We start from the raw sequence: 72,089 nt of genomic DNA, 5'->3' as shown, positions 1-72,089 counted from the left end.
TAAAAATTCAAAAAATAGTAGATTTTTGCTGTTTTTTGGACGAAAAAGTGACTTAACTCTTTTTTTATTAAAAAAAAACTTTCTTTTAGAACATATAACAATTTTTTTATTTTTCTGTACGATATCTTTACGGAGAATATTTTGGTATAAAAAGAATATGTCGGCCTTACGCTCTTCGGAGCCACAAGTGGTGAATGAGGGTATATATAAGTTTGTCATTCCGTATATAACATTGAGAAATATTCATCTGAGACCCAACAAAGTATATATTTTATTGATCCTTATGAAATTGTAAGCCGATTGAGCCATGTCCGTCTTTCTGTCCGTCTGTGTAAAACACGCTCACGTCCAATACGCAAACAAACTTAGTAAAGTTGCAAGGAAAATGTTTATTATTGTCCTAAGCAGTTTGGTATTGAAAATCAGCGCAATCGGTACAGTAGAACCAAAGTTATGAATTAAAATGTGGGACAACCTCAAAAAAAAATTGATCATTTTCACATATTTTTGGTAATTTTTGTAAATATATTGCAGCTAATATCATAAAATTTTGCACTCGTTACTTTTATAATAAAAGGAGTAACTCTGGTGAAAATTATAAGAATCGGTCCATGATTTCTCCTAGCCCCCATACAAATTTCTTCCCGAAATATGGTTCTATGGTCTATAAATGCCTACGTAATAGGATTATCCATAGAAAATTCAGCAAAAATAAGTTTCGTGGTAAAAAAAATTATATTGCAAAATCTTTTGTGAATCGGCCCATATTTAACCATAGCCCCCATATAATGTACACTTCCGAAAATCTCTTAAATAAGCATAAATGTCTTATATATGTCGCTATCAAGTTGAAATTCAACATAAATAATCCCCATATATACCAAAATCGCTATAACTAATTCTATGAAGATCGGCCGATAATTGGTTATAGCTCCTATATAAGGATCACTTCCGAAAAACACAGTAACCTACATAAATATCTAAAAAATATCAATATCAAAACAAAATTTCACACACATCCATAGTTTATATTTAGAAATCATACTACTGGATTTTGTGAATATCGGTCCATATTTGACCATAGCTCCCATATAAGGTCCACTTCCAAAAATCAGTTAAGTACTCATAAATCTCTTATAAATTCATTTATCATACAAAAATAATACTCATAACATATATGTCACTGTACCAAATTTTATGCAGATTGGCCGATAATTGGTCATAGCTCCCCTATAAGGCCCATTTCCAAATAAGATATTCACCTTAAAAAATTTTTAAAACATATCGATATCAAAATGAAATTATGCACAGATCAGTAATTTGTATCCAGTAATCATACTTCTGGATTTTGTGAATATCGGTTCATATTTAACCATTTCCACCTTTGCAGATGACACTGCAATTCTTAGTTCTCATGTGGACTTAAATGTAGCATCTAGAAACCTTGATAATTATCTCAGGCACGTGGAGACGTGGTTAAAAAATTGGAGAATACAAGTGAACGAAATTAAAAGCAAGCACATAACGTTTTCACTTAGGAGAGGAAATTGTCTACCAGTGACACTAAACAGTGTGAACATCCCACAGTCTGACCACGTTACATACCTTGGCATTCATTTATAGGGGGGTCAGACGGCATGTATTGCTTGTGTATTGGGACATGTATTCGATACATATGGAATTCCATGTGTATGTCAAAATTCACGTTATACATGTGATTCATAATTTCCACGTTCAAACGTACATATGTAATTGCATGTGACATAACCTCTATTAGTTTATATGTTTGTTGTTTTTAACAATATATTTATTTAAAACATTTTTAAATCACAATATATATATTTAATGCAATGAAATTTATTTTGTTATGATTTTTCTTTACTCTTTTTATACCCTCCACCACCATAAGTGGTGAATGAGGGTATATATAAGTTTGTCATTCCGTGTGTAACATTGAGAAATATTCATCTGCGACCCAACAAAGTATATATATTATTGATCCTTATGAAATTTTAAGTCGATTGAGCCATGTCCGTCTGTCTGTCCGTCTGTCTGTCTGTCTGTCTGTGTAAAACACGCTCACGTCCAAAATAGACAAACAAAATGGTTAAACTTGCAAGAAAAATGTTTATTGTTCTCCTAAGCAGTTTGGTATTGAAAATCAGCGAAATCGGTACAGTGGAACCAAAGTTATGAATGAAAATGTGGGACAACCTCAAAAAAAAATTGATAATTTTCATATATTTTTGGACATTTTTTGTAAATATATTGCAGCTAGTATCATAAAATTTTGCACTCGTTACTTTTATGATAAAAGGAGTAACTCTGGTTAAAATTATAAGAATCGGTCCAAGATTTCTCCTAGCCCCCATACAAATTTCTTCCCGAAATATGGTTATATGGTCTATAAATGCCTACAGAATATGAATATCCATATGAAATTCAGCGAAAATAAGTTTCGTGGTAAAAGAAATTATATTACAAAATTGTTCGTGGATCGGCCCATATTTGACCATAGCCCCCATATAAAGTACACTTCCGAAAATCTCTTAAATAAGCATAAATGTCTTATAAATATCGCTATCAAGTTGAAATTCGACATGAATAATCCCCATATATACCAAAATTGCTGTACCTAATTCTATGAAAATCGGCCGACAATTGGTTATAGCTCCCATATAAGGACCACTTCCGAAAAACACAATAACCTACATAAATATCTAAAAAATATCAATATCAAAACAAAATTTCACACACATCCATAGTTTATATTTAGAAATCATACTACTGGATTTTGTGAATATTGGTCCATATTTGACCATAGCTCCCATATAAGGTCCACTTCCAAAAATCAGTTAAGTACTCATAAATCTCTTATAAATACATTTATCAAGCTAAAATTCGACAAAAATTATACTCATATATATAGATATCACTGTACCAAATTGTATGCAGATTGGCCGATAATTGGTCATAGCTCCCCTATAAGGCCCATTTCCGAAAAAAGATATTAACCTTAAAAAGTATTAAAAACATATCGATATCAAAATGAAATTACGCACAGATCCAGTAATTTGAATCCAGTAATCATACTTCTGGATTTTGTGAATATCGGTCCATATTTATCCATAGCTCCCATATAAGGTCCACTCCCGAAAATCACTAATATCCTCATAAATTTCTTACAAATATAGTTATCAGGTTGAAATTCAAAACAAATTTATTCAATATATACAAAAATCGATGTACCAAATTTTATGATGATAGGCCCATAATTGGTCATAACCTCCATATAAGAACTACTTCAGGAAAACACATTACCCTGCACAAATATCCATAAAAATCTACACTCAACCAAAATTTTACACCGATGAGTAATTTGTATCCAAGAATCGTACTACAAGATTTTTTAAATATTGGTGCATAATTCGGCATAGCTCCCACATAAGATCCATTCTTGTTAATAGCGTTGTTTATATGAAATTCTACAAAAATAGCCCTCAAATACTTAGGACCATAATAGGTCATAGCATCCATATATTAAATAAAAATAGTATACAGATCAGTAATTTGTATTCAAAAATCATAATACTGAATTTTGTGAATATTGGCCTATAATTGGCACCAGCTCTCATATAAATACATAAAAATCACGTTAAAATATTTTATAACAATCGAACGATAATAGGTCATAGCTAACACATAAGTCCCACAACCAAATATTTTGAAATTTGTCTAAATATATTTGTATACCCTTTTTATACCCTCCACCACCATAAGTGGTGAATGAGGGTATATATAAGTTTGTCATTCCGTGTGTAACATTGAGAAATATTCATCTGCGACCCAACAAAGTATATATATTATTGATCCTTATGAAATTTTAAGTCGATTGAGCCATGTCCGTCTGTCTGTCCGTCTGTCTGTCTGTCTGTCTGTGTAAAACACGCTCACGTCCAAAATAGACAAACAAAATGGTTAAACTTGCAAGAAAAATGTTTATTGTTCTCCTAAGCAGTTTGGTATTGAAAATCAGCGAAATCGGTACAGTGGAACCAAAGTTATGAATGAAAATGTGGGACAACCTCAAAAAAAAATTGATAATTTTCATATATTTTTGGACATTTTTTGTAAATATATTGCAGCTAGTATCATAAAATTTTGCACTCGTTACTTTTATGATAAAAGGAGTAACTCTGGTTAAAATTATAAGAATCGGTCCAAGATTTCTCCTAGCCCCCATACAAATTTCTTCCCGAAATATGGTTATATGGTCTATAAATGCCTACAGAATATGAATATCCATATGAAATTCAGCGAAAATAAGTTTCGTGGTAAAAGAAATTATATTACAAAATTGTTCGTGGATCGGCCCATATTTGACCATAGCCCCCATATAAAGTACACTTCCGAAAATCTCTTAAATAAGCATAAATGTCTTATAAATATCGCTATCAAGTTGAAATTCGACATGAATAATCCCCATATATACCAAAATTGCTGTACCTAATTCTATGAAAATCGGCCGACAATTGGTTATAGCTCCCATATAAGGACCACTTCCGAAAAACACAATAACCTACATAAATATCTAAAAAATATCAATATCAAAACAAAATTTCACACACATCCATAGTTTATATTTAGAAATCATACTACTGGATTTTGTGAATATTGGTCCATATTTGACCATAGCTCCCATATAAGGTCCACTTCCAAAAATCAGTTAAGTACTCATAAATCTCTTATAAATACATTTATCAAGCTAAAATTCGACAAAAATTATACTCATATATATAGATATCACTGTACCAAATTGTATGCAGATTGGCCGATAATTGGTCATAGCTCCCCTATAAGGCCCATTTCCGAAAAAAGATATTAACCTTAAAAAGTATTAAAAACATATCGATATCAAAATGAAATTACGCACAGATCCAGTAATTTGAATCCAGTAATCATACTTCTGGATTTTGTGAATATCGGTCCATATTTATCCATAGCTCCCATATAAGGTCCACTCCCGAAAATCACTAATATCCTCATAAATTTCTTACAAATATAGTTATCAGGTTGAAATTCAAAACAAATTTATTCAATATATACAAAAATCGATGTACCAAATTTTATGATGATAGGCCCATAATTGGTCATAACTTCCATATAAGAACTACTTCAGGAAAACACATTACCCTGCACAAATATCCATAAAAATCTACACTCAACCAAAATTTTACACCGATGAGTAATTTGTATCCAAGAATCGTACTACAAGATTTTTTAAATATTGGTGCATAATTCGGCATAGCTCCCACATAAGATCCATTCTTGTTAATAGCGTTGTTTATATGAAATTCTACAAAAATAGCCCTCAAATACTTAGGACCATAATAGGTCATAGCATCCATATATTAAATAAAAATAGTATACAGATCAGTAATTTGTATTCAAAAATCATAATACTGAATTTTGTGAATATTGGCCTATAATTGGCACCAGCTCTCATATAAATACATAAAAATCACGTTAAAATATTTTATAACAATCGAACGATAATAGGTCATAGCTAACACATAAGTCCCACAACCAAATATTTTGAAATTTGTCTAAATATATTTGTATACCCTTTTTATACCCTCCACCACCATAAGTGGTGAATGAGGGTATATATAAGTTTGTCATTCCGTGTGTAACATTGAGAAATATTCATCTGCGACCCAACAAAGTATATATATTATTGATCCTTATGAAATTTTAAGTCGATTGAGCCATGTCCGTCTGTCTGTCCGTCTGTCTGTCTGTCTGTCTGTCTGTGTAAAACACGCTCACGTCCAAAATAGACAAACAAAATGGTTAAACTTGCAAGAAAAATGTTTATTGTTCTCCTAAGCAGTTTGGTATTGAAAATCAGCGAAATCGGTACAGTGGAACCAAAGTTATGAATGAAAATGTGGGACAACCTCAAAAAAAAATTGATAATTTTCATATATTTTTGGACATTTTTTGTAAATATATTGCAGCTAGTATCATAAAATTTTGCACTCGTTACTTTTATGATAAAAGGAGTAACTCTGGTTAAAATTATAAGAATCGGTCCAAGATTTCTCCTAGCCCCCATACAAATTTCTTCCCGAAATATGGTTATATGGTCTATAAATGCCTACAGAATATGAATATCCATATGAAATTCAGCGAAAATAAGTTTCGTGGTAAAAGAAATTATATTACAAAATTGTTCGTGGATCGGCCCATATTTGACCATAGCCCCCATATAAAGTACACTTCCGAAAATCTCTTAAATAAGCATAAATGTCTTATAAATATCGCTATCAAGTTGAAATTCGACATGAATAATCCCCATATATACCAAAATTGCTGTACCTAATTCTATGAAAATCGGCCGACAATTGGTTATAGCTCCCATATAAGGACCACTTCCGAAAAACACAATAACCTACATAAATATCTAAAAAATATCAATATCAAAACAAAATTTCACACACATCCATAGTTTATATTTAGAAATCATACTACTGGATTTTGTGAATATTGGTCCATATTTGACCATAGCTCCCATATAAGGTCCACTTCCAAAAATCAGTTAAGTACTCATAAATCTCTTATAAATACATTTATCAAGCTAAAATTCGACAAAAATTATACTCATATATATAGATATCACTGTACCAAATTGTATGCAGATTGGCCGATAATTGGTCATAGCTCCCCTATAAGGCCCATTTCCGAAAAAAGATATTAACCTTAAAAAGTATTAAAAACATATCGATATCAAAATGAAATTACGCACAGATCCAGTAATTTGAATCCAGTAATCATACTTCTGGATTTTGTGAATATCGGTCCATATTTATCCATAGCTCCCATATAAGGTCCACTCCCGAAAATCACTAATATCCTCATAAATTTCTTACAAATATAGTTATCAGGTTGAAATTCAAAACAAATTTATTCAATATATACAAAAATCGATGTACCAAATTTTATGATGATAGGCCCATAATTGGTCATAACCTCCATATAAGAACTACTTCAGGAAAACACATTACCCTGCACAAATATCCATAAAAATCTACACTCAACCAAAATTTTACACCGATGAGTAATTTGTATCCAAGAATCGTACTACAAGATTTTTTAAATATTGGTGCATAATTCGGCATAGCTCCCACATAAGATCCATTCTTGTTAATAGCGTTGTTTATATGAAATTCTACAAAAATAGCCCTCAAATACTTAGGACCATAATAGGTCATAGCATCCATATATTAAATAAAAATAGTATACAGATCAGTAATTTGTATTCAAAAATCATAATACTGAATTTTGTGAATATTGGCCTATAATTGGCACCAGCTCTCATATAAATACATAAAAATCACGTTAAAATATTTTATAACAATCGAACGATAATAGGTCATAGCTAACACATAAGTCCCACAACCAAATATTTTGAAATTTGTCTAAATATATTTGTATACCCTTTTTATACCCTCCACCACCATAAGTGGTGAATGAGGGTATATATAAGTTTGTCATTCCGTGTGTAACATTGAGAAATATTCATCTGCGACCCAACAAAGTATATATATTATTGATCCTTATGAAATTTTAAGTCGATTGAGCCATGTCCGTCTGTCTGTCCGTCTGTCTGTCTGTCTGTCTGTGTAAAACACGCTCACGTCCAAAATAGACAAACAAAATGGTTAAACTTGCAAGAAAAATGTTTATTGTTCTCCTAAGCAGTTTGGTATTGAAAATCAGCGAAATCGGTACAGTGGAACCAAAGTTATGAATGAAAATGTGGGACAACCTCAAAAAAAAATTGATAATTTTCATATATTTTTGGACATTTTTTGTAAATATATTGCAGCTAATATCATAAAATTTTGCACTCGTTACTTTTATGATAAAAGGAGTAACTCTGGTTAAAATTATAAGAATCGGTCCAAGATTTCTCCTAGCCCCCATACAAATTTCTTCCCGAAATATGGTTATATGGTCTATAAATGCCTACAGAATATGAATATCCATATGAAATTCAGCGAAAATAAGTTTCGTGGTAAAAGAAATTATATTACAAAATTTTTCGTGGATCGGCCCATATTTGACCATAGCCCCCATATAAAGTACACTTCCGAAAATCTCTTAAATAAGCATAAATGTCTTATAAATATCGCTATCAAGTTGAAATTCGACATGAATAATCCCCATATATACCAAAATTGCTGTACCTAATTCTATGAAAATCGGCCGATAATTGGTTATAGCTCCCATATAAGGACCACTTCCGAAAAACACAATAACCTACATAAATATCTAAAAAATATCAATATCAAAACAAAATTTCACACACATCCATAGTTTATATTTAGAAATCATACTACTGGATTTTGTGAACACTGGTCCATATTTGACCATAGCTCCCATATAAGGTCCACTTCCAAAAATCAGTTAAGTACTCATAAATCTCTTATAAATACATTTATCATGCTAAAATTCGACAAAAATTATACTCATATATATAGATATCACTGTACCAAATTTTATGCAGATTGGCCGATAATTGGTCATAGCTCCCCTATAAGGCCCATTTCCGAAAAAAGATATTAACCTTAAAAAGTATTAAAAACATATCGATATCAAAATGAAATTACTCACAGATCCAGTAATTTGAATCCAGTAATCATACTTCTGGATTTTGTGAATATCGGCCCATATTTAACCATAGCTCCCATATAAGGTCCACTTCCGAAAATCACTAATATCCTCATAAATTTCTTACAAATATAGTTATCAGGTTGAAATTCAAAACAAATTTATTCAATATATACAAAAATCGATGTACCAAATTTTATGATGATAGGCCCATAATTGGTCATAACCTCCATATAAGAACTACTTCAGGAAAACACATTACCCTGCACAAATATCCATAAAAATCTACACTCAACCAAAATTTTACACCGATGAGTAATTTGTATCCAAGAATCGTACTACAAGATTTTTTAAATATTGGTGCATAATTCGGCATAGCTCCCACATAAGATCCATTCTTGTTAATAGCGTTGTTTATATGAAATTCTACAAAAATAGCCCTCAAATACTTAGGACCATAATAGGTCATAGCATCCATATATTAAATAAAAATAGTATACAGATCAGTAATTTGTATTCAAAAATCATAATACTGAATTTTGTGAATATTGGCCCATAATTGGCACCAGCTGTCATATAAATACATAAAAATCACGTTAAAATATTTTATAACAATCGAACGATAATAGGTCATAGCTAACACATAAGTCCCACAACCAAATATTTTGAAATTTGTCTAAATATATTTGTATACCCTTTTTTATACTCTGTTTCTTCACTTGAGGTTAAAAGGGCAAAATGTTGAGGTCCAGACTTAAACTCGACAACACTTCCCCTTTGCGCATGTGAAATTTCATTAAAATCGGACTAAGAGTTTAGAAGTTACAGATTTGTTTCCCTCTTTTTTTTCTCATACCACTGTGCGCCACTTTGACACTGAGATATTGTATATCGTTTAACCCAGTTCCAACAAATTGTTTACGGTTACCCATGTAAGAAAATAATAATTTACACGAAGATTTAGAAAAATTAAATTTAGACGACAATTTCTCAATTAAAAGACAATAATTAACTGTGTCAAACGTTCTAATAGGAATTTCAGTTATAAATTGCTGAATTAGATACAATTTTTTGTACATTTGAAATTAAATATCTTCTGCGTAAACTAGTCTTTCTAACAATTGTTATATTATTTCAGCTTTTATACCATCATATTTAGGTGGAGGGTATTTAAGATTCGCCACCGCCGAATATAGTACTCTTACTTGTTTATACTCTGTTTCTTCACTTGAGGTTAAAAGGGAAAAATGTTGAGGTCCAGACTTAAACTCGACAACACTTCCCCTTTGCGCATGTGAAATTTCATTAAAATCGGACTAAGGGTTTAGAAGTTACAGATTTGTTTCCCTCTTTTTTTTCTCATACCACTGTGCGCCACTTTGACACTGAGATATTGTAGATCGTTTATCCCAGTTCCAACAAAGTGTTTACGGTTACCTATGTAAGAAAATAATAATTTACACGAAGATTTAGAAAAATTAAATTTAGACGACAATTTCTCAATTAAAAGACAATAATTAACTGTGTCAAACGTTCTAACAGGAATTTCAGTTATAAATTGCTGAATTAGATACAATTTTTTATACATTTGAAAAAAAATATCTTCTGCGTAAACTAGTCTTTCTAACAATTGTTATATTATTTCAGTTGTTATACCATCATATTTAGGTGGAGGGTATTTAAGATTCGACACGGCCGAATATAGTACTCTTACTTGTTTATACTCTGTTTCTTCACTTGAGGTTAAAAGGGAAAAATGTTGAGGTCCAGACTTAAACTCGACAACACTTCCCCTTTGCGCATGTGAAATTTCATTAAAATCGGACTAAGGGTTTAGAAGTTACAGATTTGTTTCCCTCTTTTTTTTCTCATACCACTGTGCGCCACTTTGACACTGAGATATTGTAGATCGTTTATCCCAGTTCCAACAAAGTGTTTACGGTTACCTATGTAAGAAAATAATAATTTACACGAAGATTTAGAAAAATTAAATTTAGACGACAATTTCTCAATTAAAAGACAATAATTAACTGTGTCAAACGTTCTAACAGGAATTTCAGTTATAAATTGCTGAATTAGATACAATTTTTTATACATTTGAAAAAAAATATCTTCTGCGTAAACTAGTCTTTCTAACAATTGTTATATTATTTCAGTTGTTATACCATCATATTTAGGTGGAGGGTATTTAAGATTCGACACGGCCGAATATAGTACTCTTACTTGTTTTAACTCTGTTTCTTCACTTGGGGTTAAAAGGGAAAAATGTTGATCCAAACGTATTAACTAATTATTAAGTATATAAATTGTTAAATTTCATACGTTCTAATAGGAATTTCAGTTATAAATTGCTGAATTAGATACAATTTTTTGTACATTTGAAATAAAATATCTTCTGCGCAAACTAGTCTTTCTAACAATTGTTATATTATTTCAGTTTTAATACCGTCATATTTAGGTGGAGGGTATTTAAGATTCGGCACTGCCGAATATAGTACTCTTACTTGGTTTACTATGTATTGAGCGGGATCGGCTTAGTGGGAATGACATTTTTCATTTAAAGAAAATAGTTATTGTATAATTGAATATCTGGAGAATTATAATAGTTAGGTAAACCTTGGAATTAGTTATTTTGCAACCATTGTACATAATGGATTTACAAATGGTTGGAATCAGAACAGTGTAGTGGTATCTCCCATACCAAGTATATAGTTATTTTCAAATACCAGGTGAACTGTAAGTGGAAGTGTCGTTAAACTTTCTGTAAATTACGTCGATGCCAGTGTCCTATTATGCTAGAATTGAAACATTAAGGGGATCGGAGGAATATGTCCCTCCCATACAAAGTAAATATTTATTATCGAATATCTGGGTTACACCGTTTTTGCACTTATGGCATCATATATACCTTGTGATAGTGCCGGTTACTCGTAAAATAAAATACTTTCATTCGTGGTAAATAATGAATCAGTTGATGGACATTTTAAACCACATCTATTGCATATTCTATGTGATTCGACAATAATTCCAAAAAAAAAAAACTGCGACAAAAAAGTCGAATCGCCAAATATTTTTTACAATTTCCAGTCAATAAACTCAAAAACTTAATTAACAGTTTTTAAATGTCAAATTCATTTACCAGACTAGATTTTCCAAAAAAATGTAAAACATTTTAACTAAAAACGAACCGCATGCAGAGTTTCAAGGTCTTTCAAAGACTTTTATCGAAAAGGAAATAACAACTAACATTTCCCAAGTCTCAATGCAACAAAAACCACAAAAAAATACAAATAAAAATTTACGTTCTTTCAACATCAAATTGTTTTTGTAAATAAAATGTTTTAACAATTTTATTCACTTTTTTTGATTATTGAATTGTTGGCTAAAATTAAAACTTGTTTAAAGGCGGTTTTTTGTTGGGCTTTGCTAAACAAAGTAGGTCAGTATGTGAATAAACAAAAAAAAAAAACAAATTTAAAACGTCAATGTCCGGTAAAATTTTTAACTTTTGCTTTTATTTGTATTCGAATGTTGTAACAGGATTAAGTACGGTGGTTACTGAAAATCCAAATATGCATGTGATTTCTTGCAGTACTTCTTGATTCACTCACTCCTCGTGTGGATTTGTGGATTAGTGAGTGTACTATTGTTTCAAGTGGTAGGACTTATTGTTGTTAGTAAATTTGCTTTCATTTTCATTTGAATTGAGTGACTGCAGTAATGTAAAGTGGATTTCTGTTGTGAAACTGGTTTTTTTGAGGAAAACATCAATTCTCAGGCATCTTATCGTCTGGAATAAGGTGACCAACTGGGTGTCGTATAGTATAGTTCTAAAATAAATTCAAATTAACCTAGTAAATATAGTACTAGTAATCATTAAATGTTAACATAAATACATTTATAGAATGTGGTTATACTTCTGAGTATTGTCAAAACAATTTAAAAATTTAAACTTTTGCAAGAATGAAGACTAAAACAAAAATAATATTTAAGAAAACGATTCAAAAAGCATCATGTTTTAACATTATTTCAATATTTGTTTAATTTTGATAATTTATTTTGAACAATGAAAATTTAAATAATAAACGATTTTAATGCTGGATTGAAGCGAAAAACTATATGTGATAATATATATTCAATTACAATAAAAAACAAGTAAGAGAGCTATATTCGGCTGTGCCGAATCTTATATACCCTTCAAAAAATTATACTTTAAAATAAATATTTTTAGGTAAACAAAATTTTTTTTTTCCAAAAATTTTTCTTTTTTCATTTTTATGTAAAAAAATTTTCGAATTGTTTTTTATTTTGGTGAACAAAATTTATTTTTTTATTTGGGTTAAAAAATATTTTTTCTGATTTTGACCCATTGTATGTCCAACTTACTATGGCCTTATATACGTCGTTGCAAAGGTCTTTGAAATATCTATCATTAGATATCCATATTGTCTATAATAATGACATAAGGTAGGGTCACACATGGCAAATATTTGCTCAAAAAACCGTAACCACTTTTTTTACATGTTTACTCTTACAATTGTTTTGTAAGATCAGCATCAAATAAAATAAAACTAAATTTTTTGTTTTGAATCATCCAAAGTAAAATAAGTTTTTGGAATAAATAAAAGAATTCAAATATATTTTATTAAGTGGTTACATCTTTTTCGCCAAATATTTGTCATGTGTGACCCTTTATATATGTAGGTCAAAAATAGGTCAAAGGTTGTCTTGGTTTTTTCCTCATATCTCAGCCATTTGTGGACCGATTTTGCAGATTTTAAATAGGAAACTTCTCGAAAGCATGTTTGACAGAATTATTGAAGATTTGGGTCTTCAGAAAATTGATTTCAACAGAAAAACGGACATGGCTTAAAACTCAGTAACTGAGTACCAAACAGTGTTGCCGCTTTGGTCCAATTGGACCAAAATTGGTAGTTTCAAGTTAACAAATTGACTTTTGGTAGTTTGGAATGGTTCTATCTTAGTGACCGAATTTTACAGTTATGACTACAATATTTTGGAAGGATTAACTAAAGTTTGGTTGCTTCAACTGAAATTCTTCTTTATCAACTGACTTTCTGTTGGTAGAACTGACAAATTCTATGTGTGCAACCGAATCATTCGATTGGCAACAAATTCGGTTTCTATCACGAATCTGTTTTCTCTGTGTACTTATGTTATGCCAAAATAATAAAACTACATATTTGCAAAATATGAAGATAGAATTTTTTTAAATATTTAGTTTAGTCAGGTAAATGTGTATTTATTTAGTAGTGTTGAGTTCAAAAAATGCCAAAGGGCTCTCAAAACTTTTATTTTCTAATAATATGTGTTAAACTCTGCTTCAATATTTCAGTTTCATCTAACACTTTAAATATCCAATTATGGAAATTAGGACGCTTAATTTATTTCTATATGAAACTTATTTGTGTTGAATTTTTTCGGGATACCAACAATTTTAGGATTTTTATGCTCGTTTAAGTAATTTTCGGAAGAGGGCCTTATATGGGAGCTATGGTCAATTATGAATTGAATTTTTAGGTGTAATTTATTTGTAAAAATGTTATTTAATATCTATATAAATCAAGCATTTATGTCTTATTTCTGGAGGACATTTATATGGGGGCTATGTGAAATACATGGACAGCCAGCCAGACAGACGTACGGAAGGACATCGTTAAATCGACTCGAAAATAAAAACTGATCGAATTAACATATTTATGATTGTAGTGTTATTAAATAACTTTCTTCCTCTGAGTAATTTTATAGCAGCAATAATATAATTTTAAGTTAACTACACAGAGAATACAGATTCGTGATAGCAACCGAATTTGTTGCCAATCGAATGATTCGGTTGTACACATAGAATTTTTCGGTTCTATCAACAGAAAGACAGTTGACAAAGAAGAATTTCGATTAAAGCAACCAAACTTTTGTTACCCCTTTTAAAATTCTGTAGCCACAACTGTAAAATTCGGTCACTAAGGTAGAATCATTCGACTGTAAAATTGTAGGGATGTTTTGCAATGGCAATTTAAAACTACATATTATGTATTTTCCAAATATAAAATTAAAAAAACATAAAATTTGTTTAAGTATATCATTAGAAATTCGTAAATCTGGTATAATATGAAGTAAGTAATAATGTGGCATCTTTAATATCATCACCGCTTTCAAACTACATACATATATAGTGATTATCTCAAGGCGTATTAACTCACTCACGCACTCACCTTGTTAATACGCCTTGGATTCTCCTTTTTACGGTATTTAACATTTTCTTAAAGAACTAGCTACAATAAATTTTCTTTTGAAGTAAACACATGTTTGGTTTTGTGCATACCCTACACCACCATAGTGGGGAGGGTATAATGCGTTTGTGCAGATGTTTGTAACGCCCAAAAATATTAGTCTAACACCCACCTTAAAGTATACCGATCGACTTATAATCACTTTCTGAGTCGATTAAACGATGTCCGTCCGTCCGTCTGGTCGGCTGGCTGTCCATGTAAACCTTGTGCGCAGAGTACAGGTCGCAATTTTGAAGATATTTCGATGAAATTTGGTACATATCATATTTTCGGCTCAAGGACCAAGCTTATTGAAACTGGCTGAAATCGGTCCATTATTTCGGGCTTGACCCTTCTTACTTGTTTCACATACATACGTACTCCATCTTCGCAGGTCTCATCGATTTTAATAACTAAGTTTTTAAGAAATAAATGTCATTATAAATTAAAACAACAAATTTTATAAAAAAAATCCGATTCGTCTTCTGATAATGATGGAAACAAAGTAAAGAAATACTGCTCAAGTTGGTTGAGAAACGAGAAGCTAATGGGATGGCTGGAGCCGGTCAAAGATGACGACTTTAAATGCAGATACAAGGCTTGTGTGCTAATACTCAAATGCACCAAAAAATCTTTCACAAACAAAAACCCGAACAATGGATTCTCTTTTTGGCAAGCAAGTCCTGGAAAAACCAATGATGTGGCCAATTTCAAAATCCGATTAAGCCTTTTTTTTTTGATTGAACACAACTTAGCTGTTCAAAAAAGAAAAAAGTAGTGTAGGGAAAAATGTAGGGAAAATCAAAAGTGAGTGTAGGGAAAACAAGGGATTTTTTTTCATAAGCGTAGGGATTTCTGAAAAAATCTCCTGGCATCACTGACTCAGTTACCTATCTAGTTGTTGTCTATGCCAGAGAGTTTCACCAATTCTAAAATAATACTATCCGGGAGATTATCAATAATATGAAATTGGAAATATGTAAGTACTCGAACTGTTAGCCGCAGCGCCATTGAGGCTGGTCTTTGTTGCTATCGCCCCTAGAAAAACCTCTTATTTCTAAGAAAACTAACAGATCTAAACCTAAATTTTATAATATTGGGTGTATTACTTAAAAATGCGGAATTTACAATAGATTAGCTTATCTTTTGAATGCAGTTTTTGTTTTTTAATAACTTATATGTCATTTAAAATAATTTATATACTGCTTCTCAATTTTATTTAGAATTTTCACAATTTCTTTTGGAATTTTCTCAATTTAAAATGGAAATTCTAAATTTCAATTTGAATTTTCTCAATTTAAAATGGAAATTCTAAATTTCATTTGGAATTTTCTCAATATCATGTATAATGTTCTCAATTTCAATGAAAAATGGTGTAGTAAATTGACGAAAATCTTCGTATTCTGGATAATACTAGCGAGGAACACTGGTTTAGATGCCAATGGAAACAATAATATCTTGGGTAGTTGAAATGCTACTCAAAGTAGAGAGTCGCTATTCCAGTTTGCCGTAGGCCCTCCTTTGCAGAGGGGATGTTCTAGATGTTACATTAATTAGCGATAAATATTCGGACTTGGTAAATAATTTTATAATGTCAATTGATTGTTACTTTTTTGATCACATGTGTATTAAAATTTGATCTCATAGTTAGTTTTAATTAAAACTAACTAGTTTTTCCACTTGGAGGATCTGAATAATATTCAATCTCCTTGTCCAAGCTTTGTCCAAGCCAATGTTCAAATGAACTTTTATTTATTTTAAAATATAGTACCCTCTGAATGGAACATAAAGACCAAATTATTTTTCAGATACTCTTATTTTTGCAAAATCTATTCCACTCTATAGTCGTACAAATGTGATATGGAATTGTTCATATGTAATTTATCTCTGAGGCTAAATTGTTATTTAACATTGCCAATAAAAGATGTAAGATAGAACCACTTTCTATTTATCCTACTGTGCAAAAATTTACTACCATATTATCTTAGCATACGATCCAATATATATAATTCCATTCTCTCAACGATTAAATTCAATTTAAGTTGGTGTTATTAAGCATTCTTGATTACAATGAGCAGTTGAAAGGTACATTACTCGAATAGGATGTAAAATACATATGATACGTTACCAGTTTTAGATGCTTCGCAATATGACTTCTTTTATAAATAATAAATCGACAAAAATAAATTTGAAATAAATCAAAAATGTAAAACGGAATGTCTTTGGCAATAATTTTGTCTTTTCTCTACTTTATTCACAATTCCTCTTGCCATCAATTTGTTTTAATCTCAAAGAACATCTTCTTTTTATATCATTTTAGGTTGGGCTTTCAAAAAATAATATTCTCATAGAATTCTTGATCAAATAATGTTTGGTATGCTGCTCACGTGTTCCAACTGTCTCCAACTGCAAAAAATATCGCTCAGCGTCTTTTGTATTTGATAAAGGTAGTAAATGTCAACTGTCATCACAGTTAAATGTAAAATTCTAGTAATTCATTTTAATTCAATTCATCTGTTTTCTTGTTTTTATTCTTGTTCTGCTGGATTCAGAATCATTTACATACACAGAACATGCAGATTGCTGTTATTCGCTATTCGTTTCATACATTTTAATTAGGTTGATTTGTATTTTTTAAATTTTTATTTTTATTTTTCTTGTATCGGATTCCAAATCCCATCAATCGTATGATGCGCATGAATAAATGAATAAAATAAGTTGGCTGGTTGGTTTGTTTCTCTAATAATGTCTAATGCGAATTGTGTTTGTTTAATGATCTTGTTCATATTGTGTTTTATTGACGACATGTTGCGAATAATAAATATTGTGGTTTTTATGATCACAATCTGCATGAATAAATAAAGCTTTGTTGGTGGTATTAACGACAGAACAACAACAACAATAACAGCCAGTGTTTAGTATCTTGTGGTGGTGTAATGTTTAAACCCAACTATTGACTTGTATTACATTACTATAATTGATGCATACTTTTAGGCTGTACGTAAAATTGCAACTTAAAGAAAAACCTGATCAGTACGAAAATATATTTGCATAACTAAAAGTTTAATTTTTGTAGTTGTTTTTGGGGGTTTATTTAACACGCTTAAGTTTAAGATCAGTAATATGTTAGCGAATTTTATCTTACTCAGTATTAAAATACTTCTTTAATAACAATTTACGTGTCATAAGCTTAAAATTTAGTTTTGATTTTCCAATATTTTCATTGGCAACTCAATAAAATATATATTTTATTATATATACAAGTTATTAAAAACGACCCTACAAATGTTCCAGGTGCGTCGCTATGGGAGCCCAAAGTAGGGTACACATCAGGGTTTCCAAAGCTGCTTTCCATTTTCTGTTCCCAGCTTTGGGATTTTAGAACATGTGACTCAAAGTTGAAATTTTTATAAAAAATTTAGTAAAATTTCGAAGGGCGTAGGGGCGACATATTCGAAAAATGGGACATGTTTTTTATACCAAAATATTCTCCGTAAAGATACAGAAAAGCATGAAATTGTTATATGGTCTTAAATAAAGTGTTTTTTTAATAAAAAAGAGTAAGGTCACCTTTTCGCCCAAAAAACAGAATATTGTCTAACTAACAAAAAAATCGAGCCTATTCGGTCCAAAAGTACGAGCTATATTTTTAAAAAAATCGGACAAAGGTATGGCAAAATTTTAAAATTTCAATTTTGAAATGCTTATAACTCGGAAAATATAGGCGATAAATAGCAAACGCAAAACCAAGCCAAGCACTTTCCAAAAATATAAAAATCTTTGAAATCGGATGGGAAACAAAAAATTTCCACGTGTTTAAAAATTTTACAGGTCGAAGGTACCCTACTTTGAGCCCCCATAGCGCCGCACAGTATGGTAGATCGCAAATCTAACTGGACAAAATTAATAAATCACGTTGGGTTCACTTCTCACTTATGAATCATATAAAAAATTAGTTCAAATGTATAAACTATTATAAAAAACCAACTTTTTTTTTCGTTCAATTCTTCAAAAATTTTCTTTCGTGAAAAGTAGAAGTCATACTGGAAAAGTGAAAAAATTTATGGCGGTCGCAAGAATGCGCAAGATGTTTTTGATTTACCTTGAAGTGAACACTTGAAAGATTAACTCAAATATAGTTTTACACCGGAACTATCCGGAATAAACAGCTTTAACTCTACTTGAAAAAAGGAAATATTTTATTTTTTCCAATTTCTGATCTTCTCACAAGAAATAGTTTTTTTTAATAGTTACAATGGAAATAATTAAATGAAAATTGTTGCATATTTCCTTGAAATAGACCTTAATAATAATATAAAAAAATTATGACAATAAAATCACGGTAGCCTTTTTAATCATAAACCAAAGTCACACAAAAAATACACTTCTCATTGAAATCTTAATGTACCTGTTGACAACAACTGACTTTAAAGCTTAGTTTTTCCTAATCGGAGCTAAAAACCAAAAAACAAAATTACAGTTACAACATGAATTACAGTTCCCTATTGTATTGAGAAGCTCATTAAATGATCAGAAGGAATGTAGCTAGACATTTATTTTTTAATTTTGTCCAGCTATATTTGTGATTTACCACAGTGTGCGCCGTCCCGTTTTAATAACTTAAACTCGAGTACTCCTTGGCTATGCCCATGTAAAATTTTATTCCGATCGGATGAGCCGTTTTGAAATTCCAGATTTATTTCCAAAAAATTTTGATTCTGCCCCACTGTGGTACAGTAGGACAAACCCATCTTTAATAATCTCACATCCTTGTCTCGTTTTCATTGTTTCGGTTGTGGCAAGGTATTTAGCATTAGTTTTCTTTATTTCGTCGATGAGCTCATCTTCTTTACCATTAATACTTCTCACGTTCCATGTCCCGTTGTCATTTCGTTTGCAATTTCTACATTTTTCATTTGCGACCCCACAAAGTATATATATTCTGCATCGTTATAGATAGCGAAGTCGATACAGCCATGTCCGTCTGTCAGTCTGTATGTTGAAATGTTGACCTATTTTTGATCTATATCTGGATTACTAAGTCATTAATATAGACAATATGGATATCTAATGATAGATATTTTAAAGTCCATTGCAACGATGTATATAAAGCTATAGTAAGTTGGACCTACAATGTGTCAAAATCGGGAAAAGTATTTTTTAACCCGAATTTTTTTCATCAAAAATTTTTTTTGTCATAAATTATTTTTCAAAAGAAAAATTTTTTAAACATTAAAAAAAATTTAAAAAAAAAATGGAATAAACTTTTTTTAAAAAAAATTAAAAAACAATTTCGAAAAGAAAAAAATTTAAAAAAATTTAAAAAACTTTTATAAAAAAATTTAAATTTTGTTTACCTAAAAATATTTAAAAAAAAAAATATTTCTAAGTATAATTTCTTACTCATCCGGGCTTGGGATCAGCATAGGCGGAGTTTGAACGGAAACAGATTTTATTTAAAATGCAGATTCTCAAGTTCTAAGGTTTACAATAATTTCAAATACTACTATAAAATTAGCTTTCAGATCTGACGAGTTCACGAGTTACTGAATTATTTACAAAAAATAAAGTGTTGCTAAATCATTGTTCTAGAGCTAGTGTTTTTTGAACAACATCTAAGAATACTTAATATATTATTATACATATTTTTAAGAAAAATCTCAAATGGGAAATCTCAAACATGTCCCATTTTGGACAATTGAACATTAGGTTGGCGCTTATATAGGAATTTTTCCATTTTCAACTTGTTTGCAACCAGATATAATAATATCACATTATTTAAGAGCGATAATGAATTCATTTGGCATCATTATCTCATGTTGAACAAAATATGCCAGTTACGATAACACTGATAGAGTAAACACTTGCCATTTCTAGAAATTACAAAACATTTTGCATACTTTCCTTATTTTTATAGGTCAGTTACACGAATGATTTTTTTTTTTATTTTTAAATATCGATTAACAAACTGTGTAATGCAACACAATGTAAGTAATACGAAATGTTAAAATAAACTATTAACAATTACAAGGTATTAATTATCGCAAAACCTAAATTTATGTTAATTGAAGAAAAACCAAAAAAAAAAATAAAAAAAAAATTGAACAAACAACAGACAGAACCAAGTGATGTAAAAATTGACAGAATTGTTAAGACAATTTGAAGACACAACTGATATGGTGGTCTCTTAGTGGTTTAGGTGTCAAAGATTCGACTTAACAATTGTTGCAGACGTGTGTGAAGTTGGGCGGTTGTTTAAAGTCATAACTATTTATATTTTAACACACAAAAATATCAATTACTTGTGTTTACAAAAACTGATGCCACTGTTATGAATATTTATTTATTTCTAGATGAATACTAGGGTGGACTTTATTTTAGATTTAATCTTTAAATCTAAAAACTAATGGCTGACGTCAATTGAAATATTTTGGATCATTTGACACGTATATGCTCTTTGTAGTGCAGATAGAAGTCAATTGGTTACTTTATACATCCCAGGTAATCTAGCGCGAAGTTAATTGTCACTTAAGTGCCTCTAAGTAACCTATAGTGTAGTCACTGTAAACGTTCAATGTTAATTTGAATTTTTCGAAACTTATTTTCTCTCCAATCCTATGTATGTCAGCTGGTACAACAAATTTGAGAAATGATCTTAAAAAAACGAAACTTTAGTTGGGAACATCGACACCTTACACCACCCTAATGTATAATATGTTCACTACATATGTATGCATTGGAAGTGTGTGTGTGTGGGTAAATATGCGTAACGAACCAGTACGTATTTGCATTTCATACGACACCTAAATCAATGACACCCAAAAAAACGCCTATGTTATGTAATGTTTATTTATTTTATATTTTATTTTTGTATTTCTTTCATTCACAGCATTCAGAAAAAATAAAACGAACAACAACACACTCTGAACAAATAAAACAAAACAAACAATACGACGATCACTTGTGCCTTTTAACAATTAAAAACCACAAATGAGCATGCGTGCCACAATGATGAGCTGCTTTTCGTTCATGCAGGCAAAACGGAACAAATGGACCAACCACAATGGGGTCTATCAGTTATTCGATTAAAAGATTACTTAATTGTTACAACTTTTATTTTAAAGTAGATAAATTGCCGGAGTGCTAAACTTAAAAAAATCAGCTATCAGCTTTGATGTTCCAGAGATAGATAGCGATGGACAAAACTGTAGAAGAATTTAAAAATTATAAATATTTAAACAGTTTGATATTCATCTACAAAATAACTGAAGTTTGCAAATTATATTTATAAAGTTACCTTCATAAATTGTTACTATTCACTAGGCGATATATATGCTACTTTACTAATCCATAGATCGAGCATCGATAACGGCCACTGGCTCGGGAATTTTCTCTGATGAACTTAGCCTCTTGGTTTCTCCCAGACATCCGACCATGGACACAGCCTAGGTAAGAAGTCCAGAATTAAATCACGAAACGTCGATCATTAGTATCTATCATTGATCTACAAAAAAATAAACTGAAGTCTGCAAATGCATTTACTAGTTACCATCATAATTTGGTACTATTCACTGGTTGATATAAGATCCCATTGTACTTATCCAAAGTTTGTTTGAGTAAATCTCTCGCATCCAGTGATTTTAATCTACACAGACGGATTGGGAATTTTCTCAGATGAACTTGACCGCCAGGTTTCTCTTCAACCGTGTGATCCGTCTTCCAGGTAGTGATTTAAATCTACACAGACGTCTCAAGACGGAAATGGTCACTGGCTTGGACATTTTCTCAGATTTTTGGTTTCTCTCCCACAGTCCGATTCCTGGACCGATCCGATCTGTGAAACTGTGAAGCGTTTTGCTTGTCTGCAGATATACCCAGAGTATCTGGCGGGAATCGAACCCGCAACACTATCGACTAGTCTATTAGGGCACCACAGAGCCACGAAAAAATGAAATCTCCAAAAGTTGACAATATATAAACAGCCATACATCATTCAATGCTCTCAACTCCAATGGATTGCATTTATTCACTGATCCAACTTAGACGATACCTTGTCGAGTTAATATGAGTTACATGAAATGATACGGGAAAATAGAATCGCTGATAATCCTTAGATATTATTGTGTCACAAATGATTGTATAACAAAGAGACATTCACTTGAAGAGTATCCAGAATGCTCTGGCCTCATTGGCAAATATATGGATCAAGATTATCTAGGCTGTTGGTAGGAACTCGATTGATTAGACAATGTCGGAACGTTTGGGTTAGCCACGTAACAATTTTTGCAAAAGTTTGCTGGATGATGAAGATGAGGAATCGGTACAACCATGTGACTATCCCACTATACAGTATAGTAGACTAGAACATCTTGGTACAGGCCTCCTTCATAGTACGAAATGACTCAGGGATGAGTTACTGACGAAACTGATAAAATTTGTGAGAAGTACCGGATGATTCCCACGGGAACCATACAAATTATAAGGTCATCCGGATTAGGAAGGGTGATCCGAGTGTACTCGAAAATTGTTAGCGACCCATATAAGCTCTGTTCAATAATTAAAAGTTGTTACTAGTTAGTAACAATTGTTAGCGTTCATTAACTCAAAAAACATGCAAGTAGAGAAAAAATCGAGAGCGTATATTACAAGTTATATTTTGAACTCGTAATAGGTAGCAGCTTATATTTCATATGTTTTGTGTTATTGTTTATTTATTTACAAATTTTATTTTTGTGGTGAAAAAATGTAAAAAAAGAATTTTCAATAAAATTGAAGAAAATGTGAGTATTTATACATTTTAAAAAGAATAAAACAATTGTTCATTTACTTTTTACTATTTTTGAGAAATTAAGAGAGTAATTTTGTAAATTTTGATTTTATTCTCTCGTTGCAAGTATTTACTGGGAAAGTAAATGAACAGACCTATAATCTAAACTAAATACCAATGGATAGCAATCTTAATTGGTATCTGAATACACAGAACGAAGCTACTAAAAGTGGGAACTCCATTATTTTGCAGAGAAAAGGTTATTGGTTCTAACTGTGTTATCAATTCGAATAACGTATTTCGGCATTATAAGCAATTCTGTTATATAGAGATCTAGAGACTCTTGGCCTATAGGATTATTTTTGTATAATTAAGACCGAGGTTACAACTATAAGGACATATGCGAAAAATGATATTAAGGCGGCCATTAGAGCCCTATAGAATATTTCCACATTGCAAAATTCTACGAAAGTCGGGTGTCTCTTGTGGATATAGGAAGACATTCCTCAGTCATACTCACCTGGGTCTCTGGAGATAGAGACACTGCAGATAATTGTCTGACTAAAAGCCGTCACCATACCGTATTACATTGTCGCATAGGTTTATCACCGCATGAGGGCAAATTGAAGACTCAATGGTGGTGCAAATATTGTGAAATCAAACGCTCTTGATGTTCTGGGCATGAGATTACAATGTGATGTCCGCTGGTCTATACATATTTTTCAAGTGTCGAAAGAAGAATTTAATTGTCTCGTATTTCTGAAACTGATCTCCTTACTATTTACACCAGCTATATCCGACCGAAAATAGAATACATCTCCCTTGTATAGGCCGGTGCTTCAAAGTCTATTTTGGAGTTTCTCGACAGCATACAGGAGAGGGCGAAGGTAATTATTGGTGGCAGTAGGGATCCAACTCTATTCATTCGCTAGATCACCGTCGCAATGTGGGCTGCGTTTCACTGTTCTATCAGTACCACAATGGAATGTGCTCTGTTGAAATTAGGAAACTTGTTCCTGATTCCCGTAGATTTTTACGTAATACACATTTCTCATCAAGAGCATATCTCTTTATGGTTACAACACACTATAGGGAAAATTCGTTATTTAGCCGTACTGTACGTATGTGGAACAAACTTCATGCTGAAGTCTTTCCTGTCATTTTCAATGTAGAAAAATTCAGATCGAATGTCCACAATCACTACTCCCTATATTCTCCCTCCCATAACCTATTTTCCTAGTTCCAACACAATGCTTTGCATGAGTAGAGGTCCCTGAGTACTGGTCCAAGAAAAAAAAATTGTTAAAGACATTTCAAATAATAAATGAGAGAATTAATTACACGGTGCTACGATGGAAAAAAAACTTGGAAAACGACCTAGCGTGGGTATAGGCTTGCTGAGTACATTACAAATTGTTTCAAAAAATTTCAAAAACACCCTCAAATTCAGAAGTTATTCATAAAAAACCGTTTTCAGTCAGTTTTTGTCCGACTTTAAATAAGTTAACGGCTTTGCAAAGAAAACTGATTACGCTTTAAAACTAAGTGCACTTTTTTATACATTTGTAAGTTATAAGTATTGTTTTTGTTAAGAATATCTAAAAGAAAAACAAAATTTATCAACATTTTTGATTTTAGTCGCTTTTCATTGCTTATTTTGATATGAAAGTTTATAAAACTTTATACCAACATAAAGTTTGGTTTTAATTATTCAAATCGGATGAAAATTGTAAAAGTTATTCAACTTTTAATTAACACCATTTTTAGTATTTTATCCCCCAGCGCATATGAATAAAAAAAAAAACAAAAAACTGTAGAAAAAAAAATATTTGTAAAATTTTGAATTTACAAGGTAAATTTTTTCGAACTTTTTTAAAAAAAGTTTAATAACTTTTGCAAATATAAACCGATTTTAACAAGTAATATCTAATTTTTCCCATATAAAGTTGTCTTTAAAACACTGTGCAAAAAATAATAGGTTTTTATGGAAAAAAATTAAAATAACTATTGTTGAATTTTTATAAAAACTTACGCAATTTTTTCGATATACATTTTATGCATACATTTTATGAAAGCTTAATTCTTTGTCTAACTATAATTTTTTTAAAATTTTGAAATCGGTCTGTGTGAGTTAGAGGTACTAAAGTACTACGACCTACCCTAAAACAGTTTTTTCAAAATATCTCAAAATTTTGAGGGTGTTTCAAAATCTTTGAAAACGGTTTTAGTATGTCCTCACCTAGGCCTACAACCCCCATTAGGTCGCTTTTCAAGTTCTGACAAAAAGTGTAATTTTGTAGCAGAGTGTTATTGAAACCAGAAATATCTGGCCATGTATGAATGCGCAGAGAAAGCGAATTGTTGATAATCTGTTGAAACTTAACTATAACCTCCGTACAATGACTTTTGCTGAAGATGTAAAGGCCCAACTATAATATGCATAAGCTAGCTTAAGGTAATGTCAAAACCGAACGAAAAGTCTGTCAAATGCTTAAGGAAATTCAAAGAAACTTTAGGTGGCTATAGTGTACTTACGTGCATTCAAAACTATTTAGCCCCATTTGAACATTTATGTGCAACTTGCAATTAAAAAAATAAGTATTTCTTATTATTTTATCAAAATATATAAATTTTCTTCATCCTTTTCATTTATTTCTTTATTTTCTTTGTATAAAATAAATACACAGCTGATTCCGTACGGAATGTGCGACCAGCTTCGCACTTTGCTTAAGCAAATAAAATTCGACGAAACTTGACGAAACTCTCTTAAGTACATTAGAGTTTGTCACATACGTTTTATATGTATTCGCACATTTGCTTAACCTTCGCTTTACCAATACCCACCCGGGTGACCACATCGATTTTATTGGTTTAATATTTTTTTTTAATTTTGTTTCGATTTAAATGAAATTTGTACTCACTGAACAAATTCTAGAGTTCTATAAAATTTAATAGAACCATTTTAAACTTTTTATAATGTTTTTTCAATTTTTTAAAATTTCGTTCGTCGCATATATTTATAGAAGTGTAGTGTCACCCGGGTGGGTATTGGTAAACCATGTACATAAAAAACCTTTGGTAAAGCGAAGGTTAAGCTGACTTAAGCTAGTGTATGCATATTATAGTTGGGCCTTAACAACGAGAAAACGGGAAATCTTCTCTTCCAACAATAGAGGAGTAACCGAACTCTCGCTGTTATTGCTTATCCTTCCACTGTTGATTATTGAATGATATACTCCTTTATTAACACCCCTTAATAAAACAATAGTGTATAATTTTTTTGCCATTTCGAAATAATTGAGTTTAAAATTTTTATGTTAGTAGATATCTGAACAAAAGTAATATTTCAATTGATCTTTTTGCCCATTTTGTGGTAGTAGAATTTCACCAAATTTTGAATTTGAATTTAGAATCAGTTATGTAGATTCTTATTATGCGATAAAAAATAATGATGTGTATGCTTATACACTATTGTTTTATTGAGGGGACGAAATAAGGACTGCGAATAAAAAAATGGTGCAATAATGCAAGCTTAGTTTTTCTAAAAATGGAGAATTGGTAAAAAGTAAAAAAAAAAATATTTTGAAAATTTTAAAAGAATTTTATGAAAATTACTTGACAAGCTATGTCACAATATATTGTTTTTTGAGTTGGAAAATGTAAAGGGATTTAGTGAGCATCTGTAGAAATCCTTGGTTATTTAGATAGTTAATTTTGACACCGTAAGAAGGCTGTATAATTGATGATCCTAGATCTCTTTGATCAGGTAATACAACTTCCAGAAACTAACCAAACTCGTTATAGAGAAAATTTTGTGGTATAATTTAAAAAGTCTTAGGTAATGGTTGTTGTCTGGACCAATACCTTTCCATTCGATTAAAATTCAGTGATACTATACAAATAGGGTTGTGATTGTACTCGTATGAAGAGGATTTTTTAAAGTTGCTCCGTACTCTGTCCTACTAAACAGTATTTGGCATTATTTAAAAAAAACATTTGAAATAAACTTAAAAAAATTTAATTGTTTAGCAAAATGCCAATAGATGCCAATAAACTATGTTTTAAAGTTTATAGAAAAGGTGGCTAGTAAAGTGACCACTAAGCCACAAAGAGTTAAATAACCGTATAATTTTAAGCACCTGGAAGCTCATATAATTTCAAAATATGTATCAGTAATTTGTTGGTAATCAACATAAATTCTCTACTCAAAATTTATTATTCGAATACCAAACCACACAATTTCTGCAGCTGACATCATATTACAAAACTACCTTAATTTTTTCTTCATCATTAAAAACAGGGGATTTTTAAAATTTCTTCTTAAAAGTTCTTTATCATTTATTCGTATTGTTTGTTTGTATTTTAATGTTATGTGACTTAAAGAGCATTTTTACAAAATATTATTCATCATATTTACTGATAGATACATTTACACTTAAACTTATATTCTTAAATCTTTAAACTAATTAAGTACAATTATATAGGTTGAGTCGTTTGCGTGTCCTATTGGACGACGGGTTGAGGTAAATGATCGCCTTCGGGTTGGAAACCGTTTTCATCGGCCACATATTTAAGGGTAATAACATTGCCCTCAGGATCCATATAACTGTAAGAGCCGGTTTGTACCAAAATCAATTCTTCGTGTTCTTCAATCACTTGACCGTCTTCGGTTTCGGTGCGGGGCACTACAATCGTTTTCATGTAGCCAACATTTTCGACTCTGATGCCATTAGAGGTTTCGTAGCTGGGGTGAGAGGAGAGAGAAAAGATGGATAAAAATATATTTGAAATGTTTAAATTGTGTATAAATATAAGAAGTTTAGCTTAAGTCCAATAATATTACTTTGAAATTGTTTAAATATAAAGTTAAAATATTTTTTGTTATTAACATGCTAAGTTTTTGATTTAAAAAAAGAAATACAAATGTAGAATTATTCTAGCAAATCCATAGACAATGTCAGTATTAAATATCATTGTCTGGAGGCTGCTATGCTCTAGTAAAGAAATATTTGTCTTGTAAGTATTGCTATAACGAAGTCTGCTTATCTAGAGCTGTAAGGTCTTGAAAAACTAAAAATCAATGAACAGTTTTTATATTCAAAACCTTGTCATGTCTAGCAATTTCAATGTCAAATTCATGTCTTTCAAAACTGTTTTATTTTGTTGGAACTATTTGCAGAGAACTTTAAAATTTAGGTTATCAGGAACTCATAATTTTTCCAAAACAAAGAAGAATAACCTTAAATTCCAAAATTGAGGTTATTCTTCTTTAGTCGGTACAAATTTATTTATAACCGAAAAACTTGGATTTAATTTTAAAGGAATTTGAGAAGGATTTGATAACTGATTTTCAACTCATTTAATTTTGATAAAAATCGGAATTTACGACGATTATAAATTACGATTTATGTCCATGATCTGAATTATTCATATCTAATTCCTTTTTTTATTTGATTGTAACAAATACCACAGATTTTCTTCACTTTTAGCGAAAGCACTTTTTTGAAAAGGAAATTAGGGCTTATTAATAGATCCATCTTTCTTTGGATTTAAAAATTCAAATAGTTGTCCTTGATCTTATTTAGATTTATTCCTCATACTTCCACAATATCTATTAAAACCCACCTGCTGTTGAAACTGCCATCAGGATTATTCACATCGACCTGTTTGATGATGGTGGCTGGTGTGGTGGTGGTTGTGACAGCATCAGCTGCTTGATCTTGAGCAGGACGAGCCAAGGCAACGGCAAATAAAGCAGCGCACAATAAAACCAAACTGAACTTGTACATTTTGTTTAAATTTTTTGTTTGTTTCTTTCTTTTTGAGTTATAAAATTAAATTTTTTTTATTAAATTGTAATTTAATCCTTTGTTTTTAACGATTTTCTTTTCGTTTGTTTTGGTCTGGTAAATTTTTGTAGGTCTAGGTTAAAATAATCCACAAGTGAAGGAAGGAATTTACACTTAAACACAAATACACAAACACAGTAATGATAAGGAAATTGAATTCTTTCAATGCGAGTTGACAAATTGTACTGATGTCGTTACGATGATGGGCTTCTCATTTTATACTAAAAACGCCCTACACTATTTACGAATAATGAGCGTATAAAAGAATCACAACTGTCTGTTAATAACAACAACAGTACACAGTACAGGCGAAAAGTAAAGTAAAAAAAACAATAATAAATTCATAAAAAACTATATGTATGATGAGATCGTTAAATAGAATTACCGGCACTGAGTTACTACACTTAACTCACGCACACTTTTTATTTTTTACTCTTCGTCATTCGAGTAATAAAACACCGAACACAATCTCGATCATCTCCGGCAAACTAAAGGGGGAATAAATAATTGATGGGCGCACTAGATAAAATAAAATAAAAAAAAACAATAACAACAAACTCCAAAAAAAAACTTTGGTAAAGTTTTTTTTATTATTTTAGCAAATAAACAGCAACAACAAATTAACAATAACAAACATATTAACCGAAACATGTGCGAAATTTTAACTTGGCTTTAATATGGCTGGCGATCGATCTGTGTGATATGAAGAGAGCTATATTTGTGCACAGGGTTGAACCAAATTGGTACAGTTGATAACAAATTAAAAATATTAATTGTTTCATTTTCTATAATTAGGCAAATTTATTATAACATTTCACATCTTATCGAAAATATTGTTTTTGAAATATGCTTTGAACTATTTTAAAATATCGTATAACTTAGTATCGGTAATAACTAGGGTTGTTATTCGAATACAAATTATTTGAATAATAGAGGAAACAAATTTATTGTATTCAAATGAATACAATTTTTTAGTTTGGAATAAAAAATTATTCGATCAATAAATGTCGAATAATCGACAAAGGTCAAATTGTTCAATATTTGGAATATCTAATTTAAAGATAGCGAAATGTTATTTATTTTTGGTCCAATTTTGATGAAACTTAATAAAAATATAACATGAAGTCTAGTATTTATAATAGCAGCACAAAAATTTATATTAACTCTTAAATGACACTAAAATTTTATAATTTAATAAACAGAAACATTCAAGTTATTTTTTTAATTTAATAAATCAAAAGTACACTAAAGGTTAGGGTATTCAATCGATTAACCGTTAATCGGTTAACCGATTAATTTTGGTCGGTTAACTGTTCGAATAATTTAAAATTGACGATTTTCAAATAATAAATAAACCGATTAATTTGTGTCGAAATTTCTTTTCTTTTTGCACTTCATATATAAATATAGTTTAAAACACACAAATTTTATTTCTTAACTCGTGAACATTTCCTTCTAGCAATAGTTTTTTGAAGTATTGTACTAAAACTGAAACTAAGGAATTTGGAAACGACCTTTTTTGTAGAATGTTTCTATGTTGAACTTTGTCCTAATGAGTCCGAGGACGACATGGTAATAGACGAAACTGAAGACATTACTGAAACGAGTGTTTTATCAGAACTTGACGAAACTATTAAAAGTATTCAAAATCTAAAAAAATCCAAAAAGAACTCCAATGGTATGATGGAGGATTTTATATGCTTAGAGAAAACTAAAAATAGAACTGAGAAATTGGATATGCTTTATCATACCTTACTTCCGATTTCTACAATCAGTGAGAGAGTTTTGTCAAGTCAGGTTTTATTAAAAAGTAAAAAATCGTTTAAAAGGAAAGCATTTAAATCATATTCTTTTTTTAAAAGATTATTTCAGAAGATTCCCTATTTATTGTTTTATTGAATTGTTATGTTTTGTTTGGTTTTTATGTTTTTGTTTTTTTATACCCTCCACCACCATAAGTGGTGAATGAGGGTATATATAAGTTTGTCATTCCGTGTGTAACATTGAGAAATATTCATCTGAGATCCAACAAAGTATATATAATATTTTTTTAACCTTCGCTTTACCAAAGGTGTTTTATGTACATGGTTTACCAATACCCACCCGGGTGACACTACACTTCTATAAATATATGCGATGAACGAAATTTTAAAAAATTGAAAAAACCTTATAAAAAGTTTAAAATGGTTCTATTAAATTCTGTAGAACTCTAGAATTTGTTCAGTGAGTACAAATTTCATTTAAATCGAAACAAAATTAAAAAAAATATTAAACCAATAAAATCGATATGGTCACCCGGGTGGGTATTGGTAAAGCGAAGGTTAAAGATTATTGCATAAGATTCCCTATTTATTGTTTTATTGAATTGTTATGTTTTGTTTGGTTTTTATGTTTTTGTTTTTTTATTAACTTGCTTATAAAAGTACTCCTTTCAATATTAAATTAAAATACAAATTATTCGGTTAATCGAATAATTTTGAATTAACCGATTAAATCTAAACCCCGATTAATTATTTGCTCCATTAACCGATTAAACCAAGAACCCGATTAATTGAATACCCTACTAAAGGGTTAAAATCAATTTTATTATTCAAAAATGCTCAATAAAATATTAATTAGGTTATTAAGGCCAAAATCCGATATTTTGCAGTTCAAAAAATGTGTGGTCAAAATTATGAACAAATTTTCAAATGGGTTAACTTACTACTTTCTAATACACACTTCAATATTCTTAAGTTTGCTTCCTTTAAAAATCCAATTTTGTTCAGCACTATTGAGGTTTTTTATGATTTTAAAAGTTTGGGGTCATTTTAACCCCAAGTGCCATTATGGGTTAATTTCACTACTAGACTTCATGTTATATTTTTCTTAAGTTTCATCAAAATCGGCCCAAAAATAAATAACATCTTTTAATTAGAAATTCCAAATATTGAAAAATTTGATCTTTAACGTTTTCCAATTTTAAACTTTCAGAGTATATTTAGAATTATCTGGACTATAATATTCTGAATAGGTTTTTCTTAAAATTCATAACAGTAAGGAAATTGAGCTCATTCGCCAAAATATGGCCAAATAATTTGTTTTTCGAAAAAAACTATATGAGATATTTTCATATTTTTATTCTCAATAAATCTTAATAATATGATAAAAAAATTCTGAAATTTGTTTAACAAATTTTTTAAAAGTTAGAAAATGGAGGTAAAATTTTTTTATTTTTTTGGTCATACCTGCGAATAGGTTAATGGTACCCTACGAAGACAAAAACTCATATACAATTTGAATATATTTTAAGTAAAAATGAGCTTTTATTTCAATATTTCTCAAAATATGTTAATTTTGTTTCTACATTTCTTGTTTTATTGGCCTGAGACACGTCAATGGCCTGGGGAATATTTAATATCTTTAACATTTTTTGACCAATTTCTATTTTTTATATCTCATTAGAACGACAATTACGTACACATTTCTATTCTTTTAAATTAAATTGCAAAAGTAATATTTTAATGGGAAAATTTTTACAAAAACTGAAAAAATTTAATTTTTTCTTAACCGCCAATGTTCACCAAACTGGGGAGTGAAAATGGCAAAAAACCAAATTTTGTTTATTAAGGGCCATTTTACTTCTCTCGATTTATAAAGAGCTTTCTCAGAGTTCGCACTATACGAGTTGTTAGAGATGGCATTTGATCAAACGAGTTCAAGATAAATTCAGGGGTACCGCAATGTTCCGTTCTTTCTCCTACTCTATTTCTTATTTTTCTAAACGACCTTCTATGTCAAACTTCTAACCCTATCTATTCTTTTGCAGATGACAGCAACATTCGCCATTCATATTCATTCAATTACAGGCCAAGATTACAGTCGGAGATTCTGGCAATGAGGCGAAACATGAATGATTCTCTTAATCGGGACCTACTGACAATCTCTGAATGGGGTCGTGCGGATAGGGTCGCTTTCAACGCTCGCCAGACTCAGTGTTGCATGTTGACACAAAAACGAACGACAGACCCTGTCGCTTCATTTGTATTTATGGGTGTTGTAAATATTGTGGAATCAGACGCTCTTGATGTTCTGGGCATGAGAATACAATGTGATGTCCGCTGATCTAAACACTTTTTTCAGTAGGAATTACTTCTCTCCATCTGATCTCCTCACTATTTATACCACCTATATCCTAACGAAAATACAAGAGAGTGCGAACTATATTGATTCGCTGGAGCACCGTCGCAATGTGGGCTGCGTTTCACTACGATATCGGTACTACAATAGTATGTGCTCTGATGAAATCTGGGAACTTATTCCTGATACTCACAGATATTTACGTAATACACGTTTTTCATCAAGAACACATCCCTTTCTGGTCGATTGGCCAGTGGACCGCACAACACACTACAGGAAAAAATCGTTCTTTAGCCGTAATGTACGAATCTTGAACAAACTTCCCGCTGAAGTATTTCCTGTCATTTTCAATGTAGAAAAGTTCAAATCGAATGTCCACAAACACTATTTCCTCTTTCTTCCCTCCCATAACCTATTTTCCTAGTTCCAAAACAATGCTTTGCATGAGTAATGGTCATCCCCTGCAACGACTTTTTCACAAAAGTATGGATTAATGATGCCATAAACAATAACTTTTTATGGATACTCGGGTGTGTTGTCGTCTTTCCATATACAGCAATTATCGCCATCAAAAGTTGGAGAGTCGTCTTTGAAGTATCTCCTTAAAAATACACATTATTGGCAATATTTATCCTATCTACACTGGCTGAAATCATTGCACTGTATGATGGCGGTTGAATCATATTGTGCTTCAAGAAAAATGGAATCAAAGTAGTTGCCATTCAACAAACCATACCAAACAGTAAATTACTAATGATTGATTTCCTTTTCTATGATTGAGCATGGAGTTTTTAAAACCCAAAATCGCTTGATCACAAAGTTTGAAATTCGTGTTTGAAATAAAAAAATTTTTAACATACTTGGGTTCTCTTGGACATTATAGGGCGATACCATCAAAATCTGATGCGCTGAATTACAAAATTGCTCGTCAGATTTACAAAATGGCTGTATGACAAGAGTTCGATCAATTAATGGTAGGAACTTATAATAAATTAATGGCATAATTTTTAAAGGTCTTTTAAAGTACCATCTTTCGATATTGTTGGTACAATTTGTAAAGTCCATTTTGCATAACTGATTATTCTCTCTTCTGTAAGTGGAAGAGCACGAGTAAATATGATCATTATTTTGTTGTTGTTATTGTTGTGATAAGGTTTTACTTATTGCACTTGTTGATGACTAAGTTAAAACTGCTCTCATCATCTTTGTCAACATCACGATCAATTTAACTTACACACTCAAACACATTGTAGCCACCAACCATCTCAGATAAATTCCCATAAAATCTTGCAGGTTTATTCGAGTGTGTAGTAACTAAACACAGGTGAATTACTTATGTTTGTATTTAACTTCAAGAGTCATCATTTCATTTTTCGAATTAGGACGTGTCGGTTACAAAAAGGTTGTTTTCTTAGAATTTCTTTTGTTCAAGGATTTTCTTAAAATCTTATAATTCTGGGTTTTTTTTTAGTTTTGCTGTTTTTTTTTTGCATATTAGATAATCGCAAGTGGTTTTTGGTTTATGAGAATGTATAGTACTACATATCAAATTAAATGTGGATATGAACAATTTTTTATTGTCGTTTTATGAAAAGTATTAAATGTTGTTATTTTTAAAAGAAGCTGACAAACGAAGGTCGTCTGTTAAATTGTGCAGAAATGTATACAACAAACTGTTAGTTAGATATATTGTACATGCCGTGGTTGTACAATATATACAATGGAAACATTTCCAAATATTCAAATATATTGTAGGTATTATATCCACTGGTTTCTTTTGGGAACAAAGGGCCACAAGCAATCTATTCCATTCGATTCAGCCTTAGTGATCTCCAGCTTAGATCACTACGGCTGACTTCGATGTTCAGTTGCCGACGGCAGGTATATAACCGTCTGCCTATTCTTCGTGTCCTACCCAGTGGGTTCCAGTCAATGACAATTTTTGCTGTGTTATCTGAAGTCCTGCGCAGCATCTGATCAATCCAGCGACATTTGTGGTTTAAGATATCAATATGGTTGATTTGTTTGTTTCCAGAGTTTCGTATTACAAATGGCTTAACACACCAGAAAACTTTTAATATTCTTCGGAGACATCGATTAACAAATACTTGCCTCGCATGCATAGAGAAACACAGACTTGACACAAGAGTTAAAGATACCGATCTTGGATTTGGCAGAAGATTTCCATACTGACCGAATGGTACCGAATGCTTGGTTGGCTTTTGAGATTAGGTACTCTACATCTTTGCTGGAGCCACCTGTGTTTGTTAAGATGCTGCCTAGGTAGCAAAATGAAGAGACTTCTTTTAGATCAATGTTAAGACCCCAGTTCATACCTCTATTAGCTTTAGTAGCATTACGAACTATAACACCTAGCAGGATGTTAAAATGCAAGGGAGGCAGTACGCAGCCATGGCGGACACCAGCTAGAATATCAAAACTACTGCTTAGAGCGTTATTGTGGACAACTTATGATTTTGGGGCGGGGCCCCTTTGCAATCAAGAGTGCTCCAAATTGAGTTTTTATTCAGCGTATCAAATGTTTTTCCAAAGTCGATAAACAACAGATAAAGCAGAGAGTGAAGTCCTGTAGATTGCTCTATAATTATTCGTGGACTGTTGATGATCTCTACACAGGATTTTTGGGGCCAGAAACCTACTTATTTCGGATATATATGCCTTAGCACAGTGTGATCTTATTAACTATACTAAGGCTGGTAATGCCCCGCTATACAGTGCTGTAGAAAAATTGGGAAATAAATCAATTACATGAGCAGAGAGGAAGTGTTGTCGAGTTTAATTATTAAATTTGGACCTCATGGGTCAACGAGGGGCGCGGCAAGGTGTCCCCAAAGTAGGAAAACTCGGGTATGTTACATCTCCTCGTCGTATCTATCAATTATCTCTTATAGGTTACAGGATATTAAAATTTGAAAACTAAATTTTAATTGTTACCATCCTATTTCAGGTTTTTGATAACAAATATTTCCCGATTTGCTCCATTTTATGTCAAATAAAATAATAATTTTTTAAAAATCATGACTTAATCAAACTTATACGCATTTGAGGTTAAAAAATTTAAAAAGGAAATTTTTTGCTGATTTTTTGGGTTAAAAGTATTTTTATTCTTTTTAAGTTATCTAAAAAATGTTTAAGAATATTTATATGGAATTTATACTTTTTGAAAAGCTAAAAAAATAATTACCCATTGTACATTAGGGTGGCCCTTAATAAACGAAAGTTTATGATTATGATTTTAAAATTTGAGTGTCATTTTAGCCCCAAGTCTCATTAAGGGTTAATATCCATTTTTGTATTGTTATTGTAAATACTAGACTTCATGTTATATAAAGTTTTTTTTAAGTTTCATCAAAATCGGCCCAAAAATAAATAACATTTCGCTATCTTAAAATTAGAAATTCCAAATATTGAAAAATTTGACCTTTGACCTTCACGATTTAAGGTTTAACGTTTTCCAATTTTAGTAAAACTTTCAGAGTATATGTATTTAAAATTATCTGGACTATAATAATCTGAATAGGTTCTACTTAAAATTCATAAGAGTAAGGAAGTATTCGCAAAATATGGCCAAATAATTTGTTTTTCTCGAAAATTTCAAAATTTAAATCGAAGGTACGGAAAAACTATTGGAGATATTTTCATAATTTTTTCATATTTTTATTCCCTATTATGTTCTCAATAATTGCCAAGGGGATGATCAAAACATTCTGAAATTTGTTTAACAAAATTTTAAAAAATTTGAGAATGGAGTTTTGAAACTGCCGTTAAAAAATTTTTATTTTTTGGTCATACCTCCGAATAGGTTAACGGTATCCTTAAAGATAAAGACTCATATACAAGTAAATATGGTTTTAAGTAAAAATAAGCTTTTATTTTTAAAAGCAAAAGTGTAGGTTATCTCTATTAGTTGAAGAGATATTCAGGTTTATTTATTTATTTTTTTAAATTTTGGTCGATCTTTTTATGTTTTTTTACATATGGCGTGCTCAAGGACTATTTATATTCAAAAATTCAGCACATTCGGATCATAAATGGATTTTTGGCGATTTTTTAAAAAAAATTGAGACCCGAGGTGACCAACTTTGACGGGCTACGTCAAAGTTGGTCACCTCGAATATATTGTGCACCCTAAAGTGAAAGCATTACCTTTAAATTTTACAAATATCTTGTATATAAAATCTAAATTATTGCACCTCGATAATGCTATTTTAAGGTCAAATCTCTTTAAAAATCACTTTCAATTTCAAGTTCAGTTTAAATGTTTAGTAATAATTACTTTTGTTATAATAATTTTAATCCAAATTTTAATTTAAAGCTTAGAATTTGTATTCAATATAACTAAATATCAAAAACCTTATTAGCACCTTCTTTGATTTTAATATTTATACAAATTGTTAACACTTCAAAAAGAAAAAAGTGTTATTTATTGAAGAATAAGACGAAGATTATCTTGATGATGCTACAAAGTATTTAAAGACAAGAAATAAGGCAAAAAAAAAAAATACTCACGAATTTATTAAATCCAAGTTAAAATGCATGGCTATTTTAAAATAACTAATTTCTGTCTAAATATTTCATAATAATTGTTGTATGAAAATGCATGTGATATGAGTATAAAAAAAGTGTGAAGCTAAAATCTTAAAATAAATGGAAAAATTCCTTTTAAAACCAGCTTTAACAATTGCCATCATTAAATTCAATTAATGATGAGAATTTTGATTTATTTCTTATTAAACAATTTATGACTTCTATGCCAAATAGCATATGCCCTTATTTTGGCACATTATCAAACAATTTAAATAAAAATCATATTTAAAAAACCATAAAACATGGTTTTCCGTTACACCATCGTTGGAGATCTTGGTATTTTTGTGTGTTAATTTATACATGGTGATCAGTTCTGTCCGTCCTGTATTTTTGCCGTTTCGGCATACCAACTAAACAAGCGTTTTAATGATAATCGAAACACTCCCTTTTTTGAATCTGTCATAATGGCAGAGTTTTGTTGTGGTTTTTTCATTGTGGAACATGTGTCCCACCCCTTTGAGTATGCTACGCACGTTGCACATAATTATAGTGTCTATTAAATTAAATTTTTAACAAACATTCAAATCTATTTTTTCATGAGAATTTTTTCGAGTGTTCGCTACATTGGTGATCGTGTATTGTGAATTTGTAGAGATTTTGACCAAGCATATGTTGTCTTATTGTTGGATGTTTTAGAAACTGGTCGGCCTAAGGCGATGAAGATGCCACCAACTCTATCTCCCCTCTGGTAACCATCAGTATATCAGCGACACCTAAAGCTCCCTGATAGAAATATAAAATCTGTTAGGATGTGAAGCTCGATTTCTATTATATATTTGACGAATTTCAACTTTCTAGTTTTTTGAGGAGTTTCAGAAAGCTCTGGAAAGAAGCAAACATACATAGAAAGCACCGGGTATGGTAGCCTGACACATGATTTAATCAAGATGATTCCACCAACTCTATTCCACCTCTTGTGGCCATCAGTATTTACCATCAAGATGCTTTCAAAGGGGTAGAGTCTGCAAAGCCACTTGTCCCTATTCGGGTAAATGTGGAGAATTACATTGTAAAGAATGGTCCATGTAGTAATCTTCATTACTATGGATATTCCATAGCATTTTAAAAACCTAGTATGTCCAGAGTCTTTAGCAGATAATGTGTCTTCCAAGTTTAGCCTTTCCTTAGAATTGAGAGATTATTGTATTACCACTGGTAACCAGTTAATATGAAAAACAGTGCTACCGATGACGTGGACTTCAGAGTTCCTGTTGTGGATGTTGAGATTTTAGGATATACTCCTATTTTAGATAATGCCAAGATACTTAGAACTTTCTATACTTTTCTGTCTAGTTCGGGGAATTCGGGGAAAAATAGTTATAAAATGTTTGCCTTTTGGAGAAAAGAACTAGCTCCTTCTTCTAGGGTTCGCACTAAGTGCACTAGACAAAATATACTCAATGCAGGTTGGATACAGCGCGATGTCGAATCCAGAACAGTACCTGATAGCGATACATTGTGAGCATATGTCGTCCAACTTAAACAACAGGCTGTTGATAGCCAAATTCCACAATCCACTCCCAATGGATTTTCGACTTTATAAACACTGACCCTACCCAGCGTAGAACATATGGTCAGTAGGCATCCCTAGTCCCTTCAAGATCTGGCGGATATTATTAAAGCTTCTTCTATGACCAAGAAGGCAACGAGAGCAGACTCCGTATGCGCAAGCGACCTTTAAATATAGCCCACCGGCGAATGAAAAGCCGTCTCCACAATATTGGCGTGCTGTGAGATAGACAAGAGCATGGGAAGTAGAGCCATTCTCAAATGAATATCAATGACCATTCACATTGTTTTTAGTAAAAAGTGTGTGATGCTTTATCTAGTTCACCATTCATAAATACCTATATTTTCCAGCAATGGTGTAATGAGATCCTGAAATAATTGAAGATCATTTTGATGGTTAATACCATGAGGAACCTGTGATTTAAACGACTCAAAACCATAGAGTGCCTAGAGTATTCAATTCTCATTAATTGGAAGAAGTTGATACATGAGTCCCCGCTTGCTCCAGTGATAGGGAGACAGCGTGGGAAATGAGTATGAGATTAGGTTTTTAAGGGTCTCTCTACTTCTCAGGGACCAGATAAACATGATTTCTGAATATAGCGTGATACAACCAGAGGGGTTGCTAATATTTTTGGAAGGAATTGTCCACAAGTCGTGTCTCATCTGCTGCGTGGGCCTTATCTCACGGTGGACTAAACACCGGATAGAAACAATGCGTCTATCACCGCCATTGAATGACTTGCAAAGAACACTCAATTGGAAAATTCTTGTACAAAGATTGCACAGATCAATGCACAAACCCCTTGCTCGAGAGCTCGGGCTATCTAATCCCTGCCATTCGTAGCTAGCTAATCAACTAACAAGCCTAGGATAATTACCTGAGCTGCAACATCCGGCCTGGTAAACCAGTCTGATGTATGGTCTCTAACTTCAAAAGTTTCCAGTCGATAAAAGTTAGAGTGTGCGTACTATAACACACATTTCTGACCTCGACCGAGAACCAAGCCCAACTACCAGTACATCACGAATGTTACTACCTCAATACATTTTCTGAGCACAATGATAGTTGTTATCTGTTACTTTCAATGGCGCTGTTGTATTCAGCAACAGCACTTAGAAGATGCATTTGGTGTTCCGAAGTTTGTCACTAGCCCAAACATCAGTACTTTAACCAACGATCTTTTTCCCGCGATTTGGGTTTAAACCATAGCCAGCTCGTCATCACCCGAAGTGACCTCGTCAATGATCCTACAGGACCGGAGTCCTGGGGCCATAGGTTCTCCAAACTACTTGATAAAACTCAAGTCAGCTGCGAATTTAAAAATATTAAATTCTACCGAGGAAAGAGGTCCGTGCACCTCGGAGTCTCGGTTTCACTCCATATTTAACCTTGAAGCATAACATCAAAGTGTGGAGTGTCACTAAGATGTCGAAACATGCCCCAAGGGGGGGGGGGAATTGTCCACAGTTTGAAACAGTCATAAGCCTCAAAAAGGCTTTTAATATAAAAAGCCACTCTGCGTACCCACCTAATTGATAAGTCTTATTAAGGGCCTCCTGCAAAATATTTGAGAAACAAAATTCACTTTGATTATTAACCGGTCAACCTAATAACCTGGGTTTTCCGCATTTTTTTTGGTGAATTTAAAATGTGAATATTCGTTTAACCGGTTCAAAGTCAAGGGATCATATGACCCTTTTAGATTACAATGAGACTGTCCGATATTTGGGCTAAAGTAGTCAACACATTAAATTCACATACCGGTTTTATAGATTCAGTTACCTTAGTAGTTACCTAACTGGTTATTTGATCAACAACATAACTATTTATTTTAACATATACATCATAGACAGTCCAATAACCGATTGCTTGTAAAATAATTTTCCTCCGACAACTCTCTAATAAATTACTTCTGATGGGTAAAATAAATATATTTTAAAGTTCAGTATAAAATAAACATTTAAAGTGACTACACTCTAGGTTATTTAGCGACACTAAAGTGACAATTGACTTCAGGCTAGGTTACATGCGTTGTCAGTATACTTAAACAAAAAGAAAATAAACTGTATGAGAATTATGTCAATACAATTTGTATAAAACCAGTGTGTACGAATTACTCACGCTAGATTTATTAGAGACGCTTAAGTGACAATTAACTTCACGGTAGTTTAACTGGGATGTATAAAGTAATCAATTTTATTCTCGCTGCACTATAAAAATAGATATATATATGTATGTCATATGACCCAATTATGCTTTGTAGCATTGACTATTTGAAGAAAATCTGCTCCCCGGATCACGTTTTTGGGTGGTGGTAAAGCTTAAAGACCACATTAATTCCAATAAATATGTTTACTTCAAATTGCAAAAAAAAAACAAGTAAGAAAGTATGGTCGGTCAAGCCCGACCATATAATACCCTACACTAAGTAAAAGAGTAAAAACATTTTTCTTTTAAAATTTCAATAATTCATATTTTTGAGTGATTTTCGGAAGTGGGCCTTATATGGGGGCTATGACCAATTATGGACCGATCACCATGAAATTAGGTCGTGTGATTTGTGTCTATATGAAAGTTTACTATGTTAAATTTTGTGAGTATACCAACATTTTTAAACGGTTTATGCACGTTAAAGTGATTTTCGGAAGCGGGTCTATATGGGAGCTATGACTAATTATGGACCGATCGTAACAAAATTTGGTGACATGAATTTTGTATATATAAAACTTATTTGGAGCGAAATTTGTGTAGATACCTATATAAATTAAACAATTTCGGGAGGACATTTGTATGGGGGCTAGGCGAAATAATGGACCGATTTCAGCCAGTTTCCATAGATTTAGTCATTGGGCCGAAAAAATAATATGTACCAAATTTGATCGAAATATCTTCAAAATTGCGACCTGTACTCTGCGCACAAGGTTTACATGGACAGCCGGCCAGCCGACCAGACGGACGGACAGACATCGTTTAATCGACTCAGAAAGTGATTCTAAGTCGATCGGTATACTTTAAACCGCGTAAATGGAAGCCTACCTGTATGTGGTATGTAACAAATTTTATCAAAATATCTTTAAAATTGCGACATGTACTTTGCGCACAAGCCAGACGGACGGACGGACATCGTTTAATCAACTCATTCTTAGTCGATCGATATACTTTAAGGTGGATGTTAGACTAATATCTGTGGTCGTTACAAACATCTAATACCTTCACACTATGGTGGTGTAGGGTATAATAACAACTCTGATGAAACTTTTTTGAATACAAAATTATCAACACTGTGTCAAAGTTAACCAGGGTATCAAAATTGTAGGGTATCATAGAAGTCTGTTCATACTTGCATATTATACATACATTCGAAGATGTTTTGTTCCGTTTAATTTAATGAGTAAATAACGGAGTATAACATAATAATGTAATAATAACTTCAAATGGCAAACGATGACAAATTATGTCACGAATTTTAATTATTTTTTTCCAACATTTCACTGAAATGAAATAAACACGTCTACACTGGTCGACTCGAAAATTATTAACAAAGATTTTTGTCTATTAATGATAAATTTATTACTACAAGTTTATTGTTCAAAGTAAATATGTTGACAGGTGAATAAACTTTTGGTCATTTTAATTATGTTTTGTTTGGTTTTTTTCGGTTTTAGCCATTCTTTTGCACGAAACGTGACGTATTTTCACAAAATTGAGAAATAATATAAAAATATACTTTTATATTTTTTGGTTTATTATGGTTATAATAAATTCATTCACAATTATTTAAATATTTTAACAATTTATTTCTTTATTATCAGTCGTATTTGTTTTTGTTTTTCTATCACTTCTATTTGTTTAACAATCACGAAAATCTTTCTTTCTTTTTTTCAAAATAATTTTTCTTTTTAACAACAAAATAATATCTTAAATCACAATTAGGTTTATGTCTAAAAATACATGTTTTTTTGGGGGAGGGGGTGCGAAAATATTTCTCAATTTCAATACTTTCTGCCCTCGGGTTTATGATATGGATGTTCTTTTAAGTATTGCAATGTTTTGAGCACAGAGTCGGGTGTTGGTGGTGGTGTAGGTAAATGGGCGCCTACTGGACGGTAACCATTTTCGTCAGCAGTATATGAGAGGGCATATTCATGGCCATCATCAGCTATGAATGCAAATCTACCTTCAATGGCCTCACCGTCATGCTCGGCATCGACTTGTTTTAAAACACCATCTTGTGTGGCTCTGGATCCATCTCCTAATTCGTAACTAAATAAAATAGAGAGAAATATGAATTTTAGTAAATATTTTAATATAAAAGAATTAATGCAAATGTTCGTTAAATTAGTTCAAATAATTATATTATGAATAATAAATAACGTGAATTCCAGGATAGATTTCCCAAACATTGATCGAGGGTGTTTCAATTTTCACATTCCCAATGTAGCCATCATTCGAAAGATCACTCCATAGTATGTGTATGAAAAATATTATGAAAATTGACCGATCACCAGTAAAAAATTGCCTATGCTATAGGCGTTCTTTCATAAAATGGACTATATAATTATTAATTTGTAAATTCCGAAGGATTTAGATGGTAACTGAGAGCATAAAACCTAAGTTTGTAGTCAAAAACCTAATGCCATGTATTTTTTTATTGTATCACCTAGTTGTATGAAAAGACAGTTGTAGGAGACTGTCCCGAACTAGTGATTTTACCGATCCTTTAGATTGACAACTAGTTATATAACCAGCTACTTGGCTAATTATCTCAATGAGTTTGTCTGATAGCTGGTCCAAAGTAGTCAACTCATTGGATTCATGTACCCGTTACGTAAAGTCAGTTACCTTACTAGCTAGTGAATTGATCAGCTACAGTTATTTTGACATGTACGGGTGCTAATTCACCTTAAATACAGTCCAATAACCGATTGTTTGTAAACAAACCTTACTCAGACAACTCTCCAATAGATTACTTTTAGTGGATAAAACAAAAAATTTTTAAAGTGTAGTACAAAATAAACGTTTAAACTGACTACTTAGAGACACTAAACTGACTTTACGCAAGGTTACATGGGATGTCCGTATACTTAAGTAAAAATAAAATAAACTGTATGAGAATTATATCAACACAATTTGTACGAATTCCTCAAAAAAAAGTATATATAGATTTTATAGTGACAATTGCCTTCTCGATAGATTACCTCGGATGTATGAAGTAACCAATTGTCTTCTCTCTGCACTATAAAGAGCACATACATGTCAAATAATCTAAAATATACAAATTGGAGTCACCCAAGTGATCAGACAATAGTGACTATTACTGTCTATAAGGGATACATTGACAACTTGCTTAGCTGTTGGGAACTTTGTTTAATTTGTTTCATTGGCATTTCTCTCTCCTTCCTTCCCTTCCATGTAATTATTCTATGGATGGTGGTATATTGATCTTGTCATTCTGTGTGTAATACATCGAAATATTGGTAGTGGGTCCCTTTAAATTCGAAGACGATCTAGCTATGTAAGTCAATAGGGCCAAGAGGGATATTATCTGTTGATCAGAATATCGGTGCAACCAAAAAAAGTTTAAAACATAATGTTATTTAAACAAAATAAATGAATAGATCTAGGAAATTGCTACAGTTATTTATTGGATAGGTCAGAATTGCTCACCAAAGTCATGATGAATGTGTTCCATAAGTTTCAACGTGCGTGAAAAGGTTCAGTAGTGGTGATTTTTATATGGAAGCCAAATATTGCCCAGGCTAGCCAAACAAAATTTTGAAGACCAAGAATCGGAGTCACTACATGCAGATTATTGTCAAACTCAACAAGAGGTTGCAAAATCATTGGGAGCTACTCAAGCAGTAATTTCAAAACGTTTGCAAGCATACGAACTGAAGCCGAGAGATCTTGATAGACGAATTGAAGCGGAGAGATCTTGAAAAATGGTTTCATTATAATAACCCGAAACGTAAGAGATCGTATGTAAAAGCCCAGCCAACCCAGCCAATCGAATCTATTCCAAAGCCAAATATCCGCTAAGGTATGTGTTTGGTGGGTTTGAAGCGAGCATTGGCCGAAAAACGTCCAGAATATGCGGCATGAACATAAAATAGTATAATTTCATCATGACAATGCTCGGCCACATGTTGCAATACTAGTTAAAAAGTATTTAGAATGAAGTGGTTGGGAAGTTTTACCTCAAGATCTTATCCCGTGCGATTACTATTTGTTTCGATCGATGCAGCACGCTCTCTCTGGTATACGCTTCACTTCGGAACAGAGTATCCGATATTGGCTTGATTCGTTCTTGGCCTCAAAAGATAAGCAGTTCTTTTGGCTCGCAATCAATATGTTGCCATAAAAATGGGAAAAGGTCATAGCTAACAATGCCCATAACTTTGATTAAAATTATATTGTACAAATGTTTCAAAATGAAAGCTAAAAATTTTAAAATTATGAATGTTCAAGTCATTTTCTGAGGGGGACCTTGTATGGGGACTAGGGACAAATGTTGCCCAATTTTCGCCATACCTTAATTTCGGAATACTTAGAACTAAATTGAGCAAAGTTGTATAAGGTTTGCCGGTTCCTTTAGCTTGGGATCTATAGTGTTTTCAGACGGACGGAAATAGCTATATCGTATTAGAATTTTATAAGGACCCCGAATATATATGGGGGATTTAATGTCAAGTGAACCAGCTTAGTTAGTTAGTCCTATTGGAAGTAATTCAGACACAATATTTCAACAAGAACTCTCTGAGTTAGAGGGTGTTTTTCTCATTCATGCAACTTATTACCTATTGTTCTTAGCAAAATGTGTCCCAAATAGTTTAGATAGCTATTTCTTCAATCTTTCGAAAAAATCAAAATTGTTGACATTTTGTTTCCATTTTGTTTCCATAATTGAAAACTTTTTAGACTTTTTTTCAAAATGGGCCCTTTTTTATTTATCTCAAAAGAAAGCTTAGGTCTTTGTAAGTTCTGTAACTCAATACTTTAAATTGTTGACTTTTTGTTTTCAAAAATCAAAAACTTTGTTTACTTTTTTTTTTTCAAAATGGGCTCTTTTTTATTTTTTTTGCTCAAAAGAAAGCTTAGGTCTGTTCGTTTAAGACATTTTTGGTCGATAGGAGCCATTTTGAAAAAAAGCAAAAAAGTTTTTAATTTTGCAAAAAAAAAAATAAAATCAAAAATTGTATATCTTGACCAAAAAGCTCTTAAAGGAATAGCCCTAAACTTTCTTTTGAGCAAAAAAATAAAAAAGGGTCCAAATTTCGACCTACTCTAACTCAGAGTGTTCTTGTTCCCTTTGTTCCCGATCGGAAGACATCGATTTCAAAAGTTGGTTCACTTGACATGGGTCTGCGACAAATATTTTGATGTATTAAACGGAATTACAAAACCCATATCTTTTATCGAGGTAGTCTGGTATGGTTTCTTCTGCATTTTTGGGCTGATCACTGGAATAGAAACCAAACCATGATCACTGGGCGGGTCGATTTTTTTCAAGAAAAATCGTATAGCAGAAACACATTCTACGGAAAATTCTAAGAAATTTTCCCCAAGGAACCATAGGTCTAAAATCAAATCCTATCTTGCGCATTTCGTCTTTTATCCAATGATATTTCCATATATATTTTTTTAATATTTTTTTTTATTGGATAAATGACGAAATGCGCAAGATAGGATTTGATTTTAGACCTATGGTTTCTTGAGGAAACTTTCTTAGAATTTTCCGTAGATTACGTTTCTGCTATACGATTTTTTACTTTTAGATCCTCCATACAAATCGACCCGGCCTAATGATCATACATGCATTAGAATGGCCGAATAAGTTTGAAATCCACTTCATATTTGTACAAACAAAAAATTCTCCATTCCCATTATTCACCATCGGGTATGATGCATTTTGAAAGCCTTTTGCTCACTCCATATTCCAACTACATAGTTACTGGCTTAGTTTTCTAGAAGCTTCGATAGTCCTCTATAATTTGTTCACACATTCTATTTCAATTATACCTTTTTATAAAGAAGATACACAGAACTAGACACATTAATGTTTCTTATAGAATATATACAAAAATGTTCTACCATCATTTGTTAAATCCATTTAGATCCAAATCGGCTATGTACCCATTCACACTTACTTAAAATAACTGACACAATTTTGTAACATATATTTTAAATTATTATCTTTAAATTTAGTTAAATCGTTTAACACACTTCAATTAATCATGCTAGTTTTTTTATTTTTTTTACTTTTCAAAATTCTAAATAGGAACTCTTCACAAACATATTCTTAATAGTTTTTAATTATTTGCAAGTATTTTACTATTTGCTTATTTAATTGCTTACTGGTAATGAAATTTGCCATCATATTCCACCATGGCTTCATGTGAGATTAATTCAACTTCTTTGGCATACGCAACGGCAGCAAACAAACACAAAACAGCGATTACTTTCATTTTTATTTTATTTTATTTTTTGTAACAATTTTGTCAAATTTCTTTTAAAATAACAATAAATTTTCTAGTAAAGAATGGAATAATATTGCATGCAAATAAAAATTGTGAATTGTGTATTGTATTTTTTATTTTTATTTTGTTAACAAATTAAATCACTAAAACTCAAATTAACGAATGACAAGATTTAAACTAAATATCAGGCTTTTATACAGTTTTGTTTCGAAATCTGCTAAATAACACAATAAAAAACCAACAAAACATATACAAAAATTCCTGAACCAAAAAAAAAATTATTTTATAGAATTAATATAAATAAAATAAGATGAAAAAAAATATCAATAAAATTATAAAATATTGAACTTGTTTTGAGCAGCAAAATCTCTCAAAACTTATTTGGCAACAGACTAACTTTTCACATACAAAATAAATATATACAAATAGATTTATATATAAAAGTATTTAAAACGTTTGTATCGATTTGTATTTAAAAGTTCTAGATTTTAATTGAACCGACTCTAAAAAAAAGCTATGTTGTGTTCTATTCCACACAAATTGGGTGTGAAATTTGACACAATCATCAGTCGTATAAACAATTTACTTGGACACATCAACAACTGACGTATTAAATCTTATCAGTTAGTCAGATCTCATCATGATTGTTTTTATCATCAGCAGCAGCATCATCGCCATTAAAATCATAATTATTTTAAATTAATCCCAAATGTTTAAAATCAAGTTTATTATTATTTCTTTTTCGTTATTTATTTTATTCCATGTATTTAGAAAGAGTTAAAAGTTGCTTTGAAACCACATTTTTGTTTCAACATAAATACATTTGATGATACTATCTATCGATGTTTTAAAATAATTTGCATAAATTTTGGCCTTTTTCTTTTTAATTTCTAAACTGTTTTGGCTTTTGGGTTTGTGTGTCAGTTGTGAGGGAATCAAGAATCTAATTCTAAATTATTTTGGCAAATATTAATCTTCTACTGCTGCTCACCGTTGCCATATTAACACTATTTTCAGTTTAGTTTGTTGTTTTCACTTAGTTGATTTTTATTATAATTTATTCTGACTTAAGGTTGATATTATTAACAGAGTATCTATAATTGGCCGTAAATCATTTTAATTTCATATTGCCAAATGTTTTGCCAAAAAAATGTTAATTATATAATAAAAAGTTAAGACGAGACTAATTTTGTTTTCTTTTTTTATTTTAAGAAAAAGAATGAGAGAAAGACTCATTTGAATATTTAAACTTTATTTAGTTTCTATAAAACGCAAACTCTTTGTGATTATTTGGGTGTTAGTATTTTTGTTTACTGTATTCCGACTGGATTTCGAAATTGTTTATTATTTGAATAGTTGTATTTTTAGCTTTGGAATTCCTTTATGTACTAGTTTGAAACCTGGTTTCCAGTTTTGAACTTTATTTGAAGAATTTTTTTTTTATGTTTTGCTAGTTTTTATAATATTTCAGTAGCAGCCTTATTTGAATGACAATATGAAACATAAAACACCTTGTAATGCAAGCATTTTGCAGTAGGTCAAAAACACATTTCTTGTTCTTTATTTCTTAAGTGTTTATGATTTTGACAAAAAAAAAATCAAATAATTCGCTTCGCCACTCCAATCGTAATTAAAAATGGGTTAATATGCTTTTTTCATCGATTTCATACGTTTTCATATCACTAAAAAAGTTTCAAAAATTCTTCTATTCATTCAAGTTCATATATAAGGGGTGAGATCGAAAAAATCTTAACACAAGGTTTTCCTTAAAAAATTTTTTAATTATGTATTTGATTTTTTTTTTTTGAAAAGTGTGTCAGTTATTATGTTTAATATCAATTATGTTCATTTGTTGTTAATCTGATTAAAATTATTAAATATTTTCAACAAAATCCATCAAACTGATTCCTATGTTATTAAGACAGAGGACGGAAATTAAAGTGAAATTTTATACAAAATATATCTGCTGCATAATAGATGATGAAAAAATATCAATCAGCAAAGAAATAAAATATTTCTTGAAATAACGAATGACTTCAATAATATTTTAAATTTGAAAAGTGTTAATACTCAGTATTGTGGTCTATAAATACCTTTATATGTATGTAATTATAATTGATTTCTATTTTTACAAATAAATACAGTTACCTAGAATTAACTTGCTTATCATGCTCTATTGTCATTTTTAATTAAATTTTTGAAAAATTCAACATGAAACCGGAGGCAGAAAATTATTTCCGATTTCAGCCAAACTTGGTAACATGAAAATATTTATAATTTGGCACATTTTTGTCACCGCCCATTAAAAAAAAACTTAAACAAAATTTTTCTTCATACACGGGTGACCCTAATGACCATATCCCATCTTTCTGGCAAAATTTGGATTCCGTACCAAAAGAACTGCTCATTTTTTGAGGTCAAGAACGAATCAAGCCAAGTATTGGAGTGCCTCCAATACTTGGTCGTCAAACTTTTTAGATTAGCCGAAAATATTTGTTTGTTATTTGTCATTTCTTTATAAACATTTTTATTTTCGGACACAGACACGGACATTTTTTTAAAAGAAATTCAAAAAATTACAAAAATTGTTATCGATTCCAATAAACCTAATTGAGGATTAAAAATTGAAATTTTAACTATTAAAGGCTAGCGTGAAGAACGATTTGAAATTGGCGTATTTCGAGGAATTTTACAAATCTTACGACAGATATAAAAGATGTCCTAGAAATTAAAAATTACGAACACGTAAAAAATCAACTCAATGAAATAATATGAAATTAAATATTAGACTCCACTCTAACCCATAACTTTTACATTTTTAATCCACATTTAACTTTTATTAGAATCGAAAAATTATTTTGTATTTTTTTTTTAAATTTAGCTTAAAAGATGTTTCAAAATGTAAAATTTGGGATTTGAGATACACATTTTATGATTTTTTGTCAGAACATTATTTATCTTATATTTAAATATAAATGAAATATAAAAACAATTTTTAATTGAAGTTTTTTTTATAATATTGTTTCTATCCAAATCTCGAAACTTCAAATAAAATGTGCAAACTCTAACGTTATCCGATTTTGCTTTAATTTTCAGCATTTATCTTTGATATTACGAAGAAAAATTAACCTTGGCGGTATCGAAAATGCAAAAAGTGAAAAAATATAACCGTTACACATACTTATTACACAGACAAAATTATGACTAAAATATATTCAAACATATGCATATTTGAAATCAAATTTGTATTTTATTATTTATTTTAATTGGTTTTAAATTTTATGGTTAACAATGCTAACAACTTTTTTTAATAATCAGAAACGTCTATTGGTTTTGTAAATATTTTAACATAATGTACTTAAAATCAAGTACGTTTTCATTTCGTGATACATTTTTATAATATTAAAAATAATAGACAACACTTGTACATAACAAAATATTTTCTAACTCCTCAAGATTCAAGATAGATGTATGAACTTAAAATTCGTTATTATGTTATTGTTAAACATTCCGGTATAATTGCAGACGTTGTTAGCTTCCTATGACAGAAATTTGGGAGAATACGACATAAATGGTAATACGATAGATTTTCAATTAAGATGAATGTGAAAACTGGTTTATCTTCCCACAGGTGAACAATATCCATATAACTTGGATTCCCGTTTGCTGGAAAGTCCGTAAGTTTGGCAGAAACTAATTTATATTTTGAATGACAGTATTTTCTATAGAAAATATTGTGTTTAACAGTATTTTCTTTAGAAACTATTGTGTATAAAAGTGTTTTTCTATAGAAAATATTGTGTATAACAGTATTTTCTTTAGAAAATATTGTGTATAGCAGTATTTTATATAGAAAATATTGTGTGCAACAGTATTTTCTTTAGAAACTATTGTGTATAACAGTATTTTTGTATAGCAAATATTATCTATAGCAGTATTTTATATAGAAAATATTGTGTATATCAGTAGTTTCTATAGAAAATATTGTTTATTTAATTAAAATATTTATTGATTTTGAATTTAAATGTTATTAATATTTTAATTGATTTAGTAATAAATATTGTTTGAATATCTATTCAAAACCAACAACTTGTTTGTACGGTTTTATTAAAAATATTGTTTGATTTTATGTAGAATTTCAAATACAGGTAATCCTCCATTTACGCGTTACTTTATTTACACGAATTCGGTATAACGCGAACTCTAATTAGCAACCATTTTTTCAAATACGCGACTTTTTTTACACGATTTTTATATAACGCGGCAATAAACAACAAGAAACGGAAAACACAGATGCGAATAACAGATTTTTTTGAAAACTAAATGCATTTTTTTATTATTTTGAAATTGCTTTGTTAATTTTTATAATTTTGTGTTATATTTTGATATGTTTTATGCATTGGAATATTTTGATTTTTTAATTGCAGTTTTCGATAAGAACTTTTTTTATTTCAGTTTTTTACTTTACTTTTGTTTTAAGTTTTTAAAAGTACAAATAACGTCCGTTTGCATTTAAGTTATTTTTGATTTAACGCGATTTTTAGGTCCCAATTTCTTATTTGTTATGTGACTGATGTATTGTTTTACGCGAAATAAAAAGTTATTGGCCCCACAAAAGCATTTCGTTCTAAATTAGAACCTCGTTTTACGCGAATTTGATTTACATGCAATTTTTTTGGGCCCAACAAACCGCGTAAATGGAGGCCTACCTGTAATATGTTTCATTGATAGTTAAAATATTTTAATAAGAAAAAAAAATTTTTTTTCAATAAAATATTTACAAATTTTGTTGTTTGATTTTTGTGATAGGTCCCATTTCAATAAAATATTCAATTGACTTCATGAATTTTGTAATTTGATTTGAATTTTTGTTTTTTCTGTGCAATAAGTTGGCGCTGGGCACATTTTGTGGATTGAAAGTATGCTAGGACATTTTAACATAAGAAAGAAATACATATATAAGTTTGAATAAACTTAAAATTAAATTTAGAGTTTAATCTTTTATTATTTTAAAAAACTTTGAAAATTAAAATTTATAGGAAAAAGGAAAAGGTACTTAAAAACATATATTATATTTTTTAAAATAATAAAAGATTAAATTTAATTTTAAGTTTATTTCTTTCATTTATTAAAATATTTAGCGTCATAGATGAAAATGTTTGATGTATACTAAATTTTGACTCTTCTCTTCTATTGATCCTTCCTATATCGCTTTTTGCTAAAACTCATCAGATCAGGTTATGTATACTACACAACAAAATTATTTGCAATTAACTAACTCACTGTTTACAAGTCGGAAATTTTTTGTTTTTATGTGATGCCGGATGGTAAACTTTAATAATTTGGTAGTAATATTTTTGAACAAAATATGATAATTTTTATACCCTACACCACCATAGTGGGGAGGGTATTATGCGTTTGTGCAGATGTTTGTAACGCCCACAAATATTAGTCTAACACCCACCTTAAAGTATACCGATCGACTTAGAATCACTTTCTGAGTCGATTAAACGATGTCCGTCCGTCCGTCCGTCTGGTTGGCTGGCTGGCTGGCTGGCTGGCTGTCCATGTAAACCTTGTGCGCAGAGTACAGATCGCAATTTTGAAAATATTTCGATCAAATTAGGTACATATTACTTTTTCGGCTCAAGGACCAAGCCTATTGAAACTGGCTGAAATCGGTCCATTATTTCACCTAGCCCCCATACAAATGTCCCCTCGAAATTGAACTTTATCGGTCATAAATGTTTAATTTATCTATGTATGTACACAAATTTCGCTCCAAATAAGTTTTATATATACAAAATTCATGTCACCAAATTTTGTTACGATCGGTCCATAATTAGTCATAGCTCCCATATAGACCCGCTTCCGAAAATCACTTTAACGTGCATAAATCGCATAAAAATGTTGGTATACACACAAAATTCAACATAGTTAACTTTAATATAGACATAAATCACACGACCTAATTTTATGGTGATCGGTCCATAATTGGTCATAGCTCCCATATAAGGCCCACTTCCGAAAATCACTCAAAAATATAAATTATTGATATTTTAAAAGAAAGATATTTTTACTCATTTACTTGGTGTAGGGTATTATATGGTCGGGCTTGACCGACCATACTTTCTTACTTGTTTTAAATGCAAAAATGATAGAATCTAAAATTCATATTTGTTTTGCAATCCAATTAATGCAAAAACACAATGAAATATTTTAAAAACGTCTTAATAAACTAAAAACATTAAAACATATGGCAATGCTTAAAATCTTATTTGAAAATAGTGTCGTTAATCAGGAATTGTTTTCGTGAGTTAGCTATTCGCAAATAAAAAATTAATTCACTGTTTATGCGCAAATTTTTCTAAATGCAATATTATAACCTACACCAGTGGGGAGGGTATTATGCGTTTGTGCAGATGTGTGTAACGCCCTTAATATTGGTCTAACACCCACCTTAAAGTATACCGATCGACTTAGAATCACTTTCTGAGTCGATTAAACGATGTCCGTCCGTCCGTCTGGTCGGCTGGCTGTCCATGTAAACCTTGTGCGCAGAGTACAGGTCGCAATTTTGAAGATATTTCGATCAAATTTCGTGCATATTATGTTTTCGGCCCAAGGACCAAGCCTATTGAAACTGGCTGAAATCGGTCCATTATTTCACCTAGCCTCCATACAAATGTCCTTCCGAAATTGGACTTTATCGGTCATAAATGTTTAATTTATAAATGTATCTCCACAAATTGCGCTCCAAATAAGTCTTATATATACAAAATTCATGTCACCAAATTTTGCTACGATCGGTCCATAATTAGTCATAGCTCCCATATAGACCCGCTTCCGAAAATCACTTTAACGTGCATAAATCGCTTAAAAATGTTGGTATACTCACAAAATTCAACATAGTAAACTTTCATATATACATAAATCACACTACCTAATTTCATGGTAATCGGTCTATAATTGGTCATAGCCCCCATATAAGGCCCACTTCCGAAAATCACTCAAAAATATAAATTATTGAAATTTTAAAAGAAAAATGTTCTTGTTCTTTTATTTAGTGTAGGGTATTATATGATCGGACTTGACCGACCATACTTTCTTACTTATTTTTTTATTATTTTCTTAATAAATAGATCTATCAATATAATCAAAAATAATGACGATCCGTTACCTAGTTTTTGAGATACTGAAATCGGACCAAATACCTAAAAATTGTGTCTTTTTTGAATACTGAAAATCAGTAAAATTTGAAGGGCTGTATCTTCTGAACCAAATATCTGATTGTAAAAATAATAGCATTTTATAGTTAGACAAATTCTTGTAATATAGATTTATTAAAAATTTTTTAGAGGCACATGAAATTTTTGATTTTTGCAACCTCAATTGTTCTACAGGCGACACTGTGCGTCGTTGGTGTTTAGGTACCGGAACGCGACATTGTTTATAAAACGATTTTATTGATTACATATTTGTAGTAAACAATAAATACTAAAGAGAAAATATCATTAGCAGTAGCTTCAGTTTCACATAATTTTACAGTATTTAATAAGTGGACAGTGGGCACATTTTGTGGATTCAAAAAATTTGTTTCATTTATTGTTCTTCATTTGTTAAATGTTTTTATTCAGGAATGTTAAGTTGATACTTATATCAAAAAATATCATATTGAAATTTCTTCTTTACAATCAAAACTACTTGAGTTACATATATTCTTCTCTTCTTTTGATCCTTCAAATCCCGCTTTTTGCTAAACCACATTAGATCAGGTTACGTATACTACACAACATATGTTTGTATTTATGTTACGTATACGACATGTTGTCATACTTTCATTTAGAAAGTTTTGTAAAATATTCGAAATATTCTAAATATTTCATTTCATATAAGTATAACTAATTAATAAATTTAAACAACATTAGTATTAGTTTTTTGTAAAGAAACTTTTATTCTTTATTTGCATTCTTATATTTTATTTACACATACATCATGTTTTTTTACTCATAATAAAAATGACAAACATTTAACAAACACATTTATTAATTATATGTATAATGTTTTGTATTTTTTTGTTTTTCTGTTTTGTTTTGTTTTATAATTAATATGTTTTTTTTTAATTTAAAGAAATATTTAATATGTTCATATTTACATACATCATCAATGTTGAAGTTTGATATTGTTCAATTTAATTTTATTTGAAATTCTTGAAAGATACAAATGTTTAACAAGAGATACTCTGCAGCTCTCTTTTTTTTAAGATTTGTATCGACAAAAGCAGTGATATCACATGAAACCGAAATGGCAAAGTTTCGGCGACTAACAAAATTATAAAAGAAAGATATGAAATAGAAAAAGCTAGAGTAAAAGAAAATGAGAGAGAACTTTGATTTGCCAAAGAGAAAAAGTGAAGAGGAGATGAAACAGAAATTAATATGAGCCTTGTTGTAGTGAAGATGGTTGGTGTGTAATGATGATAAGAATTGTGTGAGACAAGTGTTACAAGAGAGAGTGTTTAAAGAATTATGAATTAGAGAGCAGTGTTTAAATAGAAGTGAGTTGTAAAGAGTTTGTTGTGGAGGAGGAAAGAAAAACTCTTAACAATTTGGTTTTTTATATGGCTCATTCAGTCAGTGTTGTGTTGTTGTTGCTATTTATTAACTCACTTTTTATTTAAAGCAATTACTTTTTAAAGATTAGAAATTTCAGAAAGAAGCTTAGGAGAGCAGAAGTTGTGAGTAAAATATGCTTAGTTTATATACAATTTATATTTGTTGCGTTTTGTTTTTAATTCATTTCTCTTGCTTTTATTTCTGCAAAACAAATCTTCTTTGCTTTTTTTTAATAGAAAAAAGAAAATTTATTGTTTTTTCCATTTCTTTTCTTCTCTATTCATTTATTTAAGGCTCCTTTTTTTGAAAAAAAATGTAGTAATTTGGGAATCGGTTTTTTTTCTAGTTCAGTTTTTTCTTATATCATTTCATTTTGGTTTCATAATCGTTGGTTTAATTGACACAATGACTTAACGACGTTTGGAAGGAGGCAAGCTTAACAAGTAGTCCAAAGCTTTTTGGATTGCTGGTGGGATTGGTGGAGGTGTGGGCAAATGATCACCTTGTGGTTGGAAACCATTTTCATCATCAGCTGCATAGTTTAAGGTGATTAAATTGCCTTCGGGCGAAGTATAGGAGACAGAACCTCGGGCTATAATCACATCACTAGTATCGGGAGAGGTGGCCTTTTTCAAGGTACCAGTCTCTTCGCCCTTAATGCCATTGGCGGTTTCGTAACTGTAATTAGAAAGAAGGAAATTAAGTAAAAGTGATTAAGCTGAAAGGTTAATTTTTTAAATGTAACTTGTGTATGTTCGAAAATTTCGAAATTGTTTATTTGTTGTTTTGTAAGCAAGAGAATATTATTATTTTTTTTATTATATTCTGTTCGCAAGTCATGTTTATTTCTGAACTTCTACATTTTCCCATGAAATTTTTATAAACTAACAAGTTAATATCTAAGTTCATTTAACTTTATTGTATAGAAGTATTTATTTAAACTTTGCATCTAATTAAAATATAAAAAATAAGACAAAATTTCCTTTAAACTTTAAACAATATAAACCAGATATTTCTGTATATATAGTTTTGAATTTGTATTTGACAGTTGTTTGTTTTATTTATGTCACATCAAAATATCTTAACTGATGAATAATATTTATGTATTTATTCGTATATATTTAATGTCCAACATGTTGTTTACCTTATCAAATCAATGAATTTTATTGAACTTTAAATTAAAACAAATAAAAGTTATTTATGTTATCGTTTTTTTCATAAATATACAATATTTCGAATAAAATTGTGTCATAAATAATACAGAGAAGTAGGAAATCTATGATCTATAAAGAAATTATATCAAGGACTTTTAAAAACAACATCCTACGCATTTCTCATTTATCTATAAAATATTGAATTACGTCAAAGTTTTAATGAATTTCTAAATTGTTATTAATTATGGAAGAAAGATCTAAACTAAAACCCGATTTACGTAAGTTCATTAATAAATATTTGGAAAAACAACAATTTAAATGTTTAAATTTTTAGAATTTATTTTAGTAATTTGTTCTTTTGTCACACAAACCAGTCTAGTCTGCTGAGGTAAATGTGTATTTAAATATTTTTATTTACTTAAACTTTAATAAAAATTATAATTTTAAGTCGAACAGCTGAATTAAATTATGTGAATCATTTTCTATGTTTATTAAAATTATAGAGAAAAAAAAATCAAGACATTAAACACTTTATTTTAGATTCATTGTTATAAATTTATGTCAAATTAAATATAGTTTAGATTTAACAGACTAAACAAGAGATTAAAAAACCATAAACTGTATTTAGTCTAATGAGTTTTAGCATAAAATGTATGTGACATGAAAATTTGTTAGATATATTTTAAAAATTGGGAAGACAATAGAGCAGTAACGACTGTGTTAAGCTGTACAAATGTATTTTAAGTTTCAAAATCTGTTAGAAACTGCTAATATATATCCAAATATCACTAAAATTTTGCAATTGTAAGTAAGTCGTTAAAATCAAAATGTCTATATTAAAATATCTCAATCCATCAAAAGCAAAAAGCCATCAATACTTGTCTAAAACCAATAAAAATATGAAAATTTATGTGAAAAATCTAAGAAAGGTAATTAATTTAATGAAAAATTTTATGTTCGAAAAATTCGAAATTAAATTCGAAATTGTGTAAATTATTGATTTTGAAGATTAATCTTTAAAAAATTACTATTTTTTTTGGTAATAAAAGTAAGTTATAAAAACCAAAAACACGACTCTAAAGTAATGCTTAAATGTCTATATCAATACTTGTCTAAAATCAATAAAAATATGAGAATTTATGTGAAAAATCTTAGGAAAACAAATAAATTTATGAAAAATTCTATGTTCGAAAAATTCGAAAATTTCGAAATTGTGTAAAATATTGATTTTGAAGGTTAACCTTTGGGGTTTTTTAACAAAATGTTAATTAGAGATTGATTTTCCTTGAATTGTACAAGGTTTCTCAATTCGTCAAGAGCAAAAAGTCAGCAATAATTGTCTAAAATCCAAAAATTTAATTATGCAACAAAATATTCATGTTCGAAAAATTCGAAGTTATATTCGAAAATTTCGAAATTGTGAAAATTATTGATTTTGAAGGTTAAACATTAAAAATATCTAGTTGATTTGAGTTTTTAACAAAATTTTAATTCTGAAAATAAAAATTTTGTCAAAATTATTTCTTAAAGATTCCTTTAACAGGATATATAATAAAATACTTGAACGTTTCGAAATCACAATTCAAGAAATGTGCTTCTCAAGAAATGATTTTTCTCGAATTGTACCATTTTTCTTAATTCGTCAAGTGCGAAAAGTCATCAATATTTTTCTATAATTACTAAAAATATGAAAATTTATGTGAACACTTTAGGAAAACAATTAAATTCATGAACAATTTGATTATACAGCAAAAAATTCATGTTCGAAAAATTCGAAGTTAATTTCGAAAATTGTGAAAATTATTGATTTTAAAGATTAATCTTTAAAAAATACTATTTTTTTTTGAATTTTTAACAAAATTTTAATTCCGAAAATAAAAATTTTGTCGAAATTATTTCTTAAAGATTCTAAATATTGAGAATTTACTAATATAATCCTTTAACAGTGTTTACAATAAAATACTTGAACGTTTCGTAATCACATTTCAAATTTAACAAGAGATTTTCAAGAAATGATTTTTCTTGAATTATACAAGGTATCTCAATTAGTCAAGTGCGAAAAGGCTTCAATATTTATCTATAGTTTCTAAAAATATGAAAATGTATGTGAAAAACCTTAGGAGGACAAAAATTTGATTATACAATAAAAAATTCATGTTTTAAAAATTCGAAGTTATTTTCGAAAATTTCGGAATTTTCGAACAAACCTTTAAATTCATGAACAATTTGATAATACAGCAAAAAATTCATATTCGTAGTTATTTTCGAAATTTTAAAAATGTCTAGTTTTCTTTTGGTTTTAATAAAATTTTATTTCCGAAAATAAAAATTTTGTGGAAATTATTCCTGATTCTAAATATTGGGAATTTACATGAACGTTTCAAATTTAATTAGAGATTCTCTCTTGAAGGTTTCTCAATTCGACAAGTGCGAAAAGTCATCAATATTTGTCTAAAATCAATAAATATATGGAAATTTATTTGAAAAACCTTAAGAAGACAATGAAAAATGTATTTGTATAACAAGAAATTCATGTTCGAAAAATTCGTTATATTCGAAAATTTTGAAATTGTATAAAATATTGATTAAACTTCAGAAATATCTAGTTTTTTGGGGTTTTTACAGACTTTTTTAATAAAATTATAATTCCGAAAATACAAATTTTTTCTAAATTATTTCTTAAAGATTCAAAATATTGGGAATCACATTTAAAATTTAAATAGAGATTCAATTCGTGTGGTATAATGTGAGGGTAGCGGGTTCAGTTTCCACCATAGACTCTGGGTGTATCTGCAGATAAGCAAAACGCTTCGCAGTTTGTGATTTTTTTTTTAACTACTAAAATGAAATAGTGTTCGAAAAATTCGAAATTATATTCAAAAACATTGAAGTTGTGTAAATTATTGATTATAGAGAAAAATGTTAAAAAAAACTTTTTTCTTAAAGTACTTATTTAAACAAATTTTAATTTCGAAAATATAAAGTTTGATTTCTTATTTTTCAAAATTTGAAGTTGAATTTTTCGAAAGCTTTTTGCCGCCTAATGTAGAGTATATCTAAAAACCATTTAATGTTAAATATCAAATGTTAGTTAAAATAACAATTTTATATAAATGACACGAGTCGTTTCTATTCTTTTTAAAAAATGTAATAAATAAAATAAACAGCGTTATTTATCATGACATTATAATTCAATTTGTTTAGACAGTTTTTGACTGGCATTCGAAAAAAACATTAACTCAATCTTTTGTGTTTTTATTCTCCAAAACAATTTTGATAAAATTTTAATTTTTATATAATAATTGGCGCCTTCAAACATTTTTTTTTAAAACGAATTAATAAAGACTTTCTAGAAAAATGATGTGGGTTAATCAACTAGAAAAGAAATTCCCAAAAAAATCTCGTTTAATTTAAACATATAAATTAAAATAATTGTCGATTTTTATTTGCCACATTGAAATAAAAACAAACCATTGGAATTTCTTATGATACTGGTTTGTTTATTTATTTATTTAAAATTTAAGTTAATATCGCAAAATTAAAAAGAAATCATAAAAATATTTTTTCACTAACATCACCCAGAGTTATTTTGGCAAGAGAGTCTTAAAATAAACGCAAGAAATTAAATACTATAAATTATTGAACCAACTTGTATATTTTTTTGGGGTATTTTTTCCCCAAGGTATTTAATTTTTAAAATATTATGGTGTAAATTACTTCATTATTTATATTTTATTTACATTTATTGTCTTTAGCCGGTAAAATGATTATGATAATGACCTTTGCAGATAAAAAAATCGGTTTATTTTCAAGTTAAATTGTTATAATTAAAGAAATAGTTTATGTACGAAAATATGTTGATCATAGTCTTCTAAACTGAATAAGGAAACCAGTAAGAGACTAGATTCTCTTAGTTGGGAATTGAATCTATAACACAACAGCAAACATTTGGTGTTGTGTCTTTGTTTTTGTACCTAACCTTGAACTATTTTTGTTTGTTTTTATTTTGCCCAAGATTGAAAATTATCTCAGCCATAATTTTTATTTTTCAACAAATTGCAGTAATTAAAATTTCATTAATTAATTGCAAATAATCGTAAAATTAATAACAGAATTTATTTAATTTTTATGACTTTGTTATTTGGATTGCACTGAAAAACATGTCTGGACAAAGAAAGAATACAATCTAGTAGGCGTTTGACATTAAATTTTAATTAGACGGTGTGTAAAGTTTAACATTTTACACAATTTATGGCTATGGAATCGAATAACTTGGTAAATGTTAAAATTGTGGAAAGATTAACTGTCAAACAAGTTTGTTCAGGGCTTCTGACAAGTCAGGTCAAGTGACAGCCTCTTTTGATATTTTTTATATTTGGTCCTATTGAAAACACACGCCATATTATTAATACATTGAAAAAGCAATTTAGGCAGAAGTTAGCCAGAGACTTTGGACAACTGAAAATTCCTGAAGAAGTGGGGCAGAACAGTTTAAAATACAAGTTTAAATAACAACGATTTTTTTGGCTTGTCGAATTTGGTACCAACAAAGCGTCATATGGAGGAAGTTTTGCTTTACATCTTTAATTTGAAAAAAGAACTGGCCCTGAAGAACACCGATTGTTCACCAAATCTTATGGTGAATATGTTCCATTGGTTTTTACGTGCGAGAGATGGCTCGTTCGGTTTAGAAGTTTTCGTTTTTTGTGATTTTGTTCTTGAAGATAAAGCTTTTTTGATTTTATATGTTCACAATTTTTGTTCTTTATGATAAGGGCTACAACTTTGCCTCAGAGAGTAAATCAAAATTCCGAACTGTTTGCAAGATATGAGCCTGAGATAATGATCACTTTTTTGTAAAAATGACAACAAGTGCCCAAATCTTTGGGGGAGACTGGGCCCCAAGCACACAAACTATAATAGTCAAGTTTGGCCGTGGCAATATTATGGTGTGGGGCTGTTTTCAGATCAAGTTTCTAGCTTGAGAAAGACCCCAAACATACCTCTGTAATAAATAAGTTTCCATTGTTTTCTCAATGGAATATATCAGATATTATCTTTTCTGAATCAAAATGGACAGCGAAAAAAAGTATGTGAAAAAATAATTAAAACATTTCAAAAAAATCCAATATAGACTTTCAAAAAACAAAGAAAAAGATCAGAAGGTTCATCGTCACACTGTCTCAAAAACCATTAAACAGTATAAGAAAGATAAAAGTCTTTCTTGAAAGAAAACTTGGATCAGGAAGAAAAAAGGGTCTAACAGATATTGGTAAGGCAAAAGAAGTCGAACAACTTTTTCGAAAAGCACCGAACACTTCTATTAGAAAAGTAGCTCGTAAAATTAAATGCTGTGATTCAAAGCTATTGCTGGGTTGAAGTCATATAAAGTTTAGAAAGTTCCAGATCGCAATGCGGTAAAGAACTTTGAAGAAAAAAAAATGGCGAAAAAATTAAGGTTGTATGATGGATGATGAACATTTTTAAAACTTCTGGGTCAAGATTTTCATGTGGCTGATGGAATAGGCATTGTTCAAGCACAATACCGGATAAAAAGCAAAATTCCCCAAGAAGTTTCTTGTGTGGCAAGCTATTTGCAATTTTAGCAAAAGAAGCCAATCATTGTATATTATATAAAACAGCACAGAGTGATTTTGTACCACGGGACGCAAATCTACCCAAGTGTCCAGAATTTCGGACTGTGGTATTGGTCACATAGAATTTTGTGAAAATGGGCGAATTAATTGTGAATAAATTTGAAAAGAATCCATCGATTTTTATGATTGATATCTCATTTGGTTCCCATTACGTGTGGCTTTGCGATAAAGTAATAAATCGGAACAATTTCTATCGTTTTCAATTTTTCACGATTTTTTTAAATCAAAAAAATTTGCTATTTTCACGTAAAAAATATATGTTTTTGCTTCAATTTGTTATTATAACTCTGAAACTACTGAGCCGATTGAAACGCAATATATATGCTAAAATTTGTACATAGTATGGGAAAAATGTTTTAAAATTCAATCATTCGAAAGAAGAACATGAACTACTCAATTGTATGTATATCAAACAAAAAAATTAAATTTTGTGAAAATGAGCTAATTCGCTTAATTGTGAATAAATTTTAAAAGAATCCATAAATTTTTATGATCGATATTTCATTTTGTTCCTATTACATGTGGCTTTGCAATAAAGCAATAAATCTGAACAATTTATACCATTTTCGATTTTTCATGATTTTTTTAAAACAAAGAAATTTGCTATTTTCAGGTAAAAAATATATTTTTTTGCTTCAATTTGTTATTATAACTCTGAAACTACTAAGCCGATTAAAACGCAATATATAATTGGCTTAAGGGTTATATATATATCAACTTTTCTAAGTTTATTTTAATAACATTGGACTAAACCATTTTGAGTTATCATTAATTATGTGGAGAAACGTCTAAAATTTATAATTTTACTTAAAAATGTATTTAAAAAAATCTATCAATAGAATTGAAAAATATAAAATAAGAAGAAAGTTCGTTCACATTATGTGGAGAAACGTCTAACAAAATTTATAATTTTACATGTCTGAATTTAAGCGAATGCGAACCACCTCATTCAAAATGGTATCGGAAGAAACTATAAAATCTTTAATGGGAGGATTTCCGAAAAAAGTAGCTAAATTTATAAATACCTAGTGTAAGGCAATATTTTAATGTTTAAAGAATTTGTACAATATAAGAATAAATTTACGTATTTTTGAGAATTTGTATATTGAACGGTTTAAGTTTTATTTAACTTAATAAAAGTATACGTTTTTTTGGCTCCCTCTTTATTAATGAAATACTAAAAAAATAAAAATTACTTAAGAATTTTTTTGGATTGTAATCTATTAATTGAATATTTGAAAAAGTTTCTATTGTATTGTTAATCACTGTAATTTTAGGTATTTAAAATTGATTGATTCTAGCTTTTAATTTAAAAAGCTTTAACATTTCATCCAGAAAAAAGGTTTGTGTCTTTAGTCTTTTGTTTTGCTTTAAATGAAAGCGCCTTAAGGTATGCAATGTTTCTAAATAACAAATACTTACGCATAATTGTAAGAACCATCTGGCTCAATATTTGATTCTTGGCTAACAATAGCAATGGGATCTTGTGGTCTGGCCACAACCACTGAAGCAGCGCACGCAAGCAGTAATAAAGAAAGTTCCTGTAATAAAATGAACAAAAAGAAATTAAATAATAATGTAAATTATATTTACAACAATTAAATTTTCTTATAACTATTATTTTAGTAAAAAAAATTCTCATATTCAATTATAATTTAAAGTGTTTTAATCATTTAAAAATTATTTGTTTAATTACTCTATGTGTGCCGATTTGTTACTTGTTTACACGGTTTATTAACATTGCTTATATGCAAATTTTAAATACTCAATTGTATACTTCTGTAATTATCTCATTAACAATGCTAGTTTATTTATTTACTAGAGTTTTTTTAACTAGTATTTAATATTGCGCAAATCTTTTATTTGTTTTTTTTTCTCAAAATTAAATTTTTTGTTATTTAATTTGAGAGTCTCTACCTACTAGCACTAAATTATATTAATTTTCATTCATGCAAAAAGTAGAAAAAACTAAAAAATTCAACAACTAAAAATGTAATTAATTTTAGTTGTAATGACCTAAAGGTCGTTTGAAGATGATTGCAAAAAGCCACAAGATAAAACTTTATTCTAATGGCAAAATTAGTTTTAATGAAAATAATTACATTTTTAGTTTCTTTAGCTTAAAGTATTAAAGGTAATTTTTACAGATTTCTGCTTAAAAATTTTTAGCTGTTGTCTATAATAAATCTTGAAAATTTATTTACTGAACATAACCATAAAACATAAATCCTTAATATATTATTTTTCACTCCAGCATTGTTTTTTATGATCCCGGAAATTTTTGTTAACACTTTTTTAGTTTGTATAGTTTAAAATAAAGGGCCTTGTTGTGTAGCTGTTAACAGCTTTTGTTATTTGTTGCCGTTTAATGCTGACTGCCTCGTTTTTCGAATTTAGTTTTGGCTTTTTGTGATCTTTCCACACAAACAGTTCATGCATGCATGTCAGTAGATCTTTGGTAAGTTGCATCAGTTTGTGGTTTATAATGAATAACATTATTGTTATTTCTGTTTTTTTTTTTTCATTCGGTTTTTAGGTTATTGGGTTTTATTTAGTTTGTTTTATAGCTTTTGTTTATTGACACATACAACATGTACGATTACGAGTATTTGGGTGTGTTTTCTTAAACATCTTTTAAAATACTGTTTGGGTTTTTTTGGGGGGATTTTTCATAAGATTGTGTATGCAGAGTTTTATTGAATTATGTGTAGACTTACACATAAAAATGTCATATACAATTTATACAATTTCAAAGAATTTAAAAGGAACTTGTTGAAAAAGAATTAAATGATATTTAAAGTTCAACATTGTGTATTGTAATATATCAGAAAGCAAATATATTTACTATTTTACATCCCAAAAAATACTTTAATTACCAAGTAATGAGTTGAACTGCATATATTTTGACACTTCACTAATTACACGATAGCATTTGAACTCAGTATTTGATCACCGTAATGTCAATGGAGAGAAGTACTTTATTGTTACTAACGATTTTAATAAATCATTGATAGTAGTAACTCACAGAAGCCGCTAGCAGTAAATGCTGAATGTCCTCATACAAATTACAATGAAAATTAGCAGTTTTGTATCAGATACAAAATAAATCATTACTCGACTACTTCCAAGTAATACAGACGGTATATAGTAGTCATTGAGAAGTATATTATTCAGTAAATGCAAAACATTAGCAAGTGTTTTGGGATTCTCTTCTTGTGGAATAGTCTTTATAATCAATAACATTCCTTAAATATTTATGTGGAAAATCTCTAAAATTCTGATACAGATGGAGTTGATCATGATACGTTACATTGCATTGGCACAAATATGAAAACATTTTCAAGAAAATCTGAGAAAGGTCTTCCTGAGATTTTGGTACAGTTCACCAGAGTTTAAGAAAAAGAAAACAAAATTAAAAATGGTATAAATTTTGTTTAAGTTGGAAATATCAACAAGGTTTTTTGAGGCCACCTTTATGTATTGGATGTATGACCTAAAAATGGCGTATCTTGCGAAAGCGGATTTGTTTTTAATAACTTATATGTCATTTTGAAGGGTAAATATGTGTCATTTTAGTTGTTAGTTATTGAACATTATAGTGTAAACAACAAAGTTTTTATTTCTTCGAAAATGTCGAATTCATATGCTGGAAGTTTTGCTTTACTTCTTTAACTTGAAAAAGTTCCGCTGAAGCACATCTATGGCTCACCAAAGCTCTTGGTGAATGTATTCCATTGGTTTCAACGTGCGAGAGATGGTTTGTTCAGTTTAGAAGTAGTGTTTTTAACACGGAAGACAAAGATCTAACAGGCCAGCCAAAAAGTTTGAAGACCAAGAATTGGAGGCAATACTCTATGAAGATTGTTGTAAAACTCAACAAGAGCTTGCAAAATCATTGGGTGCTACTCAACATTTGCGAGAAACAGGAGTCATCCAAAAGCGGAGAAATTGGGTACTACACGAATTGAAGCAGAGAGACCTTGAATGACTTGAATGATGTCCGAAATGATGATTGAAGAAAATAATTTTTGCACCAAATCATTACTTGCGATGAAAAATTGATTCATTACGATAACCCGAAGCATAAGAGGTCGTATGTGAAGCTGGCCATCCAGCTGAATCAACACAAATGCCAAATATCCATGGTGCTAAAGTAATGCTCTGTATTTGGTTTGAGCAAAAGTGCTCCATCTATTAACTGCTGAAATATGGCCAGATCATCACATGGAACTTGAACCAAATGCAAGTGATCCTTCTGAAACCTTAATATTCCATCATGACAACGCTAGGCCACATGTTGCAATGCCTGTTAAAAAGTATTTAGAATCAAGTGGTTGGGAAGTTTAGCCTCACCCGCTTTATAGTACAGACCATGCCCCGTCCGACTACTATTTGTTTCGATAGCTTCACTTCACAACAGAGTGTCTGAAATTGATTCGTTCTTGGCCTCAAAACATAAACAATTATTTGCCATACAGAGAAAATAGACAGCAACCGAATTTGTTGTCAATCGAATGATTCGGTTGCACACATAGAATTTTTCGGTTCTATCAACAGAAAGTCAGTTGATAAAGAAGAATTTCGGTTGAAGCAATTAACCTTTGGTTACCCCTTCCAAAATTGTATAGCCACAACTGTAAAATTCGGTCACTAAGGTAAAATCATTCGATTTGCAACAAATTCGGTTGCTATCACGAATCTGTTTTCTCTGTGCAGATATTCCATTTGTTGCCAGAAAGATTGGAAGAAGTCATGGCCAACAATAACCAATACTTTCAATAAATTTATATTTTGCAAATATTTCAAAATAAAAGCTAACAACTTGAAAAAAAAATCCGCATTCTTAAGTTTTCAATAGTTTTATAAAAAGGTACTTTTTTAAAAGTATGATGCAAATCGTTTTAAGCAACATATTGTAATTTAGCAATTTTGAAGTTACCAATAGCTTTTTTAAAGCTACCAATAAAGCATGTTTCACATTTAGTAATTTAGAAAAGGAGACAAATTTCATTAAATTTTTTAAAAAAAATACCCTTCTGTTATTACTCTTATTAGAAACTAAAAAAAGGTACTTTTCTATGAGGGTCAATAAATCTCCTAATTTGGCAAAAAATTACATATTTTTTTGATTAATTAATTTATAAGAAATTCTAAACATTTCGATTCAAGGATGCAAAATGTATATTTATATGAAAAAGTACTTTTTTTAAAGTACCACTAATGTCCGTAACTTCAACAAATAGATAACTACGGTGTAAAATAATTAGCAGATCAATTTACCTAAAAGGTAACTTGACATTAATTTCAAATCAATATCTAAGGGTAAAAATTACCAAATATATTTACTACATAAGTAATTAGGCACTGATATGTTTTAGACTCATTAATTTTGATAAATTAAAAGGATTTATGTATTTTTAATGTAGTATTTAATCGAATTTTTGCTACAAATTACATATTTTTCGATTCGTTAATTTAGAATAAGCAAAAGTTTAATTCTACGCTTATTAATTTAGAAAACTAAAAAGGTATTTTTCTAAGAGTGCCAATAAATCCACTTTTATGAGAACTTTTCGATTCGTAGATGCAAAAAGTAAGTTTTGTTAACCTTCGCTTTACCAATACCCACCCGGGTGACCACATCGATTTTATTGGTTTAATATTTTTTTTAATTTTGCTTCGATTTAAATGAAATTTGTACTCACTGAACAAATTCTAGAGTTCTATAGAATTTAATAGAACCATTTTAAACTTTTTATAAGGTTTTTTAAATTTTTTAAAATTTCGTTCGTCGCATATATTTATAGAAGTGTAGTGTCACCCGGGTGGGTATTGGTAAACTATGTACATAAAAAACCTTTGGTAAAGCGAAGGTTAAACAAAAGCCCTTTTTTTAAGATAACTAACACAAAATTATGTTTCATTAAAATGAAGATTTTTAAACGAAATATTTAATCGATTGTTTGCAACAAATAACTCATTTTTTTCAATTCGTACAAGAAGGATAAAACTATGATTACACGAATAAAGTACTTTTTATAAAGTACCTTTTATATAAAGTACCATTAAATCTTTTTATCATAACAACACTGGAATAACTATGTTTCATATTTCTCATTCATTTTGAAAAATTAAAAGGAAGATTTTTAAAGGAAACATTTAATCGATTGTTTGCAACAAATAACTCATTTTGATTCTATTCGTTAATGTAGAAGAATGATAGAAGTATGATTACACGAATGAAGTACTTTTTAAAAAGTACCTTTTATAAAGTACCATTAATTTTTTTACGATGTAATGATTTTAGAAAGTAGGCTGTTATGATCGAAAAACATAAATATGAATTGGACTTCTTAAGCGTTGCAAACTTTTGAGGATTGATTTTCGTATCTTCCATTTTCGGAAGAACTATTATGTAATGGCTAGGTGAAGCAATTAATCAATTTCAAACTGTTTCAATAGGAGTCGTTTTGACCCAATGAAGGATCAGTTGTCAAACTTGTAGTTTGATTCAGGCGACTGGCAGATGGACAGACATCAATAAGTCGCCTCTAAAAGGAATTCTGAGTCTTTTGGCATACTCTACGACAATAATAATAATCCTTCATTTTCATAAGACAATTTTCAAAATCCCGCTTTTTCTTTGAAATTAGCTTGATTCTTTATTGCCGATTTTTGATTAAATGTATCTGTTGGCGTTAATCAGAGCCAATTACGACATTTGACATTAAGTAATCAAATATGCTAGAATTAAGTAATTTAAACGATTGAGGTGATCAAAATTTGGTATTCCAAAGATGACCTTAAGCTCTTTTTTTATTGTGAGTAACGTTGTGGTAAATCACTACTTTAAATTAGGAGATTTTTTGCGAGTATAAAAGGAATTACTTCCTAATGTTTACTCAGAATCAGAATGAGGAAAATATAAACTAAAAATTGTTCGAGAGTATTAAATCAGTCTTGCAAATCCTAATGTACTATTAAACGTGAAATAGTATTGAAACGTTTTAAATTTTGAATGTCTGCTCAGAGTGATTTTAGAAATAATCTCAAATATTTATGAATGAGTATTAAGGTAGATTCAAATATCAATATCAAAATATTGGAATCTTTAATATATTTGAGATAGAATTCAAAAGAACAATTTTTAGCTGGACGTTCACAAGCAATAATGCATTTGCGAAAATATAAAATCTCTTGAATTTTGAAGAGAGGAAGTGGAAACCTCTATAATATTTGATACTCTAATATTTTAGAGAGCAACAACGAGATAAAAGATAGCTGGAATATAAATTTTGATTTACAGTTGAAAATTTCGAAAATTTGATCCTTTGCAATTGAATTACAAGCAAATATTTTATTATCTTATAAATTTTAAAAATAACTTAGAAATTTTTACTCATATAATAAGAGATTAATATTTTTTTTATTAATTTCTTTAATTTTTTTTTAAGAATTTTTTAAATTTAACACATTTTTTTACAAGTTTATATCACAGTCCTTATTTCATTAACAGTTTAATTTTTATCTTCTTATAAACACTTACAAATTTCATTTTGTCTGAATTGAATTTAACTATTTCACACACTATTCAATTAAAAATAAAACACCAACTGTCGTTTAATCCAATTTTTTTTTGCTTAATCCTTTCAAGAATTTCTTATTAGAAAAAAAAAACTTCTTGCAGTGATCTTTTCTCAACGAAGAAGTTGTTAATTGAACAAAAGATTATTTTATGATCTCAAATGCCGGCTACCAGCACTATTTATACCATAAAAGATGCAACCAACTGCATTCAAAGTTACTGGGAGATGAAAAGTAAAAATAACAAACAGAATCTAAGTGCAAAAACAATAAATAAAATTCAAAAACAAAAACCTAGCACAAACAAAATCAAATGCAATGTAAAGAAATACAAATAAATCTCAACCAAAACTAACTACACAAAATACAAATATTTATAAATAGTGTTTTTGCAAAAGCAGTAAAAATACAAAAATAATATTTATTTTTTATTTGTTTGTTTGTTTTTTTTTGTGCAAAAGCTTTTAACACGCCTAACAGTTAAGTGATGAGTTTAACTTTAAAATAGAGATATAGGTAGAAACAAATTATAAACTATAAATTTAAAGAAGACCATGTAATCACTCTACATTATATAGTATATAATGTTTAATCCATGATCGTGCTGATCATACAATGTGTATACAGAGAGAGTTCAGCATTATGGCTTACATCCATCTCGTAGTATACAAAACTTTTTAAGTACAATAATTTTCAATTTGGAGAAGTACAACAAATAAGAGTTCCTTCGGATAATGTTAACCAGTTCCGCATCGGATCTGAAGATTTAAAATTCGTTTA

The 72,089-nt window shown here is 30.1% G+C and overlaps 3 protein-coding genes across 3 annotated transcripts; all 3 read right to left on the bottom strand.

Annotated features, from left to right (window-relative positions):
• Positions 1-28,037: 28,037 nt before the first annotated feature.
• Cpr49Ag (Cuticular protein 49Ag) lies at positions 28,038-29,561 on the bottom strand. Its single transcript, XM_065511989.1, has 2 exons — positions 29,359-29,561; positions 28,038-28,477 (listed from the first exon to the last, which is right to left on the bottom strand). The coding sequence occupies exons 1-2, from the start codon at positions 29,520-29,522 to the stop codon at positions 28,237-28,239; spliced, it is 405 nt and encodes a 134-aa protein (XP_065368061.1). The 5' UTR covers positions 29,523-29,561; the 3' UTR covers positions 28,038-28,236.
• Positions 29,562-43,544: 13,983 nt separating this feature from the next.
• On the bottom strand, positions 43,545-48,381 carry Cpr49Af (Cuticular protein 49Af). Its single transcript, XM_065513377.1, has 2 exons — positions 48,178-48,381; positions 43,545-44,085 (listed from the first exon to the last, which is right to left on the bottom strand). Exons 1-2 carry the CDS (start codon positions 48,285-48,287, stop codon positions 43,815-43,817), a joined length of 381 nt encoding a protein of 126 aa, XP_065369449.1. The 5' UTR covers positions 48,288-48,381; the 3' UTR covers positions 43,545-43,814.
• A 7,848-nt stretch (positions 48,382-56,229) lies between these two features.
• Cpr49Ae (Cuticular protein 49Ae) lies at positions 56,230-71,469 on the bottom strand. Its single transcript, XM_065512159.1, has 3 exons — positions 71,272-71,469; positions 65,148-65,266; positions 56,230-57,592 (listed from the first exon to the last, which is right to left on the bottom strand). The coding sequence occupies exons 1-3, from the start codon at positions 71,278-71,280 to the stop codon at positions 57,325-57,327; spliced, it is 396 nt and encodes a 131-aa protein (XP_065368231.1). The 5' UTR covers positions 71,281-71,469; the 3' UTR covers positions 56,230-57,324.
• Between the last annotated feature and the right edge of the window lie 620 nt (positions 71,470-72,089).

The sequence above is a fragment of the Calliphora vicina genome, chromosome 5, assembly GCF_958450345.1.
Source record: "Calliphora vicina chromosome 5, idCalVici1.1, whole genome shotgun sequence".
In the NCBI taxonomy this organism is placed as follows: domain Eukaryota; kingdom Metazoa; phylum Arthropoda; class Insecta; order Diptera; family Calliphoridae; genus Calliphora; species Calliphora vicina.
Note: the sequence above shows the minus strand (reverse complement) of the source record. Positions and strands in the feature narration are given on the sequence as shown.

What these genes read in the sequence shown, in the direction of transcription:
- Cpr49Ag (XM_065511989.1), bottom strand. Translation starts at nt 29,522, where the DNA reads ATGTACAAGTTCAGTTTGGTTTTATTGTGCGCTGCTTTATTTGCCGTT. An exon ending in GATGGCAGTTTCAACAGCAG is followed by an intron (nt 28,478 to 29,358) that starts GTGGGTTTTAAT and finishes CTCTCACCCCAG; the next exon opens with CTACGAAACCTCTAATGGCA.
- Cpr49Ae (XM_065512159.1), bottom strand. An exon ending in GATGGTTCTTACAATTATGC is followed by an intron (nt 57,593 to 65,147) that starts GTAAGTATTTGT and finishes TTCTAATTACAG; the next exon opens with TTACGAAACCGCCAATGGCA.
- Cpr49Af (XM_065513377.1), bottom strand. Translation starts at nt 48,287, where the DNA reads ATGAAAGTAATCGCTGTTTTGTGTTTGTTTGCTGCCGTTGCGTATGCC. An exon ending in GATGGCAAATTTCATTACCA is followed by an intron (nt 44,086 to 48,177) that starts GTAAGCAATTAA and finishes TATTTTATTTAG; the next exon opens with TTACGAATTAGGAGATGGAT.